At 37.9% G+C, this 72,089-nt stretch overlaps 1 protein-coding gene and 3 pseudogenes across 3 annotated transcripts; 2 read left to right on the plus strand and 2 right to left on the minus strand.

The window, feature by feature from the left end:
- Positions 1-13,430: 13,430 nt before the first annotated feature.
- LOC143540147 (uncharacterized) lies at positions 13,431-31,144 on the plus strand (annotated as a pseudogene). Its single transcript, XR_013136550.1, has 13 exons — positions 13,431-13,978; positions 27,925-28,006; positions 28,090-28,146; positions 28,351-28,406; positions 28,484-28,713; positions 28,778-28,861; positions 28,966-29,040; positions 29,258-29,341; positions 29,456-29,545; positions 29,603-29,750; positions 29,797-29,890; positions 30,082-30,185; positions 30,761-31,144. The product of XR_013136550.1 is annotated as an uncharacterized LOC143540147 (transcript).
- Positions 31,145-32,166: 1,022 nt separating this feature from the next.
- LOC143540139 (putative late blight resistance protein homolog R1B-14) lies at positions 32,167-34,769 on the plus strand (annotated as a pseudogene).
- A 3,352-nt stretch (positions 34,770-38,121) lies between these two features.
- Positions 38,122-40,132, minus strand: LOC143540141 (RAP domain-containing protein, chloroplastic-like; annotated as a pseudogene). Its single transcript, XR_013136545.1, has 4 exons — positions 38,604-40,132; positions 38,437-38,519; positions 38,288-38,365; positions 38,122-38,238 (listed from the first exon to the last, which is right to left on the minus strand). The product of XR_013136545.1 is annotated as an RAP domain-containing protein, chloroplastic-like (transcript).
- Positions 40,133-46,216: 6,084 nt separating this feature from the next.
- On the minus strand, positions 46,217-51,297 carry LOC143540148 (uncharacterized). The gene is made up of 11 exons (XM_077033285.1): positions 51,191-51,297; positions 49,628-49,725; positions 48,758-49,004; positions 48,373-48,672; positions 48,159-48,288; positions 47,950-48,057; positions 47,775-47,877; positions 47,576-47,701; positions 47,269-47,462; positions 46,523-46,650; positions 46,217-46,444 (listed from the first exon to the last, which is right to left on the minus strand). The coding sequence occupies exons 3-10, from the start codon at positions 48,963-48,965 to the stop codon at positions 46,560-46,562; spliced, it is 1,260 nt and encodes a 419-aa protein (XP_076889400.1). The 5' UTR covers positions 48,966-49,004; positions 49,628-49,725; positions 51,191-51,297; the 3' UTR covers positions 46,217-46,444; positions 46,523-46,559.
- Positions 51,298-72,089: the final 20,792 nt, after the last annotated feature.

The following is a 72,089-nucleotide window of genomic DNA, read 5'->3' on the forward strand; positions in this document are numbered from 1 at the left end:
TTTCGTTAGATAAACACTTTTTGAGGTTGGACACATGAAACGTATCATGAACTCCACTGAGTTCGGCGGGTAAACGGAGTTTATAAGCAACCGGACCGATCCTTTCCAGGATCTCAAATGGTCCAATGTAGCGCGGATTCAACTTTCCTCGCTTGCCGAAACGGGGGACTCCTTTCCATGGAGAGACTTTCAAAAGTACTCTATCCCCTACCTGAAACTCCAATGGTTTCCTTCGCACATCTGCGTAGCTCTTCTGTCTATCGCGCGCTGTCTTAAGGCGATCCCTTATCTGAAAAATCTTGTCTGTTGTTTCTTGGATCAATTCTGGACCAGTCATTTGCTTGTCACCCACTTCAGCCCAGCACAGTGGGGATCTACACTTGCGCCCATACAAAGCTTCGAACGGCGCAGCCTTGATGCTTGTGTGATAACTGTTGTTGTAAGAAAATTCAACCAATGGGAGATGAGTATCCCAGCTACCACCGAAATCGATTGCGCACGCGCGTAGCATGTCTTCCAATGTCTGGATTGTTCGCTCGCTTTGCCCATCCGTTTGGGGATGATATGCCGTACTCATGTCAAGACGAGTACCTAAAGCCCCTTGTAACGATCTCCAAAACCTTGATGTGAACCGACTATCTCTATCAGAAATGATGGACACTGGGACTCCATGTTTTGAAACTACTTCTCGAATATACAATCGGGCTAACTTTTCCATCTTATCGGTTTCCTTGATCGGCAGGAAGTGTGCTGACTTAGTTAGCCGATCCACAATAACCCAGATCGTGTCGTAACCCCCCAGGTGTCCTTGGCAGTTTGGTGATGAAGTCCATAGAGATTTGTTCCCACTTCCACATGGGAATTTCTGGCTGTTGAAGCAACCCTGATGGTTTCTGGTATTCAGCCTTTACCTTCGAACACGTCAGGCATTTACTGACATACGTCGCGATGGCGCCTTTAAGATTGGGCCACCAATACAGCGTTTTAACATCTTGGTACATCTTGTCTGCGCCAGGATGTACGGAGTACCTTGTCTTGTGAGCTTCGTTTAATACTTGCTCGCGCAGTCCTCCCTTGAGAGGGACCCATATGCGGTTAGCAAAATATAGATTGCCGTTCTTTTTAAGTTCCAAACTCTTAATCATACCCCCAAGGCATTCGTTTTTAACAAACTCTGGTTTCAAGGCTTCTTGCTGAGCGTCTCGGATGCGGGTAGAGAGATCTGCGTGAATGGTCAACCTTAGAGCCTTGACTCGTAGCGTTTTTATTCGCTCCTTCCTACTTAGCGCGTCTGCTACCACATTCGCCTTTCCAGGGTGGTACTTAATTTCACAATCATAATCATTCAACAACTCCACCCATCTTCGTTGCCTCATGTTTAAATCCTTTTGATCAAATATATGTTGAAGGCTCTTGTGATCCGTAAAGATTATACACTTTGTACCATAGAGGTAATGGCGCCAAATCTTTAGCGCGAAGACAACCGCTCCAAGTTCCAGATCATGCGTTGTGTAGTTCTTTTCATTGGTCTTGAGTTGGCGCGAGGCATACGCTATGACTTTGTCTCGCTGCATAAGGACACATCCAAGTCCCTGATGTGAAGCGTCGCAGTAAACGACGATGTCATCCGTCCCCTCGGGCAGAGATAAAATTGGCGCACTACATAACTTCTGTTTCAACATGTGAAATGTTGTTTCCTGATTTTCGCCCCAAACAAACTTCTTGTCTTTCTGAGTTAGCGCGGTCAGAGGTAGAGCTATCTTGGAGAAGTTCTCAATGAAGCGTCGATAGTAGCCAGCTAGTCCTAGGAATTGCCTCACCTCAGTTGGGGTTTTTGGCGCTTCCCAGTTTTCGATGGCCTTGACTTTGGAAGGATCAACGTGTATTCCTTTCTCGTTTACAACGTGACCGAGAAAATGAACTTCTCTAAGCCAAAACTCGCACTTGGAAAACTTCGCATACAACTTTTCTTTCCTCAACAATTCCAAAATCAATCTCAGGTGTTGCTCATGCTCGGCCTTGGTCCGAGAGTAAATCAGAATATCATCTATAAACACAATCACAAACTTGTCCAAGTATGGTTTGCACACGCGGTTCATCAGATCCATGAACACAGCCGGCGCATTAGTTAGCCCGAAAGGCATCACTAAGAACTCATAATGGCCGTATCTAGTTCGGAAGGCTGTTTTCGGCACATCTTCCTCATGGACCCTAAGTTGGTGGTATCCTGACCGTAGATCTATCTTCGAATAATAACTGGATCCCTGCAACTGGTCAAATAAGTCGTCAATCCTCGGTAAGGGGTACCGATTTTTGACTGTCAGCTTATTCAGCTCCCTGTAGTCAATACACATTCTGAACGAACCATCCTTCTTCTTAACAAACAGTACTGGAGCTCCCCAAGGTGAAAAGCTTGGGCGTATGAAACCCTTATCCAATAGTTCCTGTAACTGATTGGATAGCTCTTGCATCTCAGATGGAGCTAGTCGATAAGGTGCTCGAGCTACTGGCGCAGCTCCTGGGACCAAATCAATACGAAACTCGACTTGTCGCGGCGGCGGTAATCCGGGCAAATCTTCAGGAAAAACTTCTGGAAATTCGCGCACTACTGGTAAGTCTTCAATTCTTCGCTCATCTCCTTTCTTCTCTACTACATGCGCCAGGAAGGCGTAGCACCCTTTCCTTAGGCACTTGCGCGCTTTTAGGCACGAAATTAGTTTCGTCGCAACTCCCCTTCTTTCTCCTTGAATCACCAAGGTTTCTCCGTTCAACAGTGGGACCTGAACCTGCTTCTCATGGCAAATAACTTCCGCGTGGTTCTCGACTAACCAATCCATACCTATCACAATGTCAAAACTTCCCAAGTCTATTGGCAACAAGTTAATATTGAACCCGTGACCTCCCATGACTATTACACATTGTTCAGTTCTTTCGCTTGCGCATAACTGCCTACCATTGGCTAGTTCTATAGTATAAGGTGTGTCTAGCCTACTGGTTGCTAGGCCTAGGGAGTCTTTAAACTCAGCGGATATAAAACTCAGGTCAGCGCCAGTATCAAATAAGACAGATGCAAAATGTCCGTTAAGCAAAAACGTACCGGTTACCACATTCGGCTCTTCTTTAGCTTCGCCTGCGCTGATCACAAAAGCTCTCCCGCGAGCTTGGTTTCCCTTTTGCGGGCAATCCCGGCTAAAATGCCCTGGCTTCCCGCATGCGTAGCAGTTGTCGCTCGCTCCAGCTTCTCTGACACGGCAATTCATCGTCTTGTGCCCTGGTCTGCCACATTTGGCACAATCGATTCTTGCGCATTCACCCTCGTGGTGATACTTGCATTTGTTGCACCATGGGCGAGGCCCGCTGTATCCTTTTCGTGGTGGCTCCGCGGCCTGAATCGCGTAAGTCCTTGCGCTCTCCTGCTTCTTGAACGGTGGCTGCTTGGAGTCGGACCCTCGGTGGTGAGAGTTCCACTTCCTCTTGGGATCAGAGGTTCGCTGCTCGATTCCGCGCGTAGTTAACATACCCGCACGGACCGTATCCCTTGTAAGAGTGATGGCCCGCGCTACCGCCTCATCAAAGGTTGGAGGCGCTGCGGCGTTGAGCGGAACCCTAACAACAGGAGGTAACCCAAAGATATACCTCTCGATCTTCTTTTCCTCCGTGTTTGCCATGTCTGGCACCAACTGGCAAAGCTCGTTGAACCGGTTGTTGTAGGCGTCGATATCCGTTCCTACCATGGTGTGGTTCCAGAATTCCTGTTGTAGACTCTGGATTTCTGCGCGAGAGCAGAACTTTCTCATCATCATCTCCTTCAGCTCCTCCCAGGTTTTGTGAAGAGCAACTTCTCGCCCCAAGGTCTTCATTTGAAGCTTCCACCAAGATGAAGCTGCTTCTTGGAACATGCAGGTCGCGTAAAGGACCTTCTGGTTCTCACTACATCCGCTAATGGAGAGAACTGTCTCCATCTTGTCAATCCAGTTGTAGAGCCCAATGGCCCCTTCGGTACCCTTGAATGGCCAAGGCTTACAGGCCATGAATGTCTTGTATGAGCATCCTTTGTCCAAGGCTCCTGATTCGGGTTCTGGGGTCTCATTCTGACGACCCTGACTTGATTCGGCCTTGCTGGCCTCATGTGTCGCAATCGCCTGCGCGATTATTTCCGCGAGTTCCTCGAGTGTCATGGTAATTCCTTTGGCTTTAGTTGGAGGCATTCTCGCTTTAAAAGAGAATGAAAATATATTAATCTTAGCGCATTTACTCTGAGCACATAATGTTATCATTATTTACTAGACATTGTGTGACCCGTGTTTCTAAGTGTGTGTATAGTTTCTTTTGAAAATATTTTCTTTGAAAAATATTTCATGTGATTCCCCAACGGTTATAGTCTAGGTTAAAACTTCTTTTCCTAGTTCGCTATAACCAGTGCTCTGATACCAATCTGTCACACCCGGCCCTGAGCGGCGGAAACAGCCGGGCGCGCGCGAGTGGGGGATTGATAATTAAGCACGGGCCATTGCAAACATTCAAAGATTTTCATTGCACATGAAAAGTTTAATACAAATACATTACATTGTTTAAAAATTACATAAAAACATCCAAGTATAAAAACTGTTGAAGATTTCCACGCCATATCCCCTTGCGCGGCGGGAACAACCACGCGCATCGAAGGGATAGAACTAAAATCTTCCAAAAAGCTAGTTTTAGATGTTCAGCGTGAGGTGCTCTAAGTGTGACTCCATGCGCTACCTAGTTATCTCCTGAAAGACACGTAAAAACATTTGAATCAGTATAAACTGAGTGAGTTCACAAGTTTTAGTAACTTGATAAATCGCATTGCATCATAGTCTTGATAAAATCATATTGAAACACATTTATGATTTCATGTCTAAACATATACTTGATAATCCGTATGAAAACATAGGTCTGACACATATTTCTGATAAAAGTCGTACGCGCGATCATTACTGGAAGTGTGCTCGTCCATGCAAAGTGGCGCTGCCACTACGAGCTAAATAATATAATGCCGTCCCGCGGTTTACGCGTGGACATTTCTGAAAAACCGTGCTCGTCTATGCAAAGAGGCGCTGCCCCTACGAGCTAATCAATAATTCCGTCCCGCGGGTTACGCGCGGACGTTGTGCCGGAAAACAAGGCGCTCGTCCATGCAAAGAGGTGCGACCCCTACGAGCGGGCTCAAACCCATAGTACTGCCCCATGACCATACTAGGCACTCGTCCATGCAAAGAGGTGCGACCCCTACGAGTGGGTGGATCAAACCAGCAGTCCCTACCCTTAGAGTTCCAATGGTAAAGTGATCACTTACTCGAATCTGGTGCACTAACATCGAAAAACCATAGATAACCGTTCGCATTACTCATCATGAAACATAAACACATAATCGCTTGCATAGCTTGTAAGTATACCATGATAAAACATTATTTAAGTACGTGTCCCTCGCCCCGAAAGCAGTTTAAAAATAGTGAAAACAGTGAAAATAGGGGCTGTGAGACTCACCTGTGGTTCTTGTTAAGGGATTAAATCGAGATTCGGGTTTTCTTGGTGTTGGCCTCGGAATTGAAGGTCTAGAATACGATTAAATAACAAGAAGTATATATATTAAAATCAAGAAATAGGAGAATATAAGGGTTGGAAAGTAGATCTCAAGGTTATATTCTCGGCTTACCTAGTAACAGGATCGGAAATGAAAACAACGGATGCTTGGGAGAGGATTAGTGCAAGTTTGCAGTTCTTTGAAGTGTGTTTTGGGTGATAATTTAGGTTACATATTTATAGGCAAACTCAAGGGAACACAATCCCTTGCTTTAGGGGATTGTAATCTTTTCATATCTAGGGGTAATGATGATAAAGTATGGAAATTATTATTATTTATTTAAGAGTGGAGTAGTGGATAAAAGATTTTGATTTGATTTGGTCAGGACATGCAGGTCTGGGGTTGGTGAGAATAGGGTGGCTGACAGTTGACTTTTCATGTTACAGTGTGCTTTTTCAGGTACTTTTGTTAGTGTACAGTAAAAAGTGGAAAAATCTCTGAAACACGCTACTGTTTCCTTTTGGGCGGGAGTAATCTCCTTACGTCTGGAGAATAGACTAAGTGTTCTGTGCGTATCACTTTGTGCGCATAGCTTTCTGCGTGTAGGACATTACTTTGCTGCGGGTAGGCACGTAACCTTCTCGCAGTTAGGGACATTGAGTTTCATTTGTAGATTCTCCAGGTGGTCTTGGTATTTCAACATAGTGATCAGTTATGTTGAAGTCAATTCCATCTTGGAGCTTCAGACAAACTAGCTCTCAATGTTCCCGCCATGCGGGGAGGTTAGTTCCCTTCCGCACGCGCATAAACGATTTAGGATGCACCCGCCTTAGCATCATGCGGGATGGTCAGCCCATTAGACAACATAACGTTAAGGTACATAAAACCAATACACTCGCGCATGGCGCATATAACATATGCCCACGCAGGTTCTTAACATGGCGCGCTCGCGCAGGGCGCACATAACAAATGCACGCGCTGACTAACATGGCGCGCTCGCGCAGGGCGCACATAACAAATGCACGCGCTGACTAACATGGCACGCTCGCGCAGGGCGCACATAACATAATTACCTAATATTTAGGTTGATTACTTGGTTTAAGGGATTGGGAATTTACCGGGTGTCACAAGTTCAAACTCAAGGATGGTTAAACAATGTTATTTATAGGCAACAGAGCTTTAAAATATAAGATGGTTAGACGAGTATCTATAATCGATAAACGACTATAATGATTATCTGAGGTATGAGGTATTGAGACAAATGATGCGTATTATGAGATGCCATTTAATAATAATAAAATATATTTTACTTGATATTGTTCTGTTTTAATTTAAACTTAGATCGAAACATAGAGAAAAATGAGTCTGTTCCAACGAAATATTTGTAACTTCATAAAACATTGTATTTTACACGTTATAAGAAAAATAAAATTTAAATTAAATTAATTATAATAATATAATATAATAAAACTGTTAAGAAATCGTTTACAGGAAATTGTAAAAGTAATAATAATAATAATAATAATAATAATAGTTTGTTAAAACTTTGCTGCGCACGTACATATGTCAAAATCGGTGCACGTGTACATGTAAGTTAATTCTTATCTTCATTTAGGCTAAGGGTAATGTGGCTTGGTTGAGCCCCAGGTAAGCTAAGCAAAATCTGACACGTAGATGATGACATGGTCATGGATCAAGCCCCTCAACCAAGGCCCAGAGGGTGTAGTGGTTCAGGTGATCAGGGGCTTGATCCAGTTTTTTATTTATTTAATTATTTTAAATAATACATTAAATAATAATATAAAACATTACATTAATAATAATATAAAACATTACGTTGATACTAGTCTAATACAAGATCATCGGGTCTTCTATCCCACAAATGCTCGACCAACTCATGCCGAACGTTGCCATGTAACTCACTGCTCTTGATGATATTAATGTTGGTGAGTCGTTGTTCATTGGTGATCGTCGATTCTTGTCTTGGAATATCACCTTGGTAGTTTTGACAAATAGCTTTACCCTCGTCTTCTAGTATCATGTTATGTAGGATTATACACGTGATGACGACTTCCGTTATCTTTTCCCTTGTCCAAAATCTTATTGGATTCGCCAACATTGTCCATCTTTTCTTTAGGACTCCAAACGTCCTTTCAATATCTTTCCTTGTCGATTCTTGTTTCTTCGTGAAATACTTTCGTTTGTCAGAAACTGGAGCCGCGTAAGCTTGAACAAGTATCCCCCATTTGTTGTAAATACCATCAACGAGGTAGTACTCGTACTTGAAATGTTCTCCATTTGCAAAAAAAGCTTGAGGGGGTTCTACCCCGTCGATAAGGTCATCGATTATCGGTGACTGATCGATAACATTGAGGTCATTATTAAACCCAACAACCCCAAAGAACGCATGCCAAATCCAAAGATCCTGTGACGCCGCCGCCTTGTATATGCGTTGGATATCATACATTGTTGGTCTATGTAAGTATCTCCGCTTGTATAGCGATATGACCCCTAAATATAATTATTAAAGTTATATAAGTTATGTAAATATTTGAAAAATATATAAACAAACGTAAAAAATATATATACCTCTACAAAAGTGGTTAAGCGCATCGTGTCCGGTCTTTTTAGCCATTTGTAGATACTCGTCCAACATGTCCGATCCAACACCATACACTATTTTCTGAAGAGCAACGGTAATTTTTTGAATAGCCATGAACCCGGGCTTACCTCTAGCGTCATCCCTTTGTTGAAAATACTCAAAGTGCTCCGGCAAGTCATTTGCTAGACGCATGAATAATCGTCTAGTCATTTGAAAACGGGTTCTATAACTATCCTCACCATATGTGGGATTGGGGCTAAAATAGTGACGTATCAAAGTTTCGTTAGCGGTCTTTCGATTACGAATACGCAGTTGGCGGAACAATGGGGCTCGGGGGCGATTTTGATCTCTCAAAAAGCTTACCGTCATTTGACCCGCTTGACAAATGAGTTCGTCTTCTTCGGTATAATAGGAAGACGAAGACGATAACGACGATGCATTTATAAATATATAAATAGAAGTTTTGATAGAGAGAATGTATGGTTTGAGTTTTTATAGAAAGTGTGGATTTGTATTTAAAGGTAAATAAATAAATAAATATTTATGACTGGCCAACGGTAACGTTGGCCTGTCAACTCACCTCCAAAGGCTATATTGCCCCGCTACCACAGCCACGCCAGCCGGCCGCACCCGCCTTCACCTAAGGGGTGTAGCGGTGTTCGCGAGCCACGTAGGCGGCCACGCCCACCCCTCACCCCCCACTACCCTCAGTCTAAGAGAGTCCTTGATAGATGTGCAAATATCGGTTATTCGGTTTTGATGGTATCGGTTACTATTCGTAACTGGTTATTAGTCAAAGGGTCCAGATGATTATATCCAAGCATCGGCTATGGTTCCTAACCTACTTTTTAGTGTAAAACACTATTTTTATAACCAATTAAGTCGGGTTAAAAACCAGTTAACCTATTAAAATTAATCTTATTAACACTAAACTCATCAACCTATTGAAGTTAGCCGGTTCTTGTAGAGGTGGACAACAAAACCGGTTCCTGGAACCGGTTCGGTGGAACCGAACCGGAACCGAACCGGTTCCTACCCGTTTTTCGTAGGAACCGGTTCGGTTCCGTTTCAACCCGACGATCTGGGACCGGTTTGACATTTTTGGAGGTGGACCGGGTAGGAACCGGAACCGAACCGGAACCGGTTCGACCGGAACCGGTTCGGAACCGGTTCTAGCCGTTGGAGTAGTTCTAGCCGTTGGGAAACGGTTTTATGGCCGTTTTTTGACCGTTGGGGTCAAAAATGGCCGTTTTTTTGGCTCCCCAAACACCCCACTACTAGTATAAATAGGTATTTGATGTAATGGGTTCATCACAACACTCAAAACGTAAACCCGAACGCAAAAAAATACAAAAAAACGCTATTACAACGTTCTGAGTTCTCTAATCTCTTGTTTTCTCTTCTTCTATATTCATATTTGTTGTTATGGCTGCCTCAATCATCGGTTGGTCAAGGTTCCACCGCCGGACCAAGTTTCGTTCGTATTGTACCTCATAATCGTAATCAAGAGATTTGGTGCAATTGGGATTTGGTTGAATTGAGTGACCATTCATTGAAGGCTCGGTGCAAGTTTTGTGGGATTTATTTAAACCCACTTTCGAATTCAAATTTGAAGAAACACATCGAAAGACCGTATTGCAGGGCGTTGAAACAGAACGTCGAGTCGCAACAAACGCAAATGGATAGTGAAGGCGGAATATTTACATACCAAATTGATCGAGTTCAAGATCGTATGGCGAAGTTTGTGATTCAAGAAGCTTTGCCGTTTAGCCACTTCGACAACCCTCGCTTAACCGCCATGATTCGAGATACGCTTCAACCACAATACACTCACGTAAGTCGTCATACTCTTAAACGTTATTGTTTAAAATTGTGGAAGAAGGCCAAGAAGGTACTAATTGCATATTTTGAAAATATAAATACGGGAATAAACTTAACTAGTGATGTTTGGTCGGCTCCACATGGTCTACCCGAATCTTATCTTTGTGTCACCGCTCATTGGGTAGACCAGTCATCGTGGGAAATGATGACACGCACCATTGCTTTCGAACTCTTTGAGTATCCACATACGGGAGATAATTTGTTTGAAATTTTAGATTATGTTATAAAAACTTATAAACTAGAAAATAAAATATTTTCAATTGCATTTGATAACGCGTCGAATAATACATCGGCGGTTGATAAATTAAAATTAAAATATACGCCGATTTGCAATGGTGTATTTTTTCACTCAAGGTGTGTTGCACATATCATTAATTTAATCGTGCAAGACGGACTTGCTTCGGATGAGGTTACATCGGTTATAAACGATTTTAGAGTAATGCTACATGAAGTTTTTAAGAAAAGTAAAAAAAGACAAATGGATTATAGAAAATTTTGTAAAGATACGGGAAGAAAAGCTTTGGGAGCTAATTGGGATGTACCTCATCGATGGAATTCCACTTGCATAATGTTTCAAAGTGCTTTGAAACAAAGAGAAACTTTACAAATGTTTCATTCTAGTCTTGCCGAGAATGATTTGGCAATCCCCTTTTCAAATGAGAAATGGGAAATTATCAATGACTTATCGACTTTTCTTGAAGTTTTTAAAACATCAACTACGAAACTATCGGGAACGTATTATCCGACAAGTCCCTTGGTTCTTTCGGAGTTATTTTTAATCGTTAACAATCTTAAAGAATTTGAAAATAAAAGTCCAATGTTTTCAAACATCATATTACCAATGAAGTTTAAATTAAAAAAATACTTTCTTGAATTGCCACCGATTTTTACTTGCGCCGCCGCTTTAAACCCAATGTTAAATGTTACGGGGGTTGAATGTGTGATAGACGAAATTTTTTCAGCCTTTGATATGCATGAAGTTGACCCAAACTTTTCAACAGAGGCACAAAATGATTTAACTTGAATTTTAAATTTATGTATGACTTTTATATAAATAAATATGGGTCAAACATACACATGCCTACGCCGGGGGGGTCTTCATCAAGTTCAAGTGCTACTAGAGTACGAGACCCCATGATTAGCCTTATGAACACCGTTCGCAACGTAACGGCTAAAAAACAAAGGGGTAACACCCCTTCAAGCGAACTAGGAAGGTATAGTGCATATGATTTCTCTACCGGTTTATCCGAAGAGGAATATGGCACTTTTGATGTTTTGGCTTGGTGAAAGGTAAAGGAAACCGAGTTTCCGATTCTTGCCACCATGGCCCGTGATTTACTAACCGCCCAAGCTTCTACGGTAGCTTCGGAATCTGCTTTTTCTCTTAGTGGCAGGGTAATATCGGTGAGAAGAACAAGACTGAATTCGGAGTCGGTGGAGATGTGCATTTGCTTGAAGGATCACTTGGACTCAATCGATCGTGTTCAACACGTAACCACTCTGGAAGACGAAACACCACTTGATGTTCGAGTGCACGACGAACAAGAAGGCGTTTCTACAAGTAATTCTGATGAATAAGTCGCCACTCAATAATTACGACGAACAAGAAGGCTTTTCTAGAAATAATATGTCACAACTTTATATTTATAAGTTTAATGTTTTGTTAGTTTGTTTTTGAATATTTTAAAACATGTAACCTTTTTTTTTTTGAACTTCTTAAAATAAATAAAATGAATTTTATGTTAATTGTTTTTTTTATTTAACATGTTATACAAATACGAATCGTATAACACCGCTCTTGATTATAATTCAGTATTTGACTTGCGTAAGCCAAAAGACTATAATACATAGCAAACTCAACAAATGTAACACGATACAGATTTAAGTTCACCATTACACGATACACGATACTGACTAATCAATTCAAACACGCTGACACTCATAGCATTAAGTTCAATATGTTGTTTACCATTGCTCTGTGGGTGAACAACAAAAGTAGCATGAGCCTCTTCAGAAATCAGAAGAACACAAATCATCACCTACACAAGCAGCGGAAACGAAAAACGAAAAAAAAAATAATATTTTACACTGTAACCGGTTGGAACCGGTTACAGTGTAAGAACCGGTTTAGGAACCGGTCAGAACCGGTTCCACCTGGTTCCGGGTCCGAGGGTTGGGGAACCGGTTCGGTTCCCTAACCGGTTCGACCATGGAACCGGTTTAAACAGTGATGTTGACTAATGGAACCGGTTCTGAACCGGTTCCGGTTCCTTTGACCAACCCGATTTGATCACCTATAGGTTCTTGTGTGAAAACCCCTATCGGTTCTAACAAACTGTTAGAAATGGGTTTCTAGCTAATAATTTGTTTTGATTTTAAGACGGTTTTGATTTTCAACTCTAATACTATGGTTTAGAGGTGTTTTGTTTTTTTGTTTGTTTGTTAATATTAAATTTTTTTCAAAGTATTACTACCGGTTACAGGTTTGGTCAATAAAGTCAAGAACCAGGTTGGGTGGAAACTATTTCTAGACAAGGTTGGGTTTTTATCGGGTTTTAGCTGGATAGAGATGGAACCGGTTATGAGTCCAGTTAAGAAACCAAAACCTATTTTTATCAGTGGGCTGGGTACACCGGGTCTGGTTTTGTGCCCACTTGTTTACAAGACCTTAATAATATTATTATGTTGGGAAATGGGCTAAAGCCCAATATAAAAGCCTTATTTCAAAGCAAACGAAACCAACCACCACAACCAAGATTGATTTCAGTCCGCAGTCAATACATTCATTCCCCCAGGTCCAGGTAACACCTAAATCCTAAAACTTGCATTTTGCCCTATGTTGATTAATGCCATGTTTATTTAAGATCGCTTCATCTGAATTTTATTAATAATAATAATGTTGTGGTATCTGATTGTTTTCTGTTTTCATATGTGTTTGCTATGCTTTTATTTAGTAGTTGGCTTTAATCTAATTTAAGTGTTGGATTCAAATCATGCTAGGTAGGTTAAACTGATACTGTTGGATTATGTTTACTTTCCTGGTATAAATAATTTATCGTTATCGTTATCGTTATACATCAAAGAGAAAGAGAGGCTCTTTTGGTAAGATTTTCATCAAGAATGATTTCTCGATGCTCTATATTTAACTTTGTTGACTGTTCAGGTCAAATTAGCTCTTTTTGAACAGGGTGCGTTTGTGAAAATAACTGTATATATAATTGGGTTAACCGTTAAGATAACGGTTTGTTGCAAAGAGTTGAAGTTTTTTAAAAGAGGTTAATTTAAACGACTTTAGTTTCTTGCAAAATTGATTAGTTAACCATCTTAAAGTGATACTTGATTGATTTTAAAAACCTTCATTGTAACAGGAAGATTTTTTAAGAGTGTTGGAGACTATTAGCTAACAGTCCAATGGATTTTGATGAATATGAGTACTTAGAGAAAATGGTGGAAAACCCTGAGCAAAAAACTAATGGAGATGATGAAACTGTTAAAAGAGAAGACAAAGAACGCAGGCACAGCTCTAGACATACAAGTGATAAGAACGATGATGATCGAAGATCAAAACGTGCAAAATCTGGTGACGAGTTGCATGATCGTGAGAAAGAACGGGGATCCTCTCACCACCGTTCATCTTCAAAGGACGGTGATAGAGACAGACATAGGAGTAACCGTGAAACAAGAAACAGAGACAGAGACAGAGATAGAGACAGAGACAGGGAGAGGGATCGTGCGAGAGGAAGGCGTGATCATGAGAGAGAGAGGGAGGAGAGAGAGAAGGACAAAGGCAAAGACAGAGAACGTGATCGGACACATCGAAGTGGAAGCAGGTCAGAGAGACATGAACGAGACAGGGAGAAGAGCCGTGATAGAGAGGTTAAAGATAGTGACAGGGAAAAAGAGAAGGAAAAAGAAAGGGAAACTAGAGAATCTGATCGAGAAAGCAGGTATTTTCATGTTTATTTTCTGTACTCTACGTATCTTTGTTGCCGTTGCTTGTTATCTACACATTTTATGCTACCAAAGTTGGTTAGTTCAATTGTCTAGTTACTTTATACTCAATAGTGCAAAGTCAAGTTTTTATGCAGCTGTATTGACAAGGACTGCATTGTAATATTGTCTAGTCTAGCTCTAGGGAAAAGGTATAGATTAATTAATGTTTCGGATAATCTTTATGCTTATATGGCTAGAGTGCTAGACACTAGACAGACAAAAGCTTTCTGGTAGGAAGTATCTGTTAATGTTATAGTGAGCACCTGACAATAAATAGGCACATGTCAATTTATCTTGTAATGCATTTATTGTATCTGAGTGATTTTTTGCTTTATTTTAACTCTTAGTAGCCTTCAAATCAGGCAATTAAGTTTCATTTGAGCTCATCCCGAGCTTCATGCAGGTATCAGTTGGTTACATAATACCTATTCGTTGGGCTTTTGATAAATAGAAAGTGTCGAAGCATGAAATGAATCTGACCTGATCCATGACGATGTTTCCACGGATTTTCGAGATGAACGAACCACGTCTTGATCTTCTTCTCCGGTTGCTTGAGACCTGCAATGGTTTTTCGGGGGTGTGGAGGTGACTGCTAAGAAATCTCAAAGATCTCTTGTTTACAGACACAAAAAAGTGGTGGTGGCTCTTATTGAGCATCACCCCTTTAGTAAGGAGGTGGAGACCTCCTTATATAGAGAGTCTCATGGCCACCATCATGATACCCTAATGGGCCTAGCCCAGTTAGGGTTACCTCCACAAAACCCCCTCAGCCCAATAACATTGTATTAGTCCATATAATAAAATAAGCCAAACATAATAAATTTAGGGTCGTAAAACCGGGTTTAGTACCATACCCCTACAAGCCCCCCAAGTCCAGCGTTGCTCCTGGGCGCGCAAGCGTCTAGGTGGAGCGCTGGACTTTATGAGGTGTGTTAGGTCATGGGGCGGTTTTTTCCCTTTCCTTCGGCCTTGTCTTTATTGTCTGAGTTTTGGGAGGTTTTCCCCATGATGGTGACATGTTGCGGTCCTTGTGATAATGATGGTGCCCTGGCATAAATAAGATATAGCACGCATCATAGTGGCGCGAGGCCTGATAAAAGATGGAGCGCGCATCTTGATAATAATGTAACATAACTTGCGCGCGAGGTAGCTTATGAGTCATGAGAATAATAAAGCATGCGCGCGAGGCGACTTACGGATCTATGAGAATAATAAAGCCTGCGCGCGAGGCGACTTACGGATCTATAAGAATAATAAAAACTGCGCGCGAGGCGACTTACGAGCTATAAGAATAATGAAGCTTGCGCGTGAGGCGACTTACGAGCTATAAGAATAATAAAGCTTGCGCGTGAGGCGACTTACGAGCTATAAGAATAATAAGGCTTGCGCGAGTTGCGGCTTACGAGCTATAATAATAATAAAGCCTGCGCGTGAGGCGACTTACGGGCTATAAGAATAATGAAGCTTGCGCGAGTTGCGGCTTACGAGCTATAATAATAATAAAGCCTGCGCGTGAGGCGACTTACGGGCTGTAATAATAATGGAGCTTGCGCGTGAGGCGACTTACGAGCTATAAGAAAAATAAAGCTTGCGCGAGTTGCGGCTTACGAGCTATAATAATAATAAAGCCTGCGTGTGAGGCGACTTACGGGCTGTAAGAATAATGAAGCTTGCGCGAGTTGCGGCTTACGAGCTATAATAATAATAAAGCCTGCGCGTGAGGCGACTTACGGGCTGTAAGAACAATGAAGCTTGCGCGAGTTGCGGCTTACGAGCTATAATAATAATAAAGCCTGCGCGTGAGGCGACTTACGGGCTGTAATAATAATGGAGCTTGCGCGAGTTACGGCTTACGAGCTATAAGAAAAATAAAGCTTGCGCGTGAGGCGACTTACGGGCTGTAATAATAATGGAGCTTACGCGTGAGGCGACTTACGAACTATAAGAAAAATAAAGCTTGCGCGAGTTGCGGCTTACGAGCTATAATAATAATAAAGCTTGCGCGTGCGCGTAGACTTTATGTCCCGCGCCACGCGCAGATGTTGCGTGCGCGTGCGCATAGGCTCTGGCTTTGTGTTATGCGCACGCGCAGATGTTGCATGCGCGTGCGCGTAGACTTGATGTCCCGCGCCACGCGCAGTTGTTGCATGCGCGTGCGCGTAGACTTTGTGTCATGCGCCATGCGCAGATGTTGCGTGCGCGTGCGCGTAGACTGATGTGAGAGCATGTGATGCGTAAGCATATGTAATATGCGTGAGCATCTGTGATGCGTGAGCATATGTGGTGCATGAGCATGTGATATGCGACTGCGCTCAAGCATCATGGTGGTGTGCATGTTGAACGGAGCGGAGCCGCGTTCGGTCTTGTATTCGGCGCGAAGCCGTATGGGTTTATGAGGATTCCCAACCTTTAAGTATGGCGCGTAGCCATATGGGATATTATGAGGATTCCCAACCTTTAAGTATGGCGCGTAGCCATATGGGATATTATGAGGATTCCCAACCTTTAAGTTTGGCGCGTAGCCATGTGGGATATTATGAGGATTCCCAACCTTTAAGTTTGGCGCTTAGCCATATGGGATATTATGAGGATTCCCAACCTTTAAGTTTGGCGCGTAGCCATGTGGGATATTATGAGGAATCCCAACCTTTAAGTTTGGCGCGTAGCCATGTGGGATATTATGAGGACTCCCAACCTTTAAGTTTGGCGCGTAGCCATGTGGGATATTATGAGGACTCCCAACCTTTAAGTTTGGCGCGAGGCCTGATGCGCGCATGCACGGCGATGGAGTGGTGACTCGTGAGTGCGCGTGCATGGCGGAGGTCTCTTGCGCAAAACCCACATGGTGGTTTCCGCGGCGGCGCATGCACGGCTGCGGAGTGAGAATCCGCGGGCGCGCGTACATGGCGGCGGAAGTCTGGTAATTTTTGGATCTGCAATTTTAGAGTCAGATCTGCAACTTTAAACCTAAAATCCAGGTCTGTAATCTAGATCTAGATCTGTAAATCAGATCTAGATAGATCTGAAGCTCGGAGCAGATTTAAAACCATCACAGATCCGGAGACCTGATCATTCGAATCAGGCAGTTTCTTTTTGCACAGATCTGGAAGCCTCCTTTAGATCTATGGATCTTTTTGAGCTTTAATAGAACAAGCCTTGAAGTCTTTTTCTGTAAACTTCCAGATCTGGGTTTTTCCTGGGAGAGATCTGACAGCCGAGATGAAGATCGAAGGGTAGTTCGTTGCCGTCCCACGGATGGCGCCAATGTCGAAGCATGAAATGAATCTGACCTGATCCATGACGATGTTTCCACGGATTTTCGAGATGAACGAACCACGTCTTGATCTTCTTCTCCGGTTGCTTGAGACCTGCAATGGTTTTTCGGGGGTGTGGAGGTGACTGCTAAGAAATCTCAAAGATCTCTTGTTTACAGACACAAAAAAGTGGTGGTGGCTCTTATTGAGCATCACCCCTTTAGTAAGGAGGTGGAGACCTCCTTATATAGAGAGTCTCATGGCCACCATCATGATACCCTAATGGGCCTAGCCCAGTTAGGGTTACCTCCACAAAACCCCCTCAGCCCAATAACATTGTATTAGTCCATATAATAAAATAAGCCAAACATAATAAATTTAGGGTCGTAAAACCGGGTTTAGTACCATACCCCTACAGAAAGCACCGAGGGTCTATGTAGTCAAAAGCACACAAGTTGTGTGTCTAGGTGCTCGGGCGAGGCGAGTCAAAGCGTCTCAGACATGCATGGCTTCTGGCGAGCGATTGGAGTCCCATAGTTTCTCTCTCTCTTTTTTCATTTCCCGTTTTAACCGTTGGGTCTGCACTTATTTGTAATAATCTGAAGGTAGAGGAGATAGAGAGGAACATGGTTTAAAAGATTTGATTCTTGGAAGAGCAGAAGACTAATGGAGAGGAGAGAACCGAAGGTTAAGCAGATGGGGATGACAGCAAAGTAAATTTAGAGTCTGGACTAGAGGGTCTGCTGATAGGCAGCAAAAAGTAGAAGCTCTAATATTCACCTTTTAAGGTTTACTTGTGGATTGGGCTGGCCCAATAATCTTTTTTCAAGTTCAATAAAACTGTTTTAAAAGATAGATTTGTAGCTCAAATGGTTATCTTCAATGTATATATATATATACTAGTTTGATCCTCCCGTGTTACGGAAGTTTATTTAAGTTTTTGTTTTTAATCGTTTGCTATTTTATGATGATTTATTTTATTTTTTAACGTAGTTTTTTTTTAATTTAATACACATATATTAGTTTGTTATTATATTTTTTAGCATTTGGGTTTTTTCAATTGAGATGTGTATGTTTTTTAGTTTTTTAACGAACAAACATAAACGAACACGGGCATGTTGATTTTTTTAAATGAACAAACGTGAACACAAATATTTGTCTAATGAAAAAGGGGACGCTGATGTAGTTGACGATGGTGGGTAGTATCGGAAGTTAATCGATGAAGGAGATGATAAACCAACAACGGAGAACATGTAAAAGAGATAAATTAAATTAGGGTTTAACGATGAAAGTGTTTACCAATAAATGAGATCTTATAACCCATTTAAGGGCTATTAGGGTTTGGTAAGACCTATAACCTGTGGAAATTAATCTTTGATGATTAAGAGGTTATTTCACAAATAAATGAGATATAACCCGTTTAAGGGTTATCCTGGTTTGGTGAGACCCATGACCCATAAAAATTATTGTTTGATTATGAAAGAGTTTCACAAATAAATGAGATCCTATAACCCACTTACAGACTATCCGGGTTTGGTAAAACCCATACCCGCGAATTCGGGTCAAATGCATGAGAAGCCTCCATTTTGAAATCAAGCAATCTGGTGACTCTAGAAAATGGGGGGAACAACTTGAGAGTGACGTAGGATTTCATGGTAGGCAATTATATAGATAGTTAGATATATATTACTTATTTTATTTTATTAGAGGGTGGAGTTAGGAGTAAGAAGGGAGTGTTTACTAAGAAGTCTCAAACAATAGATAGGGCCATTAGATCTAGGTTGAGATCAAATCTAGTTAAAAATGTGCGGTGTGTTTTATTTTATGGAAAAAGAAGCGCGGTGTGTAGTGTGTTTTATTTTTAGGCTTTCTTACACTTCCTATAAAACACTAACTTATTTTATGGTGTGTTTTACTCGTTTTTTTGCTCAGTAGTGTAATTTACCTGTTTTCGTCCAAAATTTTTTGTGCGTAATGTAAATTTATCTGTTTTCATCTAGAACTCTTAACAACCAACCATTTTAAAATATTTTTATTTATTAACATTATTTGAGAGTAGTTTTATTATATATTATATTTACATTTTTGATTACTTATATGAATCACAGGTTTACACACGTGTAAGTAATAGCAAATTTACACGTGTAAAAAATTTAGTAATGTGTATAAACTAATTTTCGTAAGTGTAATTGTAGATATAAATATAATAAGTGATACAGCTACACTCAAATAATAATATTAATATATAGGAAAATTTCAAAAAATGATGGTTGCAAAGAGTTTCTAAAGTTGTTGAACCTAATCCTATATATATGTATAAATTTTAGAATATTAACTATTCTTAATATTTATTTAAGATATTTTAAAAAGATTTTGTTATATATGTATAATAGTATTACGTTATCAGGTTTTTATGCCTATTATATGTTTTATTATTGCGTCTTTTTTTGTCTGGGTGTGCGCTTTTTTCTCGATTAGATGACATGCGAGCCCTTTGCGTCTTTAATTACCTAGAACTTAATTATGTGAGTAGGCCAGGCCAACATTGATGAAAAGGGCGCCAAGTTAAAGATGCTGCTATATTTTAACACCAAGTAGGCTAGATTACATGGGAATAACCTTGAGCGGTTGGCTTTGCAATTTATCTGATGTAAAGAATCCTAATTGAGTTTATTTTCTTTAATGTTATGAAGCTCTCGGTGAGTTTGTAGGAATGCTAACAATTTCAAATGCGTCATAGTTAAGAGTTGATAGTAAAGAATAATAATTGAGTGTCTATTTTCTTTAAGGTTATGATGTTGTCTACTTGACGGATGGCAGATTATAGGAATGTTAACAACTTCTAGTGCGTCATAGTTATTCAGTAGCAATATATGATATTCCTCTCCTATTGAAAAACAGCTATATTTACTGATTTGTATTATTCCTCAGCTACTTGAGCCTTGATGGTATTTTGCTAGCAGCAACATTAATTTTTTGGCAATAACATAGATCTCTTAATTTCTCAGAGTTATGAATTTCAAGAATAGAATATTGAACACTAGATTCTGGGAACTCGCAGATATATGTGCTAGAGCAATCCTCAGGCTCAGGAATTCAGGTCACTTAGGCATTTTGGATTCCAAAATAAAAGCTTGAAATTGAAGATAGAGGGTGGCCCTTTTGGCAGGGTGATGATGATGATGATGATGATGATGATGATGATGTCATGTTATGATTTTCATTATCCTCCACCTTTAAACCAGCATCATCTTATTTTACATCTTATCTGTTGCAGAAATGCTGTTGTGGGAGTACAGAAGCTTTTGGTTGTGGATATCAGTTCATTTTTCTACAAGAGCCATTTGTCTTTTACAGCCTTACAGGATATATCTGTTGCCACGTGTTATATAGTGATTTCAGGTCTAATACAACCGGTAGTGTCTCAATGGAAAATCATACATTGTTCAAGTGGCACATATCTTATTGGAGCATTGATTATTAGTTTTTCACAAACACGTTTTATTTTTATGCCTTAGAACTGATCATAGGTGCTTTAGATCTGCTTATTCAGTCTTTTATTTTCTTGAATAGAGGAGAATCAAGTGAGTAATATCTAAACAAGCTTTTGGATATGTTTGTCTTTACTTTTGGATAATTGTCTAATCATGAGACGGTTATTGCTAGCAGGTTTATTCCCTTTGATTTACTAGGTGTATGACATGGGTGGAAATATTTGAATTTTCGAACAAACACATGTCATTTGAAAAGACAATATAAGTTGTTATATGTTCGACAACATACTTTAAGTTGCAAATAATATTAGTACAAAAACCAATGATTGTGAAATACAAAGATAAACCCAAACAACATTCAAATTACAATCTTTGAAAACATAATCAAAAGGTAAAAATGTAAAATTCATAAGCTACTAAAAACACTTTCTTATAAACCATATTTATTCTTTATTTGTAACTTTATCTTCCTTGTTTAATATAAGAATTTTAACACCACTCTTCGCTCTTGATAAAGCTGCATAAATGATGGCAATTTTACTGACTTAATAAAGGATTTTAATACACAAAACAGAAAAATTAGAAAACCGGGAAACCAAGTACTATTAACTTTGGTGACAATTGTAGGTTATTTATATTTGGTATTCATAAAGATATTAAAAACATGAAAATTAGAAATATTACACATGAAACAATAATAACACAATTACTCAACTGGATATGAAGACTATCGGCTAACTTGAATCAACATAGATGATCATAAATTCATTTATATAAAAATATCTAACTCACCAATATATATTTATAATAGTAGCCCATGCTACACATGGGTTGAAAACATAGAAACAACCATATAAATATAGACAATCATAGAATTTCATAACTAACATAAGTTTATAACCAAAATATTAAACATTTAGATTGTGTACATAAAAAGTTAATACGTACACAAACTTACTAAACACCTAAATTAAAAAGCCAAACTAAGACATGAACATGTTATCATCATATTAGCCCACCATTAACTTCTTCGACATTTCACAAAAAAAAGGTCATTTTGCTTCACAATATTAAAAACAAAATAAATCATAGCAACCTAAGTAAATATACAATTAAAGTCTTAAGGTATTATGAGTTTCATTTCAGCATTAATAAATAAATAAATGTATATTTTATTATAAATTCTTTTGTAATTAAACTTTTATTTTATTTCGATTGAAAAACTTTTTAATTAATGTATTAAGTTAAATCGAACCAATAAAGTTTTATTCTGCTAATTCACTAATTAAGTATATTTAAAATAATATAGAGATAATTAAATTTAAACTGTTAAATTTTAATTTTATTAAATAGAAGTCATTACTTAACTAAAATTTTATTAAAGTGACTGCAATCTGCAGTAAATTATGTTTCAAACTCGTTAACATCATTACTTTATTTAAAATTAATTTCATTATATAATTCTTTTTTCAATTGTATACAATAATCTTGACATTTATGCGTAATTAAAAATTGTTCAAATATAAAACATGGAAACTTTGTTAAGATCGGAAACTATTAAAAACTACAAAAGAGTTGTCAAATTCGATTCTTAAAAACAGAAATAAATAAATATATAAATGATTGGAATGTATCATTAAAATTAAAAATGATGATTATTTAGCATAAATAATCAATCATGTTGAATATCTAAGATTAGGGTTTAGAAACAGAAATAAATAAATATATAAATGATTGGTTTATTAGTAACTTCCAAAAAATATGAAAAGTTTTATTATTTTTGAAATAATAAAATGGTGTGTTTATTTTAAAAATTAATTTTAACATTTAGGCATAATTAAAAAAATGGTCAACTATAAGAAAATGAAAAGGTTTGTTGAGTTTGAAGAGTATAGAAAGCTTTAAAAGTTTGTTGCTAATTGGTCAAATTCCGTATTTAATCAGGTTTAAATGTGTTATGAATATTAAGAAAAAATTAAGAGACAATGAGCTGTGATTATAAAATGGTTATCGAAAATATGTGTGGTTTATTTTAGGCATGCATCTTGACATTTAAACATAATTATAAACTGGTCAAATAAAAAAAATGAAAACTTTTTTGTGATTGGAAATCATAAAAATCTTTTAGATGTCATTAAGAATTGGTCAAATAATGTATGTTGATATTGGGATACTACTACAATTAGGTTATATTGTTAGAATTTGACAAATCTTAATTATAGTATTTGTTAATAAAATTTTGAATGAAGTTAAAAAATGCACGCATGCTTTGTGTATGAACAAAAACATATAATTATATAAAACTGTAATCAATAAATATACAAATTATTATAAAAAAATTTTATTTTTACTTTTGTATAGGAGACATTCAATGTCTTTATAGTTAGATCTATTAAATCTAAAGCTATGGTTCACTTTTATGAATAAAAAAAATTAGTAAATTTCCTAAAAAAAATATTTAGTACAGTTGTATTGTAATAGATAATTTCGACATAATTATAAAAATTTTAAAATTAAATTGTTTTATTAGTCAACTTCCAAAAAATATGACAAGTTTTATTATTTTTGAAATAATAAAATAGTGTGTTTATTTTAAACATTAAATTTAACATTTAGGCATAATTAAAAAAATGGTCAACTATAAGAAAATGAAAAGGTTTGTTGAGTTTGAAGAGTATAGAAAGATTTAAAAGTTTGTTGCTAATTGGTCAAATTCCGTATTTAATCAGGTTTAAATGTGTTATGAATATTAAGAAAAAAATAAGAGACAATGAATTGTGATTATAAAATGGTTATCAAAAATATGTGTGGTTTATTTTAGGTATGCATCTTGACATTTAAACATAATTATAAACTGGTCTATAAAAAAATGAAAGCTTTTCTGTGATTGGAAATCATAAAAATCTTTTAGATGTCATTGAGAATTGGTCAAATAATGTATGTTGATATTGGGATACTACTACAATTAGGTTATATTGTTAGAATTTGACAAATCTTAATTATAGTATTTGTTAATAAAATTTTGAATGAAGTTAAAGCATGCACGCATGCTTTGTATATGAACAAAAACATATAATTATATAAAACTGTAATCAATAAATATACAAATTATTATAAAAAAAATTATTTTTACTTTTGTATAGGAGACATTCGATGTCTTTATAGTTAGATCTATTAAATCTAAAGCTATGGTTCACTTTTATGAATAAAAAAAATTAGTAAATTTCCTAAAAAAATATTTAGTACGGTTGTATTGTAATAGATAATTTCGACATAATTATAAAAACTTTAAAATTAAATTGGTTTATTAGTCAACTTTCCAAAAATATGAGAAGTTTTATTATTTTTGAAATAATAAAATGATGTGTTTATTTTAAACATTAATTTTAACATTTAGGCATAATTAAAAAAATGGTCAACTATAAGAAAATGAAAAGGTTTGTTGAGTTTGAAGACTATAGAAAGCTTTAAAAGTTTGTTGCTAATTGGTCAAATTTCATATTTAATCAGGTTTAAATGTGTTATGAATATTAAGAAAAAATTAAGATATAAACGTCAAAAAGTGTTAAACGAAAACTAAAAAACAAACATTTAAAATAACCTCTTAGTGAATAAGAATTAAAGTGGTATTAATAACATCTAAAAAACAAATATTTAAATCATTTATTCAAATTCGGTTTTTAAAATATAGTCAAAGTTCTACCGTATAACATATTTTTGTAAACTTCATATAAATGTTGAGAATTCGAATTTGAAAATCGTTTAGATACATATAAGTTTACATCAATATATAAATTGATGAGAACAAATGTATTGATTATATAGTATAAATTATTTAACTTTTTTTAAAAAAAAATTCATATAAATAGAAATGAATATAAATTATTATTATTAAAATTATAATAATGTCCAAATTTACCAAAAATAAAGTCAAATCATATTAATAAAAATAGTCAAATCAGTCAAATGATTAACCTTTTAAAATTCGGTTTGTGAAAATATAGTCAAAGTCCAACTGTATAACCTATTTTTGTAAGCTTCATATAAGTGGTCAAGATTTTGAATTTTAAAATGGTTTAAATAAATATTTTTGTATTAATCACTTAAGGGATTTAGTTGAAATTGACATTAAATTTATAATAACTTGAAATGTTTAGAAGAAACTAATATTTTCTATATTTAAAGCATGAATATTGAATAATTATGAAATGGGTTTATAATTATGGATGGTATTCAAAGAATTAAAAAGGGTTGAAAAAAATTAGTTAAATTAGGAATGAGAATTATGTTTTAATATGTAATTGTTATTTAAACCTATTCAATATAAATGGCCAAATTGAGTCAAATCCGAATTAAATAGAAATAAGGGTTTAAATATCTTATGAATATTAACCACATATTAAAGGTATTATATATAAACCGAATTAAATAAATGTACATTTTATTTAACATTTTATTTTTGATGTGTAGGAATAAATATATTAATAGATTTAGTTGAAATTGACATTAAAATAATAATAACTTGATATATTTAAAAATGGTTATTAAAAATATTTTTTTATTAAGGCATTAATATTGAAAACTTATGAAATGGTCAAATTCGTTAAATTTCAGTTTTTGAATAACCGGTGAAAGTCAAACTATATAACACATTTTTGTAAACTTCATATAAATAGTGAAAATCCGAATTTGAATGGTGAAAATCGGTTTCTAAAATGTCATATTAAATGTGTATTATTTTAAAATGTTAAAAACAATAATATTAGAAAAATGTAATAATGTTTTAAATTGCGTTGACATTAGTGATTTAATTGGAATTTGACCAACAACAATATAAGGTTGATTATCTTACTATAACTAATTTAATGTCTTATAGAATGATCAATTAAATTTCATTTCCGGATTATATAATAATCAATTAAATTACATGAATTGTGAAAATTAAATAAATACATGAATAATAACAAAAATATACATTAACATTAAAAAAAAATAAGACATTTTGTCAACAAATTCTCAGTCCATTATATCAAGTTAGGGACAATAATCTGAAATGATAAAATTAAATATTAATATTAATCTCACATAATAAACAAATTACCAATTATGAAATATTTGAATTATGTGAACAAATGTAAACCTTACCGGAAAGGTTATAGCGTTTTCCGGTAAGGTTTACATTTGTTCACATAATTCAAATATTTAGTACAACATAACCAATAAACATAAAAACATCCACCATCCAATAGTTAGTACAACATTGTGTGAATAATATACTAAAATTAATGAATGTGTAATTTGGAATAAAAGTAAAAATCCGAATTATGGTAAACTATTTATTTTTATGTAACAATACCAATTCGTCTTGCAAAATCATCTTTATCGACCAATCTTCTCCGGGCATGTTATTGTCCTTGAGATGCTCTAGTTTCAAAATACGAACTTTGAGGACACAATCGTTGTTAAGCACATCCAATTGGTTTCAACATTGTAGTGTTTGTTGGCTCCATATTTCTGGTGGTGAAAAATTAAAAATAAGCAACTATTAATTTTGAACAATTATACTTTGAACCGAACAACTAAAAAAACAAAAGCACGACCAGAAATATAAACCTTATAAACAAACACATTCGATTTTGCTAAATATGGTGTGATAGTGTAAGAATTCTTGTGTGAAATTCATACTATTTATACACAAGTAGTAAAAGATTCAAATTTTAGAGAATTACATAAAGATGGAAGTCATTAATGTAATTAATTAAAAACATAAAATTAGAGATTTTGAATTATCTAAAATTATGGATGAATATATGTCGGTTGCATTAGGGGGGATTTTCAAAATTAGAAATACTTGAATGTAATCTTGTTAAATTATATTATAAAGACAACATAATTAAAATTGATATCTTTAAATCTACTTCATATTTCAACATACAACATTAAACTATTAATGTAGAAAAATAAGTTACTAATGTAATTATTATCATGAATATAATTAATCATCAATGTTTATAATTCCATATATCTAAAATTGATTATCAATTACCGTATATCTAAAATATAATAAATTATGATAATTAAAATCCCTAATCATATGGTTGAAATTTATAAAAATAGTCAACATAATATAATTAATAAGAAATTGAATAATCAAGTAATTGATATAAGTTGTGCAAAAATAAGTTAGTAATTTAATTCCGTAACTAAAGTAATCCTCAATATAATGGTTGATTTTTTTCCTAATATACACAAATTGATTACAAATCTCAATTTATACTCCAATGGTTATATTTTTAATTAGTCAATGGGTCAAATTTCATAAATCTATAATTAAAACCAATTTTAGTAAAATTAAATCCGTAGTAACGTTGAACGGTATGAAATCAAAAAGAAAAAAAGAATATAGTTTCAATTGAATCAAAATACAAAAAAAAAACCTGATGATTTAATTGACCGGTAGTAACGTTGATGGATTGTGAAGATAGTCAGAGATAGGCTGATATGCTGTGGATAAAACGTTCGGCTGGTGAACAGCTTCATCGATGGTAGACGGTGAATTTGCCGGATAGATGAATTAAAGGTAGAGATCCGTGGAAGATGATGGAGGCGTGAAAGAGGAGATAATTGATTTGGGTTTCTACGTTAAACTATGACTGGTGTATACAGAATAATATAAATAATATAAATTGATATTAATAATTATAAAATGCATTTGAATCATTTAAGATATTAAATAGAATTGATTGTATATAATTTTAATTTATTTTTGATTTATTTTATTCATATGGAAAATAGAGAAGTGCTAGATATATATGAAAACTTTAAGAAACAAGCAATAGGAATATGCCAAGTTGACTTAAACTCTTTTGGTTTAATAGTATAGTTAGATTACGTCATTCTGACAATAATATCAACTGATGATCAAGTATGCTTAGGTTTATTAGGAAAGGTACACAAATATTCTTCATTGTCGCCTAAATTTGGATAATACATAGTTTGAGTGATATCTTTGCCGTTATTGTAATTGTTACTTTGTTCTCCAGGTTGGTTCTTTTAACTTCAGCAGCTGCAATTTCACTCCTTAAACTTTAGTACTTGTTTTTCTGAAGAACTTAATCTGTGGGTTTATAATTAAAATGCTGTATTTTGCAGGCGATATAAAGACAAGAAGGAAGGACCTGTAGAGCCAGAGGTTGATCCAGAACGAGATCAACGTACAGTCTTTGCGTATCAGGCAATAAAACATGCTTCTGTTAACAGGTTTTTTGTTTCATCAACTGTTATGTTGCTAATTTCACATTCTTATAAGATACACAGATATCTCTAAAAGCCGATGAAAGAGATGTTTATGGGTTCTTCTCAAGGGCTCGCAAGGTTAGTTCTATATATCTATTTCCTTCTTTGTGTTTCGTTTTGTACTTGATTTGGGTTTGTTTATGAAATTGATGCAATCTCAGTTTAACATTGTTAAAAACTTGGTTTTTCATTTTGTGGATTTATGTAAACAAGAACTCATGATGCATGTTGGGTTCTTGTTCTTTTTATAATCGTTGCTGATATACTCGTTTATGATTTCAGGTTCGAGATGTGCGTCTTATTATGGACCGTAACTCAAGACGCTCAAAAGGAGTCGGGTATGTTTTTCCGCTTTATGATAATCAAATAGCTTGCATAAGTTCATTGGTACATGTTCTAACCTAAACACTTTCAGGTATATTGAATTTTATGATGCAATGTCTGTCCCTATGGCAATAGCACTCTCGGGTCAACCTCTGCTTGGTCATCCTGTGATGGTCAAACCATCAGAAGCTGAAAAAAAACCTTGTACAGTCTACTGCAACCGCTGGTGGAGCCGCAGGTGTTGCAGGCGCAACTGGCGGTGCAAGAAAGTTGTATGTTGGCAATCTGCATTACAATATGAAGGAAGATCAACTTCGTCAGGTTTGTAAATATTAATAATATACTATTACAGTTTTCTTTTTACTAATATTCAACTTCTGTTCAGGTATTTGAATCATTTGGGACTGTAGAGCTGGTGCAGTTACCTACTGATGAGACCGGGAATTGTAAAGGTTTTGGTTTTATTCAGGTGAACTTCGTTCACTATATCTTTTACCCTTACCATGCTGATTATTATTTAAAGTGCAATCAGTTCTGGTCAAACTTACTGATTGGGCATTTTTTTTTTGTAAGTTTGCAAGACTTGAAGATGCCAAGGCTGCACAAAGTTTGAACGGACAGCTGGAGATTGCAGGTCGAATGATGAAGGTACAATTCTTAGAGTTCACTAAGTCAAATGCTGAGCTGTCATTTTGGCATAATAGTTGCATATATATCTAAGATGTATATTTTGGAATCTATAAAATATTTTTTTTTGTTGGTTGATTTATTTTGGAGATATCGAGACATGATTTTAACTTCTAAGATAGTTTTGTATTGATATACTGCAATTTATGTTGTAATAAATATAACTAACTATACACAGGTGTCCGCCATTACTGATCAACCTGGAATGCAAGAAACATGTGTTAATCCTGGAGATTTTGATGATGACGATGGAGGCGGCTTGGTTAGTACCTAACTGTTCTTTGTCCTTTCAAACTTTTATAATAATATTAATAAAAACCGTTAACGCTATGGAACTCTGCGCTTATAATTTCTGCTTTTATCTATGTATTTTCAGGCTCTAAATGCACGTTCTCGGGCACTTCTCATCCAGAAGTTAGATCGTAGTGGAACCACAACAAGGTGCAACATGAAACTTAACTCTTTAGTGTTGTTTTCTTAATCATATATTATTATTGTAATATGTTTAATGTTTTTATTATAGTGGTGTTGGATCACTGGCCTACCATCTGGAGTTCCTGCCATTGCATCAATGCCTGTGCCACCTGTCACTGTTCCATCAATAGAAAGCATCGGTGTCCCTAGTGAATGTTTATTGTTGAACAACATGTTTGATCCTGAGTTAGAGGTTAGTTTTGCAATTTCTCATCTTACTTTCTGGCAATGATTTTGTAATAGTTATTTTATATACAGATTTTGATCTAGATATTAAGGAAGATGTACAATCAGAATGCTCAAAACATGGACAACTGAGGCACATCTATGTTGAGAAGTAAGTTTATCTTTATAAAGGTGGCAAGCTGATCGGGTTGATACTGATCAAAGCGGGTCAGGTTATGTGGGTCAACCCCACCTGACTCGACTTGTTTGACCTATCATTTTGGCTGCTGTTTTGTTGGTTTACTACTATTATTAATTATATGGTTTGCGTATTCTAAGGTTTTACACGCTTTTGATTAACAGGAATAGTGCTGGGCTTGTTTATTTGCACGCAATCTGCAGTGGCTGCTCAACGCGCACTTCATGGGAGATGGTTTGCTGGAAAGATGATCACCGCCTCATTTATGGTATATCTCTATTTAGTCAAATGGCTAAAATGCCCTTCAATAAATATTTTCTACTCTTAGATTAGAAATGTGACAAAAAATGATTTTGGAACGGGTCATATTGGCAAAATCAAAAAGTGAAGCTAAAAGGTACCCAAACCATTAATATGCATGCTAAGATTTTTATATTAATAGAAACATTGCAATATTTTGGGTAAGTGATTTATTCAATATGAGCATAGCTATGCTCAGGGATCCAAGAATTTTAGTACGGGGCAAAATTTGGGTTGATTAAAATGGATAGATAATAAATGAGTCTGTCAAAATAGATAAGATAAAAATTAGGCTGGTCAAATACGATAGATAAAATATGGTTGGTGACAATGGATGGATAAAAAATGAATCGGTTAAAAATGTTTTCATGAGTAGGTCAACCGAGATAGACTGGATTTTAATTCAGTCAACGAATTCTTTTTTCACAACCATGATAACATCAACAAAAAATTCACCATGCACACATGAATTTTTGCTATATATATTCGAATTCTATACACCTTACATCAGCCACTGATTTTTCTTATAAATTATTCCTACAGGTGCCACAAAGTTACGAGGCCAAGTTTCCCGGCAGCATCTAGGGGATGTTTGTAAACCTTGGACACAACTGTTGGGAACCCAAATTTGCAGGATCATGCTGAGGTTGTTGTCTAGGTTTGAGTTTTTAAAACTGAACAATATTAGAATATTTTTTATGGTACTTTAGATGGGCTTTGAAGTGTGTAATAGAAGAAAGTTTGATACTTACTGAGCAGTTGCAGGTATTTGTGTTTTAAAGAAACTATTGGATGTATAATTTTCAAAACATGTAGCAAAATTTCGTAATGCTGCTTTTTAACCATATTCTGCTGAGATTGTCATTATGGTTTATGTACTATTTGTTTTTTAATTTCTGCATTATCTTTTTAACACAGTTGTGTCATCCTTAAGCCAACTGTGATTTTTTTTTTGGTACCTAAGGGTAAACGAACGGGGTGGCGGTCATTCATGTTCCGCTCTCTCTCTACAATTTAATGGTTGAATGATGAATTGGGGTGAATGATGGGCATTTCCATTGTTGAATGACGTTGCTCATTTGAGCCATTCCCTCTCATTTGTCACGTTTGTGTCCTGTTAACTTTTCATCCATTATTCAACTCCATCCCTCAACTCGTGTTATGGTTCATTCCTCTCATTCTCCATCATTGTTTGTTGTTATATTATTTAATAACATAAATAATTAAAAGAGACAGAAAAAGAAAAGCATTTTTGTTATTGTCTCTCCAAATGAGGAGCGTGAGCATGGTGAGTGACAGTAATGAAATGATGATGAGGTGGGTGGCGTTCAAAGGGTCTCATGCGAGGGAGGGGGTGCCACGTCAGATCAGTGGGTGACCCCCACTGATCCATACCCATCGACTTTAGGGATGGAGGAGATGATGGGAAGGACACTCCCACCACCCTAAGACGCAATATTGTTCTAGATAGCAGCATGCATCAAAAATCTATCTTGTCATGGTAGATTAGAAAAGGATTTTGTGTGCAATTTACAATCAAATTTTTAAAGTAAGAATCATAGTTCTCATTAGTTAATGAAAATCATTATTTTCAATAATAAACCACAATTTACAGAATTTCATGTTATTTTGTATGAGAATGTTATATGAAATTCAGACTTGAAAATCACACACAAGGCTTGTAATGCCCAAGTTAGTTAGGTTGATTTTTTGTAAAGTTTAAAGCCTTCAAGTAAAGCAGTTACTACCATGCATTTATCTGCTTCGTTATCTAGAATTGAATGTATAAACATTTGTATATGTGAATGTGGGTATATATGCATTTAAAATTCAAAAAAATTTCTTTCTTTCTCCACTCACTCTTCCACTTTGTTTGTTGTATCACCTTTTGAAAAAGCAAGTAAAGCAAATTATTCTATTCTCATTTCCACAATCAATCCAGATCTCTCATGGGTATTATCCAGATGTTGATGGAGAAGTTGAAGCAGCTCATTAGCTGCAACGACAATATATTCCATTCATCAACAGTCAGCACCCTGAAATTATTATATCTCAGAGGCCTCACTTCCAGCTTCTCTATGATGAGCTTGACTCTATGATTCAAACCATTGGTATCATGTCATCCACCAACAACATCAAGACCACCTTGAAAAGGTTAATGATCTTAAGAAAAGATTCGAAGACGAAGCAGAAGAGGCGCAGTATATCGTTGATATGTTTCTGTCCGGTGTTCACATTCGGAATGCATTTAATCTTGATGACGTTAGGAGAGCATTCAAGTCTATCCAGGTGGAATTCATGAGTATGAGAACCGATAGCATGAAGATGAATTCATCCGAAAGAACAGATAATCAATATTCTCCTGCTAAAACTCCCATCACCTCAGGATCGAAAAAATTATTGGATGAGATCGTGGTGGGGCTTGGTTGTGAGGCAAAGCTGATAATAGATAAACTTGTTGCGGATTATCCAAAGAAGGTAGATGTTGTCTCTACTGTTGGTATGGGTGGAATAGGCAAGACTACACTCGCAACCAAAGTATTTAGTGATGATTATGTTAAGTATTATTTTGATGTCCGTGTGTGGGTCAATGGTTCTCAAACATATGATAAGCGAGCTGCGTTGACTCAGATTCTAGAATCCATTGGTGTAAGCCTAGACTTTAAAAAGGCCGGTGAGTCTCAACTCTGTGAAAATGCTTGTGAATTCTATGAAAAGTATAGTGACTCGCAACTTTGTGAATTGGTGCATAAAAACCTAATGGGTAATAGATATTTAATTGTAATTGATGATATTTGGCACACAGAAACATGGGGTAACCTGAAATTATTTTTCCCCCATGAAAACAAAGGAATTTGAATTCTGCTCACCAGTCGCGTAACTGAAGTTGCTATGCATGCAAGTTCAGACGGACTCATTCATCACTTGGGATATTTAAACGAAGAGAAAGGTTGGGAGCTGTTGTGTCGGAAGGTGTTTCATGGGAATGAGTTCCCTGAATGGTCAATCAAACCTGGAATGCAAATAGTAGAGAATTGCCAAGGATTACCACTTGTGGTGGTTGTCATTGCAGGGCTCTTAGCAAAAGAAGCATGGAGTGAAAAGTTTTGCGTGGAAATTGCTGAGAGGACCGGTTCATACATCGTTGGTGGGGAGAATGGATGTTTGGAAACATTAGGTTTAAGTTACAGTCATCTTCCTCTTCACTTGAGAGAGTGCTTTCTTTACCTTGGTGGCTTCCCGAAAGACCACAAGTTCCAAGTACAAAGGTTGATCCAGTTGTGGGTGGCTGAGGGGTTTATTCAAGAAGACGGAGATAAAAGCTTGGAGGATACCGCAGAGGGTTACCTTATGGATCTAACCGACAGAAATCTTGTAATTGTAGCAGAAAGAAAGAAGTCAAATGGAAGTGTCAAAGCTTTTAAAGTGCATGATCTTGTGAGGGAGCTATGCCTGAAAAAAGCCAAGGAAGAACGATTCATCCTTGAAAGAGAAAGCTAATATTGTCCTCGAATGCCATCACACCACCATATAAGCCAGTTCGTATGTTCATTAACACATATGATCCAGACCTAAGTCATCCGTCCACCCAAAACCGTCGATCCGTATTGTGCTTTAGTTATATCCCATCCTTGATTGATGACATTGCAAAGTACATCCGTTCCTTTGTGCTACTCAGGGTGTTAGATATACAAAGCTTTCAATTATGGGATTTTCCCAAGGGCATCGAGTTGCTAGTTCACTTGAGGTATCTTGCAATTTGGAATGCATCAGATGATTTCCCATCTGCAATATGCAATTTATGGAACCTTCAAACCCTCATTTACAGTTCAAGTGATTCCGGTGTTGATCTGCCGAGTAACATATCAGACTTGGTAAATTTGAGGCATTTGTTGTGCCAGGATCAGCACATTGTTCTAGGTTCCATTGAAAAACCAATGAATTTGCAAACTATTTCACCTTTGTTGTTGTGGGATGATGATGCGCGTAATTTCCCAAAGTATTTTCCGTGCATCAAGACACTTTCATGCATTAATAAAAGCTATAAGCACAATGACTTCCAATCTTTCATCTACCTTGAAAGGCTCAGTTTGTGGCGTTCTCCCGTGCATGATGGAACGAACCGCATTACGTTCCAGCGACACTGAAAACACTTAAACTAGTTGGGTGCAATCTACCGTGGGGTGATATGTCAATCGTTCAGTCCTTACCTAATCTCCAGGTTCTAAAACTAAGAAACAATGCGTTTGAGGGAAGCTGCTGGAACACAGATGGTCAGGAGTTTTCACAGCTAAAATTCTTAAGACTTTGCGAGTTAGATATCAAACACTGGGAAGCCTATTGCGCAAGCTTCCCGTGTCTCAAACAATTAGAAATTTTCTACTGCCACGATCTGGTAGAGATCCCCCTTGAAATTGGGGACATACCAACACTTGAGATTATTAAAATCAAGTACTGTAAGCATTCTGTGGGTGAATGTGTTAGAAGAATTCAACAAGACCAACAAGATATGGGAAACTACGACCTAAAGATTCGCGTCGTCCCATTATAAAGATTTTAATCTGACTCTGTAATCTGACAGTGAACAGTAAATTAGATGATGAACAGCACAGTTAGCCGTTGGACTCCATAATTTTGTATATAACTGTCATTGAGTATTCCAATTAACGTAAATTTGTAGAATGTGAGTCCATAAATCAAACTTGTATATTTTCATATTCAATGTCAAAGATCTTAATAAGGTTGTTTTCTTAATCATATCTGCTGCATATACCATGATCATAATGCTTAATATTTTATATACCGTGGTGTGGATCACTGCGCATCCCAACCACTAACGGCATGGGCCTACCATCTGGAGATATTATTTATCGCTGAACAGCACATTTGATCCTGATGTTGGAGGTTAGTTGTGTGAGTTCACAACTTATTATAATAGATTGTTAACGTTCTTTTGTTTATTTTATGTACGGGACGGGCCAGATGTTTATATATATCTATGTTGAGTAGTAAGTTCCTTTTAATAGAAGTGGGAAGATGGGCCAGGTTGATACTGATCAAAACGGGTCGGGTCATAATATTGATAATATCATTTATGTGATTGTTTGTTAGAAAAGTATTAGATTTTTTGTGTTCTAAACATGAAATATGATTACTTCTAATCATATTTGAGAGTATTATGGAAGATGGGTAAAAAAAAAAAGAAAAACTGAAGTTAAAAAGAAAACACGTCAAATGGTATTAAGATCATTATTTTAATGGTATGCTTGCGGGTCAACTCAACTCAAACTGGACATTAATTAGAAACCGTTGTATATATAATTTTCAAATTTTAAAGCATGTGGCAAACTTTGGTAATGTTGCTGCTTTTTAACCATATTCTGTTGTGGCATGCTGTTTTATTTGGTGATGCTTTTTAACCATTTCAATGCATGCTGTTTTATTTGGTGCTAAAAATTGTATTTGATTTAAAACTGTAATTTTATTACGCGCTAACAATCATTCATCATATATATTGTCTGAACAATCACCACTGGTTAAGTTATCTCATGTTTGTCTCTTATTATGCAAACAGCTGAGGCTTGTTCTTTAGCGGCACTGGTTAACTTTTCTGGGTCAACTCTTTATTCCGGTCATATTTGACTTTTGGTCAAAGTTGACCTGTTTGTGGTGTACACATTGTCAATTCAACCTAATGAGGCCATTTTATTAATGGAAGTCCATGAAGATCATGGGTTGTTAATTGTTGATGTAGCGGCAGGATGGTCATCACACAATTTGGTAAAAGTTTTCGAGTTTTACAAGAATTAACATTATAATATGTAGGGTAGCCTCTACTACCCATTAACTTTTCGTCAATAGTTTTTTTTTTTGTGGTTTTTGTATTTCGCTGCCCATGAAAATATATAACGTTACCCATTTTTGTTAAAAACTCAACCAAATTAAAAACTAAAACTAATTAAAGTCCAACTAAAGTTTAAAGCCCAACAAAATTAAAGCCCAAACCATATAAAACAATTGTTCGTTGTTGTTCCCTTATGCTGGGATGTTTGGTTTATACCAGACATCAACATTCAACAAAGCGAAGTTTCATTCAGCCACTGTCCATCCCACGCCGCCTCGACCCCTTGCTGCCATCCTCCGATCACCGGACCTCCATGCTGCAACCGAGTAGCCAACGGTCGGTGATTTCTTAGTCCCTCTTCCACGGTTCGACTTATATTTGTTCAATTTAGGCATTCTTCTAATTTTATCTAAAATTGTAATTGTTTAATTTGTTTATATAAATTGTTAATTTGGAATTGCTCATGGGCAATTGAATATTTGAATGATTGATTATGGTTTATTGGATATTTGAATAATGTAAGTTGGAATTGATTAGGATTTAGGGTTTATATGTAAATTGAAATTGATTATGAGTTATAGTTTAAATTTTGTTTATTCGAAAATTAGGGAGCTTGGAAGATGAAACGACAAAATCTTATTATCAATCTTTTTAAACGAAGATTCCAAGAAAAAATAATGATATCGATCCAACACCAATTTCAAAAATAAAATTATTATATGAAATACGGTAAAAAAATAATTCAGTTATTGTATAAAATGCGGTTAAAAAATTTTGTTTACATTGTATGAAATCACAGAATGAATCGATATCACAAGGACGAATTCCACAACTACCATCGTGTTATTGATCAGTTGGTTATGTATATCACTTGATGTGAGTTGGTGAATGTTATACGTTCGTTGGTCTTGGGTTGGTTTAGGGAACTGTTCTGGAACGCTTCCTGGTATATAGTGTTGACATATTGCTTTTCCCTCGTCTTCTAAAATCATATTATGCAATATGATACACGTATACATGGCATCGCTCATTTTTGCCAACGTCCATACACGACAAGGGTTTTTCACATAATGCCAACGTTTTTTAGAACCCCGAAACACCTCTCGATATCCTTTCTCGCGGACTCTTGCTTCTTCTTAAAATAATCTCTTTTTTCTTCGATAGGGTCTTGAAACGTCTTGACGATGATCGAGTACTCTGGATATATCCCATCTCCCAAATGCGAGTCAGGTCGTTTGAAGTAGGAATCCTCAGATAACGACGAGAGTATAATTGTATTATCCCTATACAAATAAATTATTAAACAATATTTATATTAAAAACAATAGTTAATACAAACAATTTAAATATTACCGATGCAAAAATTCTCCAACGCATCTCTCGTTGTTTTCACAGCCATCTTTAAATACTCGTTATTGATATCGGTCGTGTTGCCGTATGCGAGGATGCGTATAGCCGAAGTACACTTTTGGATGGCGAAGAATCCTAAATATCCTCTTGCATCGGCTTTCTGTTGAAAATACTCATACTCCCGCTCCATATCTCCAACGATGCGCAAAAATAAACGCTTGGACATCCGAAAACGACGTCGAAACATAGCGTCGTTAAATGTAGGTGTGTCGTCGAAGTAGTTCTTCATCAAACGAGCGTTCGCTTGCGTACGATCCCAAAGGATATATGACCGTCTACGTGGTGTCGTAGATAGAACAGAGTCGGACACCATGTTATTGGCGACGGCCCGAACCACGTTCGTGAGCTCTAAATGCTCTTCCGCCACTTGTCGGTGAATCTCATGAATTCTTCGACTCTCGTTTATTAATTGATCCAAAATCTCGGCAAAGTTCGTGGAATCCGGGGAACTCATTGAGTTTGAAGAAGTATGAAAATAATAAAAATGATTGGTATTTTTATGTTTGTGTATGATAGGGTGAAAATGGTTAGATAAAGTTTGATATATATATTAAGTTTTTAAATTAATTTTTTTTTATATATTTAGCCGTTACCCAACAGCATTATTATTATTATTATATTATTATTTCTCCATCTCGCATGCGATAAACTAATCCCGCCCCGCCCCATTTCGCCCAAATTTCGCCCGGGGGCGGTGTTCCACCCTAAAATCGCCCCAATATCGTCCTTTTTCTCGCCCACTACGTTTGGCCTTAACATAAAGCCACTACACATATACTTGCTATAAATATAAACCAATTCATGGTTTAATACACCTGTTGCGGATTGGTGTGACCTTGTAGAATTTCTCTAAGAAAATCCAACTGCTCATGACTCCCTTGAAGCTCTTCCCACTACACAAAACAAAATAAATCAAGTTAAACATAATTACCCTTAAACCCTAAACCATGTTGAAAAAACTCACTTTCTGGTGAGACACCGATACAAGTTTCCAACCATCAGCTTCAATGTACCGTCTTTTCAACACCGTATGTCCTAACGGCTTTCCTGTGTACAAAAAAAATGAATTTCTGGTTTAAAACAAATACCGATAGTTAACATAACGAAAAAGATCCAAGCAATACAAAGAACCTAAATTTCTTGAAAAATGTCAATCTCCAGAGCAACTTTTAGATCAACCAAAGCAGCATCCAACGTGTACCCGTCCACAACATACTCACGTGTCCAATCAAGACCGGTGCCCACAAGAAACTTCTTTCTGAAATGAAGACGTAATCTTTTGATTAAACCGTGACGTCCTTCCGGCCCGAATAACTTTCTCCTCAATCTCGCTTTTAAGACACAAATCCAAATGCGGGTATTCGAGTTTCAGACACTGGTTCACTAACTGCACCTGAGTAGCAAACATAATATCCTCCCGATACTACGTTCATCCTCAAATCGAGTCAACGTTGTCCAGATATTGGAAAAGAAGACTCGGTCCAGCTGACCAAGAACCGCACACGACCACGATATGTTTCCAAGTTGATCCCTATTGAAATTAAGAACGGGTGCCACATCATCAAGAGATGCAAATAATGGGCCCACGGCTCATATAAAGAAGCAAAAGCCCATAACAGTTGAGCAAGTTCTTGTTCTTGGAAAGTATGAATAATAACGGAAGCCCGTTTTGACAATTCTTGAAAAAGGTCCGGTGCAGCATGCTGCATAGATGCAAACGCGCCAGCAATATTAGCAACATTTTGTGAGTTGAACTGGTCAACCTTGGTCAACGCCACCTCTGCCACCCGATCCATCTCGGACACATAAAGAAGCTCACCGCCGATCTTGGACAGGGCCCACGCGATATTTGACACGCCTTGAGCAGAACATTCTGGAAGAACCATCATACACATCTCTCGTCGCCGTGAAAACGCAAGCCGGTGAGTTCGGGTCATTGACACTTTCTCCATATTCTTAGCGATACGATGGACCGCGGTGGTGAGATTTAATGGAGATAGAGGTGAGAGATCAAACCTTTCCCGACCGCCATTATCATCTCTGATGTCACCTCCAATACTTCCTCTGCAGTCTGTGCTTCCACTACTTCTCTGTTCAAGTTGACCTCTTTCATTCGGTCGGTTGCTCCACTAACCGAGAACTGAGATAGCTTCTCAACAAACGCTTCCCTGGCTTTCTCCTTCTTTTCTAGAAACATCCCGCCTGCTAGATTACTCATACGTGCTTTAAGTTCATCTACATCGTCCATAAAGTTTTCAATATTAAGTTCAACTTCTTCAGCATCAGATTCAAAATCCAAATCTTTGGTGGCGGACTTTTTCTTGTTGAGAACCGATTTCTTCTTCTTTTTCTTGGTTTTACGTTTCACAAGCTGTTCCATCGCACTGGTCAACCCTCGGGTTTGAATAGACCTGAGTTGCTCTTACACACCAATCTCCTAATAGTTCCCCTTTCCAATCCAAACGAGACTCGCCTACTTCATCACCGTCATCAACCACTTTTACAACCCGAAAATCTTTATTCATGTGAACACCAACATAATAGCAAGTCTTTCTTGGAAGATGGTATGGCCTTTGATTAGGGAAAGAAAAAACCGAATCACTGAACTGTATGGGCACGACGGAGTTAAAGCCCGAAATTGGTGAACTTAATATACGCATTTAAAAAGATTAGGCTTCGACGGTTAAACTACAACTTCACTCAAACAGAATATTGACTGCACATGAAAACAGTGAAACATTTTCACAAACACCTTATGTGCATCTTAAAAAACAGAAATTTATTTGAGGGTTTTATTAATGGGTATCGTTTTACGTAGCAATTTTAGTTTGATTTCATTCAACAAATACAAATACAAACATCTTATATATTTATTACTTTACTTGCATCTTCATTGTTTAATAATTAAATTTGTTGGTTGACCCGTCACAGTCAACCAATATAAGATCTGTTCAATCTCTAGGGACAGTTAATTTGAAATCATTACTTTTCTTATCGTTGTTATTTTCTACGTATCGTTTAGTTTGTTTCCTGTTTTGAACATAGTATCTTCATTCTTTATGCTTTTCTCAAGTTGACTGATTTGAACTTTTGCTTTGCAAGTGTTTTAATGAAGGTTTATTTCCATTGTTAAATTGTTGTCAAATGGGTCTGAAAATAATTTCATTATTATAAGTTGATATGCTTTCTGATACAACATCAGGTCCATGTAATAATAACAAAAATCAAATCCAAATCAATTAAGTATTAACGATACATTGTTATCAACCTTATACACAAATTGCCCATGTTAATGGCATTAAAGTTGTTGAATACAACAAATTTAATTTAAGTCTGCTTTAAATAATTCTTTATACTTATATAATCACATCCCTCTATTTCCTAAATAGACAGTAAACAAATGCGAAAGCAGAGGAAACTTAATTTGGATAGTAAACGACGAAAGGGCGTTTTAGTCGGAAAAAATGTGCATGCTACATTGAGCCACTCTGTTGAAATGCCTAAAAATTACAATGGTAAAAAATTTGTTAATGCTTCTTGTATATGGACTTAACATTAATTTGGCTTTTCAAAGTCAAACGCACGAAAATATATGCAATTAAGTATGTGATTAGCCAAAATACTTAGAAATCGTTTTATCGATGGAATTATCATAATGGAGTGAACTGAACCACGATATATATTTTTGCTCCATGCTATAAATTGCAATTGTGTTATCCGATCCTCTTATATGTTGATGTGCTTTCGTGAATGCATGTTAAACATAATTAATGATAATTAGTGATGTTAAGTTCAGTTTTATTGTACACAATCCCGTGTAATACACGGGTTTATAACCTAGTTTTTCTATATGTAAGGCAAGGCTTTCTTCAAGATTAGTTACAATACCTATGGGCTTTAAGTTACAAGGTTTTCTCTTGGGTTTAAATAATAAAAATTAGGGTATAGGCCCGTGTCACACACAACACGTGTGTCAACAAACATAATAAATTAAAACAACAAATTCAAGCAACACAAAACTTCTTCAACTTTCGGACTAAAACGATAACCATTTACAATGTCTAAAGTTTAAAGTTACAATAATTTAATTTAAACCAAACCATCAAAAAACAACAAAATACCTAAACATTTTCTTTCATATTAAATCACCATCAGCTTCTTCAAATATTCTAACAAAAAATACTCATTTTGCTTCACCACCTGAAATTTTAAAAAAACAATATCATCCAAATTAAATATACCATAAAAATAATAACATGTTTAATAATGAAAGCTCGTGTTACACACAGATGAAAGTTATAATAAAAGTATAAAAAATATTACATGTAATACGTAAATTAAGTTATATTATATAATGATTTTTATTTATGACTTTTATAATAAGCTTTTAATATATTTATACACTATTAATTATAAATTATAATTTGCAAACTAAATCTTGGTGTTTGATTTATTTTAAAACAAAACATTCATACCGATATTATTATACATTTTATGTGTATAAAAATGAATTTTATAACAAAATGTTGTCCCATATTAAAAAATGTCTTTCTATAACGTTGGAAGAATTGGAGACGAAGACTCAAACAATAATATAAAATTTCAATGTCTTCCAATGGCTAGTAAACCTATGTATCACACGCGTGAAAATTGTATATAACTATATATAGCGACAATGATAATAATAATAATAATAATAATAATAATAATAATAATAATAATAATAATAATAATAATAAAGTGATAGTGTAATATTTATAAGAACAAATATTTTTACAATCATTAAAAGGTATTACATTTTTGTTTTTATTAAAACAAAGATATATCAATAAAAACTACATCATGATATATGAAGTCATAAAGTCTTGTTTATTAAACAATCATCGAAATAGAAAGAAATCTGTTGTAATTTTTTATACTTGCAAAGAAGAAAACTAAAATCACCACAAAATCAAATTCAATGTATTGTTAATAAGAAAAATAAAGGTAAAGATACAATTCATAAACTTATAAACAAATCATAAATCTCTATATAAATCCTTATAATGAAAGAATAAATTTTATGATAAGAATTATATAGAGATAGTCATCATATTACCATACGATTAATAATAGAAGTTGTTTGACAAAATTATTACACAGTTTTTATTTATAAATATTTAGATAAACTTTGTAAGGATGTGATCGAATTAATTATGATGTCAGTTTTTGTCTAAATCTGAATATTAAATTTGAATATTAAAGTGTGTCAGTTTCGGTTGAATTTGAATATTCATATTTTGCTAAATTTGGTTACTAAATGATTTATATATGAAAAATAAATACGTCTTTTTAGTTAAAAAAAACAGTATAACTTAAAAATAACTCGTGACAACACAAATTCATACTGAACAAATTTGATACTCTTTTAGAATTAAAACAACCCGTTTCGAAATTGTTACAAAATATAAAAAAAATAGTTAATTAGTCAACTTAAAAAAATGGAAAGGTTTTTTTTTAAATATTATAATCGGGGGTTTATTTTAGACATTAATTTTGACATTTAGGCATAATAAAAATGATCAGATATAAGAAAATAGAAAATTTGTTGAGATTGAAGACTATGGAAAGTTTTAAAAGTTTCTGTTTAATTTGTAAAATTCCGTATTTAATCGGGTTTAAATATGTTATAAAAATTAACCATAAATTAAGCAATTATAGTGATTATTTAAAATTTGAAATTTAAATATAAATTCGAAATGATTTATTTCAAATTCCATATTTAAGCAACAACTTACTATATTTTCAATAACATCCAAATTAAAAGTAATTTATAATGATGATTCTAATTTGAATTTCGAATAGAAGACAAAATGTTGAGAGAAAAAACAACATTGTGTCTTTTTATTTATCATTGTGTTTTGTGTTTATTTTCGTCAATGATTGTGTCTTTTTTGCTTGATATTTTGTTTTTTTTTTATTATGTTGTGTTATATTACTTAACATTGTGTTATATTTTGTTCGGCATTGTGTTAAATTTTGTGACATATTGTGTCTTTTTTTATTTATCATTGTGTTGTTTGTTCACTTTCGGCATTGTGTCTTTTCGTCGGGTTTTTTTTAACCGGAATGATGAGGAAACATTTTGGTTTTTTATTTTATTTTTCGTTTTTTATTTATATTTCGAGTTATGATTTTTTTTATTATTATTTTGAATTTTTTGTTAAGTGGTTTTTTTATGTGGCCACAAATCCTTCTCACACTTCTTATTTTTGTTTCCTTTTGTATGTTAATAGTTATGTTTAGAACTCATATGCAAGCTTAAAAGCGTGAATGTTAAGGCATTTAGGGGGGTTTTAGACTTTCTTATTTTGGCCTCCTTATGGTTTATGAAAAAGTGAAGTTATAAAGTTGTAACTTAATACTTATCCAACTTCTCCACTTACATTATATAAACTTCTAAACATCATTTATCTTTTTTAAAAGTTAAAAGGTTATAAGAAGGTCAAAATAAGAACTCCCAAACATCCCCTTAGAGTAATAGTGTAATAACTAATAATCATGCAAAACTAATTCACATAGTTTTTCAGTCTTATATCTTGGGGGTATCAATTTAGAGGCGCACAAATCAGTTAACCATTAACCCTTTTTTTCAAACCGGTTTGGTAGATGTTAAGGGGAAGCGGTCATGGTTTTTTTTAACACCTCTAGAACCCGAACGGGTTTGGAGTTTGGACTCAGAAGCCGATAATATCTTTCATGAATCACTGTAAATATAGCCAACATCACTTGATGTGGAGGGAGCCTTCCTAAATCAATTCCTACTTCAAAACCCTCATTCCATTTTCTTCATTTCCATCTTCAATCAATGGCCGGAGGTGGATTCCGTGAGCTTCTCAAGAAATACGACAAAGTGCATCCAACACCGGACTCTACGTCGCCATTCAAAACAACCTCGACGTCGAATCCGCCTTGGAGAAACTCCGGTTCAAGCAGCTCGAATCCGTCAAACCGAAGAACCGGCGGCGGAGCGTTGGCGCTGGCGGTGCTTTGTAATAAGGCTTTGTTTCCTTTGAGAGTTCCGGTTACGATCGCTCTTACGCCTCCGATTGCTAGGTTTTTAGCCAGGAGAAGGATTATTATGTGATGATGAATTTTTATTTGTTTTTTTTAGGGCAAATGATTTGGGGCTTTTTTATTATCAACTTATTATATATATATGAACTGGTTATTGGTATAACTTAATATTAAGTAATTCTACATTTCCTCAGAAGCTTGTTTTGTTGAATGATAAATTCATCTAGTGTTAAGAATTGGGATTGCTAATGTTTATTATGTTTATAATACACCAAGAAATAACGAGTTTGAACTGAGCGATATCAAACTGCTTATTGTAATGTAAACAGCTCGTTTCACCTACAAATAAGTTGACAGGCATGATCCCTCATTTTCATTGTAACATTCAATACCGCTTGTTCTTAAAAAAAGCACAATACGCAGATAAGTTGTTAAAAACGCATACGTATTTCTTCTTTACTCTTTTGTTCTTCACAAAATCGAGGTTGCAAATATTTTTGTTTTAATTTAGATGTGATTGACTGATATCTTGGAATTTTATTTACTTTTCGGGCCTTATCAGAAAACGTTAAGCACCATAACGCATTTGTGGGTCAGCTCTTTGCTTATACAACAATTTTTGTTCCTCGAGTGTTTGAATTTTTTGAGGATATTTGGTTATGAGTTTGGTTTGTGAATGAAAATAGTTTTTGTATTTCCTGGACCATATCTGTTTACTCTTGAGGTCTGGCCGTGTTATTTTCTTCAAGTTGTTGATCTTTGTATGCTTACATGTATAACTATATAGCATATTTGAGGGTTTTTTTTGTTAAAACCAATTTAAAGATTAGGCTTTTAGAATTAGTAACACAAAAAAAATATTTGATCTTTAACATATGTTTCTTTTTAATCTTCATATCTAATTTCTTGTCATTTTTAAAATGGCTAACTCAAACTCTCAACATAGAGCATTGTAGAGACATCTTTACATCACTTTTGGTACCACTAATTAATTGATGTGCGGAAGTATTCGCCAATGTTGTTCCGCTAATTATTTGCTTTCAATTGAAACCCTAGAATGAACCTACTGGTGAAGAATTGAAGGTTGAAGAAGAAGAATTGAGTTCATTTCGGTTGTGGTTCTACAAGGCATCGATGGTGGTTGGTTTCATGGTTTATGTAGGTGGTGTCCATATATTGCATGCTTGATCATAGCTATGACAAATTGCTTGGGCGGATTATTCGTGAATGGGATGCATGTTACATTATTATTTTGAAATACCGATTGTATCCTTGTATTTAAAGTTAAAAAAACTTGATTACATGTGGTAGTGTGCATAGTGCGGTTCATTGCAGTTTGAATTATACCAAAACTTCGGTTTATAGATTTTTAAAACCTTTTGGTTTCAGCTTTTTCGGTTTCTAATTTTTGTTTTGGTATTAGTCCGGTTTCAACTTTTTCAGTTTTTGCTATTTGAGTTTGAAATCTTTAGCTTTAGGCCAAAAAAAAATGAATTCAGGTATTAATAATTATGTTAATTATTTAATAATTACATTTTCAGGTGAAGTAGAGTAGACTTTTAACTGAACGTGTTTGAAAGTGCCTAAAAGTTGACTACAGTTTAACAATAATTATAATAATTCTGATGTGTTCTTTGAGCTTGATTCTGATACAAGTGGTGCTAAAACTCGGCACCATTCCTAATGTTGATGGCTTTGAGTATTATAATATTTCATCATTCATTTTGGGTCTAGCAACACTTATTTGCAAAACAAAACAGAGACAAAAGGATCTAAAACAAACAGCACATCATACCATAAATTAACCACATTCTCACAAATGTTATCATTGTCCCTAATCATCCAGCTCCAGCTCCTTTCAAAATTGCTGCAATTTCCTCCGCAATCAGAGCTATACAAAACACTCCCAATTACACCTACCAAATCAACAACAGTTATAATAAGTCGAAATACAACATTAAGATCAAGCACATGAAATCAAAGGCTTGGCTTACTCATGAATGAAAACAGATATGGATGTTGAAACCAATATCAAGAAGTTGGCCTCTGTTGCAACACCAGATCATCAGCAGAATAGTAATCTGCTATGAGCCGGTACATGTATGATGGATTATGCCCTCCCCTGCAAACAAACAGAATTTAATGAACAATGCAATACTACACACACACACACACACACATACATATATGGAAGAATTTCATATATAAGCCCTACAAACTTAGAAGATATCAAATAAACCAAACTCATTAACAGACTTTATTGAATGACCGTTTTACCCTTGTCTAAAAGTTCTAATGTATGCCCATCTTTAACTTCAAAATTTGCTATTTATCCATTTTTAGCTTAATTATTTTCCTTTATAACAAAAACAAACAGAAGTCGGTAAACAGATGCGATGAATTGATGCATACTATGCTCTAATGCGATAATATAATGCGCTAAGCAGATGAAGACAGAGACAGATGTGATTACGGTTGGTTCGACTATCTGGTTCAAGTTAGATTGCTTATCATGCGATTATACCTGGCTCGTTTATCTACCCATTCAAAAAAGAAACGACGATTATCGTCGTCATCAAAATCCAAATAAAAAATAGGGTTGAAACAAATATAATGAAAAGGAGGGTAGAATGGTCTTTAAAATAATAATTCATTAAATTTGGGTATATATGATATATTTAATTTTGATTGGGTATATATGAAACTAAACCTGTAAATATATATAGACAAGTGAGCTTACGTGTCAGTAATAAATAGGCTGACGAGCTTTGGCGGCACATAATCAAAAGCAGGGTTAACAACATGAAGAAGCGGGGACCCGGTTCCCGTGCCAAAATCCATGCAATCTGAAAACTCGCCGAAGTCCAGCAACTCAGATGGAGACTTGAGCTCATTCAGCAACACCTCTGGGTTATGAGGATACAAAGGACATAACTGTCATTTGCCCCAAAATAACAATCATTACAAAAACTAGGCTTTCAGCATACCTAAAAAGGTTGTACAAAATCATACTAGTTATGTGCTGGGAGTGTTATTAGTGTTATTACCTTGTGAATGCCTGCGAGAACAACAAAAGGGACAGCGTGCCTTTGAGCCGCTAGTGCAACCATATTTAACCCGACTGGAGCTATCACACCGCCATTTGCCATGACAGCATGGGCCCCAACAATCACCTACCATCATAATAAAATTCTAAAATGTAACTAAAACAAAAGAAAGCAGTTAAGTTGATGATGCAAGACATACCATGTTCACACGTGAAATCAAGGCAAATACAGCAGAATCAGTAATTACTGTTGTCTGCAGTCCTCTAGCAACTAGTTCCTTTGCAAGAGTATGCCCTTGATATCTGTACAACAATAACTAGTTTAATAAGCTTGTAAAAAGAAAAGAAGAATATAATAACATCTCTTAATCAAACCTTGGAGCTCCCTCGGCTACAAACACCCTAAATGATCTTTTCTTTTCCTTAGCGGCGCAAAGAAATTCAATTACAGTTCCCGAACTGCCTAACGTTAATATAACCTCGCTGCAGATAGATAATTATAAAAGTAATAATAATGATACATACTACTTACTAGTTAACAAATATAAAAGATAATAATAGTGAAGCTGGGATGAAAAGAATACTTATGATGAATATGCTCGACAGCCTGCTCAGCTATCAGTTCATGACAGGTGGCAATATCTTGAATAAGCTCATTGACAGCCTCAATCACATTATGCTTTAGCTTCCGACTCCTTGAGTTTTTATCAGTAGCTGCATGTAGAGCATATTAGAATAAGTGATAAAGCAGCATAATAATAAGATTTAAGTTTGTAGAAATATTAAAGAGGCAGTTACATTTAGTCTTGTCTTCAGAATCACCAGCAGAAGATGACGAGTGGTGAAGAGCTGCTGATGCTGATGCTGCTGCAGAGTGGGGTGGAATGTCTTCTAGAAGAGTCTGCAAGGAAGGAGGCCTGAGGGTGGTTCTAGCGGCAGCGGCAGCAGCGGCGGCTGATACAAGTGGATGATTGTCTTCTTCATCGTCATCACTCAAGCCTTGTAAGTTCAAGCCGCCAATGGAAGCCGTTGTTAGTGAAACATCTTCCTCTCGGATGATATGTAGCACACGCCTAACAATATTTCCAACAGCAACTTCTGCAATCACAAGTGAAATTGGTGTTTCAACTTTCTTAGGCCATAACAGTAAAAACAACTAAATAATAATAACTAAGTAACTAACCGACGGGATTAGCCTTGGTGAGTTGTTCTCCGATAGCCTTAATGGCATGAATAAGAGCCCCGGCTTGATTAAGATTGGGGAGCCTCTGCTGGGAAATAACGGAGCGCAGAAGCTCAGCCGTGAGTTTGGCAGTGGTCTTTGAGCCCTCAATCTTACGCTTTTCAAGGTTGTTTAAGAAATCACTAACTAGGGCATGGGTGTCCGGCATGATGATGATTATCCTTTTACTTCAATAAAGATGATTCTTCTGTAAGTTATCCGGTCACAAATAATAAAACTATAATTTCAATCAACAATTAATACTTACCACCGTCGAATACTCAGACGATGAGGAGGGAGAAGTGGACCAACACCGCTGGTTACTAATCACCACCACCACCGTCGGTCGTGTCAAAGAAATTAGAAAGTGAAACAACCGCTTCAATTTTGTTAGGGTTTCAAAAGTAACTAGTTGAGCCCTTAAATAGTGGGAGTTTTAATTTTTACTTGGGAATAGGAAGAGGTGGGTTAAATGCCATTTAATAAATTATGCGCATGCCATTTGAGAACAAGAACAGGTCGGCGCTTTTAATATCAATGCATTGAAATCGCATTTAATGTGCTTCGCCCAATAAATACGCTTAAGCACCTTAAGCGGTCAATTTTGATAACTATGATTTTAACCACTTTGTGCATGGGTAATTTTGTGGGTTTATTAACTATGACCACACGGTATGCATCTGTATTATTAACTTACTAAAAAGTTCAAACTAGTCAATACACAAGCATTGTTTACAAAATGTGGTAAGTTTCTACCCATGTCAGTAAGTTTCAGTTTATTAACAACTAAAAAATGTTATAAATAAAAAAACTAATTAATATATTTCTTACCTTATTTGATGTCAATAGCAAGAGTCTTGTTTTATATGTATGCCTCTTATGTCAACAAAAACACAATAATGTTAAATCCGGCGTCAAACGTCTAAATCCTACAAACAGTAAACAAAATCAGAAGTTACACAGATAAAAATAACGATAAAATAAAGACACCCACAATCAAATTGTAGGAATTTCCATTGTAACAACTTATCAAACACTTCAAATACTTCCTTTTCAGACAGTATAATCCTAGAGTCTAGTTTTATTTCAGATTTACCAGACACGTTTCAAAAAAACATAATCTTATTCATTCCGAAATCCCTTGTGGATTATGATATACCGATATGCAACACAAAGAAATCATATAAGGGACTTACAAGTTACAACTAATGAAGGCATATTCATCTGACTAGATATGAAAGAAAAACTAAGAAGCAAAAGCACTTTAAAACATAGAAAAACACGATACACTGCAAACACTTAACATTATAATGGCAGTTGTCCATTAAAAATCATTGTAAAAAACACAATTTCTAAAACATCACTTTTGTATTGCAACTCTCAAAAAGACCTTGTCCCAATCTTTTCATTATTAAATTCTTTCCAAAGCCACAACTACAAAATTATTGAGATTACACCTTACCCGTGCGCACGCACTATAAATCTATAGATATTGAAATGTGCATTATGTTTATGGTAATCTGTATCTATAACTTTTATGACATACATAACATATTAAACTGTATTCATACTGAGATGTGTGTTATGTTTCTTCCATAAAACTTCATTTTTCACCGTCAAGTTTGTATCTTTATTAAATTTAACCCTAGGCTTTAGTACTCAAATTTATATCTTACAAGATAATGTATAGAAACTTGTTTATTTCATAAAAATATTACATATAAATATGTGTGTGTGTTATAATAAACTGAAAATTATTTTTGAAATATATAACTTCTATTTATCTCTACCTCGAACTGGACTATATGGTACACCATACCAATTCGTACCGAATTCGTCTAACCTAACGAATTGCGTACCCGAACCGTGTTCCCATACCGGAGCAAACCGTGATTTAGGTGACGATGAGTTTACCATGACACATAAACTTCCTTCAAGTCATAAATAGAAGTTAGAATAAAAAAACCAAGCACTTCTAAACTAAAATATGTAATTACTGCGTATAATACACACAAAAAAAATGCTGAGAGAAAGTTCATTCAATCACATATTATGCTCAAGGGTCCAATATTATCAATTTATCATACTGCCATAATAATATATTACATCTGTCATGTTTATACTACCTCAACACCATAATCCATTTCTCAACTTTCTAAAATTAATTAAATTTACTTTACAATCATCAAATTCACAAAACATTAAGAATAAATATAATAAACCCTAGGTTAAAATCGAAACTCAATAACAACAATCCACACAAATCAAATACTGATTTCCTCCGATTAAGAAATAACAATAACCAATTAACTGTATCTGAAACCCTAATTTCACAAGACAAATCGTAGATCTGAAACCCTAGAGTACCAAAAATGGTCGTCAAGTAAAATTTACCAAGTCGATCGGAAATTGAAGAACTGAAGATCAAGGAAATGATGCCGGTGACGGTGTGCGGCTATGAAATCACGGCGGTGTGGTGTTGTGTTGGTCTGGGGTTTGCTTGTGATGTTATGGGTTTGTGGTTCTATTGGTTGGCTTTTATATGTTGGATTTTGGGGATTAATCCTACCCGCCCAGTTCTCTGTTGGCTTAAAATTTTCATTTCACAATGTCTTGGAATGACTTTGGATTTTTTAAAATTATCTATATATGATAACCTTTTTCTTTTTCTTTTTTTAACTGAGACGGACGGAGAACATCATTAAAACGGAAACCTTTTATTACGGGAAAATTCGTTTAAGTCAGGTTTCGAACATGATATTTTAAGATCTCGAGTTTAAATCATCACCCATTATGTTATTGACAGAGCCGTCTCTAGGGATAGCGAAATAAAACTAGGGCTTAGGCCCTCACTTTATTAGAACTTCAAATTTCAAAACAAAAGTAATAATTCTACATTTGTAATTTGGGATTTGAATTAATGTGTGTGATTTGAGCGGCGTTTAAACTGAATTAGATCCGGGGAACGTGTGAGCAATCGCATTACTTATGCACTTGCAAAATATGATGACATTGATTTATTTTTAATGAAAGCCGAATAATATTTTTACAACAAGACTCCGTTTTAAGCCACCAAAGTTGTTGAGCCGGCCCTGGTTATTGGACCAGAAGATCATAACTATGTGGAACGAATACAAGTGTATGTGGACAAAATACATCAATTTGATTGTTTTTCAAATGATTTTTGATATGGATTGTTATAGATGTATATAGCCATGACATGTTTATTTTGGAAATGGATATGAGGGTGATTGTTTTGTTGTTGAAGGCTCGGTTCTAATTTGGTCTTGTTTGTTGTATTGATTTTAGATTATATGAGTTTAGACTTTAAAGAATTCCTTAAACCTATTAGGGTTAACTTTTGAGGTATGTTAAAAGTGTTAATTAGTCATATGTTGGTGCGGGAATCGTACACATGGTGTGCACATCACTCTTGTTTTTGTTTTTGTTCTCGAAAAGCTTTTGTTATTGATGATTTTTTTTTGTTATTGTTGCCTTGTTTTCATGAGAAAAGCCTTCTTTTAAAGATTTTAGGCAAGGTTGTCGACATCGAGATCTCTCCTGAGATTATTTTCATCTCCACAAGATCGTGATAACTAATTTCATTTGTTGATATTCATACATCACACTTATTGGTGAACTAAACTATTGAATTATAGATCGACTTTGATCAAGAAAATCTCACAGCAATAAGGTGTTAGAAACTAATCTAATTAAAATAAAAGTTACAAAATTTCAACAACTCAATTATAAGATTAAATAAAAAGAAATCAGAACTAGAAGCTTTGACAATCATGATCAACAAATTGGGTAGTTCACCTTAATAACTTACGCCCTGTTCTTGAGTTTTTTTGAAGTAGGAAAATGAAAGGAAAACTAAGGATAGTTAAAAAATGGGTGTTCTTGAGTTTTTTTTATGATGTAAAGGAAAGGAGTAGGAGGAGTTAGGATGGATTAAATTGATGTTTTTTCCCAATAAATTATCCTCCCAAAAATGGGATGATTACTAAGGATAAGTTTTTTCCCAATAAGTTATCATTTCTTTTCCTCCAATATCCTTCCAACTCAAGAACACACCTATTAAAAAAAATTTCCTTTCCTTCCCTTCTCTTTCTTATCCTTCCCTCTTCTTTCCTTTTATTTCCTTGATTAAAAACTCAAGAACAAGGCGTTAGTGTTTAGGTAGTTCACCTTCATATATTTCATATATAGAGTAAGTTTCTCCACAAGGCATTTATTTGCAAACTCTTCGTATACTCAAAAGTTTTTTTTTTCACGAGTTAAGCTAGAACACTTCAAACACGGAATGCTTTAATGATTCTACATATTTTGTCATTTTACATAAAATAGAAATATACCATACTAGAATTTTACCCGCGCGCTTCGCGGCGCATGGCAAAGTTCAAGCATACATGTGGTACTTTTTCGATGTTTACATCGTATGATATACTAAAACATGCGAATGAATTCACCGATTAATTAGAAAAATTAAAAGCTAAATCAAATAAAATCTAAACTTTTCACATGGATGCTCCATTACAGTCAACAACTCGAACCATTTTTCATCCGAATTTTTGTTGGTTATTTACTTCAACGCAGTTTCAAGCACCCTACAGGTTAACTGCATAACAAAAAAAAGAATACATAAATCACTTGCATTGAAAAATACGATTTTTGCCCTTGGAATGAAGAAACGTGGATCGACTTACTAGTATACGATCAACTTTCCTCGGGTATGAGTGTGCTATATCACCGATGGTTTTCCGGAATATGAATTCTTCCACCTACAAAACGAGCAGCACCGTGAACTTACCCCTCAGAAAGGGACAGAGGGGTCCTCTTTGGGGTAACCCTCCGGTATGAGAATAAGATATTGTAGGAGAAGATAATAATAATCTGAAAGTGAGTAAGGACTTAGAATGTATTTTCTTGCTTACCTCCCCTTGTGGAGGTGGTGTGGTATTTATAGTATTAGGGTTTCCAATGATTGGGCTCAGACCCAATTAGGGCCTTTTTGGCCTCCTCCTATTGCTTCGCGCCACGTGTCCTTAGGACACCTGGTGCTTTTTCATTGATTATTCTCTGACCAAGGTATTTCACCTGACCCATGTGCAATCACGTGGTAGCACATGGGTTTTGCTGAGTTGTCCACCCTTCATTGACAGCTGTCAACATCAGCATATTCTTTATTCCTTAAAGGATACCTTCTGGAAGGTTGTCTAATGAGCACAATCATGGTTGTCCTTATCCTGATTTGGATAAGGACGTGGTTGATTATGTGCATGTGTGATACGCGCCTATCCTGGGGATGCGTGAGGTCTTCTCTTTATTCTCACGCGCAGATGTTTCATGCGCAGACGTGATATGCGCAAGCATATGTAATATGCGTGAGCATATGTGATATGCGCCACGCGCAGATGTGATATGCGTGAGCATATATGATGCGTGAGCATATGTGATATGCGTGAGCATATGTGATATGCGCCACGTGCATAGGTTTTGGCTTTGTGTCTTCATGACATCCTGATTTCAAGCCTCTTGTCTATATCTTGTGGGTTGACCCGCCCCACTCGACGTTAAGGCGGGTGCATACCTCTTCAAGCCCCCCCAGTCTAATGTGTGTCTTGTCTCGCGCGAGCGAGGTAAGATAGATATTAGACTTAATAGTTTGCTCTTTTAATAGGGTTTGTCTTTTCTTTTTTATTTCTCATATGTGCGTTGCGCGAAATTCTATCCTTTTGGTTGAAATGAATCGTCCATGTACGTGGTTGGTTGGTGCTGACATGCGTCAGAGATGGAGACGTTATGTGTCAGACTTTTCGTGTGCTCGAGGTGCTACAGTGACCTTTCATGTATCCTCATACAGTGTCAGGAACACGTGTCGCGCTCATGTTGGCCTGCACCTGCGAGTGGGGGCGCGTGAGCGTAACTCTGATCATTACCTGTTTCTTTCTCTCTCCTGGGCCTATAAAAGCAAGCCTTTTGAGTGGTTTTTTCTTCATCTTCATTGTTATTTTCAGAGCTCTTTCTCCTTCAATTTTCATTCCGATTAAGAGCCTTTATCTTTTGCTTCCAGATTTCCGTGCTTAAAGTAACCGCTGTTTGATTCACAATTGTATGTCTGATAACCCAGACAACCACAATTTCCCCTAGCAAACGCCGTGTAAAATCGTTAGTTATGTCCACTTTGAAGAAGACCGGCAAGGGTAAACGGGCTGCCGAGACCTCGTCGGAGGAGGTGGGGAAGAACAAAACGGTGAAGAGATGGGATGAGATTCCCTGCAAATTGAAACAGTCTGACTTCGATAATCTCGTCGCCTCTCAGGGTTTTCTCCCTGAGTACAGCTGTCTGCTCCCGGCGACCGGGCAAACGGCGGCAGATCCGCCCACCGGCTATATCACTTTATACTCTCACTTTTTCACTCACTGTAACCTTTGTCTTCCGATGACAAGGTTTATAGGTGCGCTCCTTCAGTTTTATGGGATTCACATATCCCAAGTCCATCCTTGTGGACTAGTGCGCATGACTCATTTTGAGTTCATGTGCAAAGCTCAGCGCGAGGAGCCCACCCCTCGGCGCTTTCAATATTTTTACAAGCCAAAAATCCAAGATTCTTGGTTCTTATTCACACCGCGCAATCAGAAGGTTAAGTGCTGCACTGTTTCCTTCAAAAGCCTTCATGACTGGTCTGAAAAATTTTTTTATATTAAGGCTGGTGTGATTCCCATCCGCATGACCATGCGCGCGATCACTTCTGCGCCCGCGGATGAGAATGTTCTTAAGAACCCAACGGGCACATGGGTTAACAAGTTATCTGCTGAACCATCCCCCGCCAAGAATATTTGCGAGGAGGTGCTGGTGGGGGTTGGTATGAGCAAGAGGTGGACCGACAGCGCGACTGAGCCTGTCATCCATGTTGATGGCTTAGGTGAGTTATTTGCTCATTGCATTATATCTGCGCGAATATAATTCGTTTTGCTGATATCATTTGTCTTGTATTATGCAGTAAGCAAGGAATACGTCCACGCCGTCTATGACGAGCATATGGAGGGTGGCTCTGTCGCGCTGGGGAAGTTGCTTTCCCCGATCGCTTCGATGATATGTTCATCCCTGTCGATTTAGAATTTTGCTTTGACAGTGATGCGCCTGGTAAGCCTTTGTACTTATGCTTAGGCCTTTAGAATACCAAATTTGGTTAACATTTCTGTTGCACGTATTGTAGATGCGCTCGAGAATTATGAGTTGGAGCTTGCGGAAGAGGAGGTGGAGGAGGAAGAAGCTGAGGCGCCACAACTCAAGCGCAAAGCTAAAGGCAAAACTGGCGCAGGGGCCAGTAAAAAACAGAAGAAAAATGATGCCCCTGTTGCCCAGAATCCTCCTCATACCCAAGCGAAGGGACTTGAGAAAACCAAGGGATTTACCTCCAAGTTTTCCTCGTCTTCTTTGCCTCGAGGTGTGGGCAATCCTCCCGTCCACACGAGGTATGGTGCTGCCACCTCATCTCTTCGCGCGGCGGACAAGGGAAGCAGCGCTGCGCCTGCTGTTTCATCTTCTCCAACAGGTATACTTTGTTTATATTTTGTGGTTTTATGAGCGTGATTCCGATAGAGTTATTAATGAAGCTTTGTTCACTCAAATGTTTGTAGAGCCTGCGACTTTGGTGGCTCAACCTCAGGCGCGGCAAGGTACCGAGGCTGCGCCGAAGGTTGCTTTGAAGTCCCCTGCTTTACCCTCGAAAAGGGGGAAAATGGACTTCATGGCGATGCTCAATTCGCGGACGGCGGTGCGCCAAGGTATTTATTGCGCTTTGATTTTCTGATTTTTTCCTTTAGTTCAAGTTATGAATCATTTCTCCTTGTTGGTTTTTCATAGGAATTATAGCTGGCACACAAGCTGCTGGTGGCACTGCTGGCGCCGGCGCTGTTAGTTTTGCTCCTGCTTCAACAAGCACTGAATCTCCTCTCATTGGGATCACTAAGGAGCAGGAGACTATTTTACGCGCTGATCTAACGGCGTCAAGACCTCCCTAACCTCCTCCTGCGCGCAGCCTTCCTCGTGAGACTGTTTTTGATTTTTCCAAGTCGCAGGAGAAAAGACCTGTTACAGAGGATGATGAGGAGGTCAATTTTGAAGATTCCGATGGTGGCCGCGCAAGCCCTATAGCGCCACGAGATTTCGTGGCGCAGCCTTCTTCTCGTGGGGCAGGCAAGAGCTCACCAGCTGGCGCTGACCTTTCTGCCGGTTCTCCGCAGGTATAAGTTTGTTTTTCTCCGCTGTGCGGACTTCCAAATTAGTGTCTAGATAACTAAAACGTTTCTTTTGCGTTGCTTTCTGTTTGCAGGAAGCCGATCACATATACCGCCCGAGCTGGAATATTACTGAAGATAGCTCATTTCAATCCATGGGCGTGTGTGAAGACTTCTGGGCTCACTCTGTTCCTCCGGCTGAAAGGAGGTTTCAGGAGGACCGCGCTCGCGTGGACTTGCTCAACGACCACCTTTTTGCTGGGTCTGCGTTCTTTGCTGCCTCCCAAGAGCTTCGCAATGATTATATAAAAGTGCGTGATGCCCTTGTGGAGGCCAAGCAAGAGGCTAAGAATTCTGCTTGGAATCTTTCTGACGCTCGAGAGAGAGCTGAGAAACTCCAAGCAGAACTTAGCGAGAACCGAGCAAGTGCCAACGCTGCCTTTGTGAAGCGCGGGCATGAGCTGCAGGCTGCGCGGGAGAAGCTGCAAGCGGCAGAAGCGGATGCGGCCAGGTACGCGCGTCGAGCGCGTGACTTGGAGTTGGAGGCAGAGGCGCGTGATCAAACTCTTGCGCAGGCTAACACTGACAAATCTTTATTAGAGAGTGAGGTTGCGCGCCTGAAGAAAGAGCTCGATGCTGCGCGAGCAGAAAAGAATGAAGCCTTGGCGGCAGCAGCGTCTGACAGAGAAGAGCTCGATGCTGCGCGAGCAGAAAAGAATGAAGCCTTGGCGGCAGCAGCGTCTGACAGAGAAGAGCTAAAACAAACCAAGGAAACTGTTGAGTTGTTAAACTCTCAGATTCCTGCTCTTGAGACGTCTGTTTCTTCCCTCTCGCAGGATCGTCAATGGCTAGTTTCACAGGGTGTGACTCGTTGCGCTTATGCGATGAAATACTCAGACGAGTTTCAGACCCTTGTGATGGATTGCAATGCTGCGTCGCGCTTGGTGGGTCGAGCTGAAGGGTTTAAGGATGGCTATGAATATGGCATGCTGAAGAAGAATCCATCCGACTACCCTTATCAGCTCGACGTTGTCTGCGCTGACATGGCCGAGGTGGGGGAGAAGTACTTGAATACTCCAATTCCCATCCTTGAGCAGGTATTTTAACCTTAATGAGTTTACCTTGACTTATTTTCCTAATCTTTTGTACTCATACTTTTCCTTGTGACTTGCAGATAGCCGCGCTTGCTGACCAGCCCGATCTTGGCGCGCTAAAGAAATTACTTGACGAATGTGAAGGGACTGGTGGCAGCGATGATGGCGCGGGCAATGCTGCCTCTGCTAGCGGCTCTGGCGTGGCCAAAGGACCTACTCTTGACACTATCATGATAGAAGACGACTCCATTCAAGACGAACAGCTTGATTATGGTAAGTTTGGAGATAACGAGGAGCGGGCTGCGCCAGATGCTGAGGGAGGAGGTAATGATGAGGATGATGAAGAGGCTGATGTTGATATAGAGACTTGAAAAGCCCTTCATGTTTTTTTTTTTTTTTTTTTTTTTTTGTAGTTTTTATCTCATCATTTTGTAAATTTGTAAACTTCTATGTTTTGGAATGAAATTTTGTTTTTCCCTTATTCGCATCTTGCGCATTCCCAATTCATCTCTTTATATTGCATGTTTGTGCTCGTTGAATATAAGGTATGCTTACACATTGAAACTTGGACAAGGCTGTAAGGAAATTATTTTATTTAATCCTTAACAGTTGTCACATTTCAAGTTATTTTGCAATATTCTGAATATGCTGACACGTGCCTTGGCACTTCATTATTCCTCATTTGCGCGACTTTATCGCGCATTTATTATAGGGAATTATGAATGAGTTTTTTAGCCTTTACGTGTCAGTATGTGTTACTCTGATATCCATTATAATCCCATGCGCGACCTCGACCTGAGACCTTAACAACTATGTTTTGGCATGTGCTTTGCCTTAGTTGTGCTTAGGTACTTTTATGGTCTAGCTGCGCAGCATGTAGGATGGATGTTGTGAGTGATTTGAGCTAAGGCTCATATTATTGGGCTAAGGCCCCGACGTTTTAGAGTTAAAACTCGTTAACGCGTTTGAGCTTGAAGCTCGCGCATGTATGTTTTACTTCGTTTTATTTTTAGTTTGATGTCAATACAATGTTGTCATATTGCTCAAAATTAATAAAGGGAAGTGTGAAACATGTATGCAAAAGGTAATAGAACACACATTAAGAGAAAATAGCGCGCATCATTATTCATAATGGCTTAAAGGGCCTTGATTACAAACTTGACAACTTTTACATGAAACATTTTCTAAGCTGTGCTGCGTTCCATGTGCGCGGGATCTTCTTTCCATTCAAATCTTCTAAAGCGTATGCGCCTTTTCCCAATTCTTCCGAGACTTGATAAGGTCCCTCCCAGTTGGGAGACATCTTTCCCGGGGGTATTGCGCGACTAGCTTCATTGTTCCAAAGGACAAAATCATTCTTCTTGAAGTGGCATTCTTTCACGCGCCGATTGTAATATTTTTCTAGTTTTTTCTTGTATTTGGCTTCACTGATGATAGCCGCATCTCTGCGCCCTTCAAGTAAGTTGAGATCCAACCTCCTTTCTTGCTCGTTGTCTTTTTTACTCATCATGAGCACTCTATAGGATGGGCATCCAATCTCTACTGGAATCATAGCCTCCGTTCCATAGGTTAGGCTGAACGGGGACTCGCCATTGCTGGTTTTGCTTAATGTCATGTGCGCCCACAGGACATTAGGTAACTTCTCAACCCATGCATGGGATTCTCCCTCCAACCTTTTCTTCAGCCCATTCAGCAAGCTTTGGTTCGCGCGCTCCACTTCGCCATTCCCTTGAGGGTGGTATACTGAAGTGAAGACTTGGTTGATGCGCAATTCCTTGAGCCAACTGGATATCTTCCTGTCAGTGAATTGTTTGCCATTGTCGCTCACAATTTCCATTGGCAGGCCAAAACGGCATATGATGTGGCTCCAAATAAATTGCTTCATTGCCTCGGCTGTGATTTTTGCTAGTGGCTTGGCTTCAACCCATTTTGTGAAATAGTCTACTGCCACTACCAAAAACTTTACTCGCCCCAGCGCTTGTGGTAAGGGACCCACAATATCGATTGCCCACTTGTGGAAAGGCCATGCAGAGGTCACCGGAATCAAGTTGTTCTTTGGCCGCATGGTGTTTGGCGCATAGCTCTGACACGCTTTGCATTTTTGGATCTCTTTTAACGCGTCCAAGTACATGCCTGGCCAATAGTAACCTGCGTTCATTGCCTTGGCAACCACCATGCGCCGGCCAGCATGTATTCCACAGATTCCTTCGTGTATCTCTCTGATCACATAGCTTGCTTCCTCAGCATCCAGGCATTTCATGAGCGGTCCAAGATAAGAGCGTCGATATAACGTACTATCAAGCAGTTCGTAGTTCTGCGACTTGTGTCATATCTTCCTCGCCTGTGCGCGATCGTCCGGTACCTTTCCCTCCTTCAAGAATTCCATTATTGGAGTTATCCATGATGAAGGTGTTGTATGAATTACAAGGACAGACTTCGCTCCCACCGACGGGTTGCTCATTACTTCCACCCTGACATCTTTGCCAAAGTGATCGAAGCTGGTTGATGCCATCTTGCTCAGCGCGTCGGCAGACTTATTTTCACTGCGCGGAATGTGTATGATTCTGAAAGATTCAAATTGTTCGATGAGTTTTTTCGCCTGCTCTAGATACAGAGGCATGGTGTTCTCCTTGGCATCATAAAGGCCATTGACTTGCGCTGCTACCAGGTATGAATCTACATGAGCCTCTAGCTTTTTGACTCCGAACTTGTGCGCGATGCGCAAACCAGCCAGCAGGGCTTCATACTCAACTTCATTGTTGGTGCTCTTGAAATCCAACCTGATTGCGTAAGTATACTCATGATTTTCTGGATCCACCAGCTTGAGGCCTGCACCGGACCCTTCGTTGTTTGAAGCTCCGTCAGTGAATAATCTCCAAACGTTTTCTTCATTATTGGCTTGCGGAGGGTCCCACGGATGGCGCCAATGAAGAAACGTGGATCGACTTACTAGTATACGATCAACTTTCCTCGGGTATGAGTGTGTTATATCACCGATGGTTTTCCGGAATATGAATTCTTCCACCTACAAAACGAGCAGCACCGTGAACTTACCCCTCAGAAAGGGACCGAGGGGTCCTCTTTGGGGTAACCCTCCGGTGTGAGAATAAGATATTGTAGGAGAAGATAATAATAATCTGAAAGTGAGTAAGGACTTAGAATGTATTTTCTTGCTTACCTCCCCTTGTGGAGGTGGTGTGGTATTTATAGTATTAGGGTTTCCAATGATTGGGCTCAGACCCAATTAGGGCCTTTTTGGCCTCCTCCTATTGCTTCGCGCCACGTGTCCTTAGGACACCTGGTGCTTTTTCATTGATTATTCTCTGACCAAGGTATTTCACCTGACCCATGTGCAATCACGTGGTAGCACATGGGTTTTGCTGAGTTGTCCACCCTTCATTGGCAGCTGTCAACATCAGCATATTCTTTATTCCTTAAAGGATACTTTCTGGAAGGTTGTCTGATGAGCACAATCGTGGTTGTCCTTATCCTGATTTGGATAAGGACGTGGTTGATTATGTGCATGTGTGATATGCGCCTATCCTGGGGATGCGCGAGGTCTTCTCTTTATTCTCACGCGCAGACGTTTCATGCGCAGATGTGATATGCGCAAGCATATGTAATATGCGTGAGCATATGTGATATGCGCCACGCGCAGATGCGCCACGCGCAGATGTGATATGCGTGAGCATATATGATGCGTGAGCATATGTGATACGCGTGAGCATATGTGATGCGTGAACATATGTGATATGCGTGAGCATATGTGATATGCGCCACGCGCATAGGTTTTGGCTTTGTGTCTTCATGACATCCTGATTTCAAGCCTCTTGTCTATATCTTGTGGGTTGACCCGCCCGGTCGATGTTAAGGCGGATGCGTACCTCTTCAGTCAAGTAACCTGTATTATAGCTCAATTTGTTAGTAATAAAATCTATATAGTTAAGTGTTCAAAAAAGCCTAAACCAAAAGAGCCCGTTAGCATACTAAAAATAAGAATTAGGGGCATGCTGGTAATAAGAAGTCGAATAGCAATTAGCATGTAGGTGTATTATGTTGAATCTGTGCTTGCAGCAAAGCTTAGTGCCTAAACTAATACAATTGCATTTTCATTAAACTAAAGCAAGAAACTGGTGGCAATTTCTTCATTACGAAAAACATCAAGATTATCTTTCATTAAAATGTTTTCCAAAATTATCAATTATAACAAACAGATGAAACTTGTTATGCATGTGAAATGTAGCAACTAACGTGTTGTTCCCTTCCTAATTCCCTACATATCTAGAAATCACATAATAATGTAAAATGTACAAAATTCGGGTTCATGTTGTAGCAACAACTATAGAAGCTTACTTCATTTGGATTTGATAGAATACACACATTAAGTGATTGATCTAAACAGAGACCGTGATGGTGCGGTACCTTGTACCGGAGAACCCACTATCATCGCTTCCTGAAGAGGTAGGTCCCAGCAGAGCCCAGTTGGACCCGTAAGACTCACCTCAAAGAGAGACGTCTGCGCAGTTGGACCCGCAAGACTCACCTCAAAGAGGGACGTCTACGCAAAGACCAAACTCGCAAGACTCACCTCAAAGAGAGACGTCTGCGCAGAAACCAACTGGATCGGCAGGACCCACCATGCTCAGAGACGTGACGTCCTTACGCGCAGTACGCTAGTTGTTCCCGCAGGAAACGCCTCCCAATGGTTTCCAAGTACTCCGCCTGTTCCCGCAGTTACGGATACCAGCCATCAGGGAAGGCTACCCGCGCAGCAAGGCTACACGCACAAGGCTTAACTCTCATAATAATTCAGTAGTCACCTGAAGAAGGAATGAGTAAGCCGGGAATATTCCCGCCCAAATGAGCCAGTCCGTACGATACTGGAAGATCTTTTGTACTGTACCTGACGAGGTATGGGCAAAAGATCTGACCAAAGATACGACAGCTCATTGACAACAGTATGGCGAGCAACATGCTCTTGTACTGTATGTCACTATTAGCCGCTACCTACTCACCAACTCCTGTCATACCACGTGCATAGCTTGTAGTTGGTGGAAAAGGAATAGTACACAGCAGGCCTGGTCACTGTCAGCCGCTGCATACCCACCAACTACCAGCATGGCACGTGCGTAGGCCACAGTTGGTAGAACAGGAATACTATTCAGCCGGCTATACCCTCTTGGAAACCTACCTTCGGCTATAAATACCCCAAATGGTATGATCATCTAATCTCATCTTGTATCTTACATCTTATACCTGATATCTGCTCTAGCAATCTCTTAATATATACTTATATTCAAGAGCAATCTAGTCTGATTCTCACGCCGGAGGGTGGTCACAAGGAGGTACCCCCCCCCATTCTCAGTGACAAGCTCACGGTGTCTGTTTTGCAGGTTATCAGAAGAACCATCTTTGCTGGATCTAACCCCTCGTGGGAAACATCTATTTAACCCCCAGATTATCCGTAATCTGCCCGGGGTCGATTAGTGTTTCTTCATTGGCGCCATCCGTGCATAAAAGCTAGAACTAATTTTTCTCCAGCTTTTTCAAAACTTCTGGAAAGATGGTTAACGTTACTCCGGTCCCAAGGCCAACGAGTTACCAGGAAGCCCCGGTAACCACAACCCCAGCTACTGGGGGGAACACCGGCGAGCACACAAATTTTACGAACACTACCCCGGTTACCCAAGCCGGGGCAAGTGCAGTAACTTTTACGAACACTACCCCGGTTACCCAAGCCGGGGCAAGTGCAGTAAACAACCGTCCCCTGGGATTCAATAATACCTAGGCGGAAAGACAACAGACGAGACTCCCCCGCCAAACGCTTGAACAAGTTAAAGCGTGGGCGGAGGCACGTCAGAAGGAATTCCAAGCTGAGTTGGACGAACGCTTGCGTTCCGTCCAACAGGCTGACGAATTTTGAAGCACTCGACAACAGCTCAACATGAGCAGTGAGTGCGAGTCCTCGGACGATGATCGGGAGGAATCTGACACCGACGCAAACCCTCACCTTAGGGCGAAAGGGAAGCGTAAGGAAACGGACTTCCAAACGAGAAGGAATTTCGGAGAAACCTTCAAACAAAGGAACACGGGGGAAACCCACGTGACTTCTCCAAAACCTTCAGACCAACTGCTGCAAACGCGGGAACATCCAAGTTTGCAAGGGACATTGCGGAAGCAATCGCCCCGAAAAGTGCCAAGCAGATGCCCAACATCGGCACTTATGATGGTATATCCGACCCAGATGATCACTTGAACAGATTCATAGCGGGGGCAACCGTCAGCAACTGGACGGAACCCACGTGGTGTTATATGTTCCAGATGACACTGGTTGGAGCGGCTAGAGCGTGGTTTGACCGTTTACCGGTCCACCACATCTATGATTGGGCGGACTTCCAACACAAGTTCAGCCAACACTTCAGTCAACAGAGGAAATATATTGAAGAATAGTGAACGATCCTCAACTGCGTTAGAGATAAGGATGAACCTTTACTAGACTTCATCACTCGCTTTAACTCGAAAAAGCTGAGTCTGGGCGTTATAAGCGAAGACCTTGTTCGCGCCGCTTTCATCCAAGGCGCCGAATACCCAGAGCTTATCCGCACGTTGACGGGTAAAGATGGCATGCCATCCACATGGGATGCCATCATGACGGCAGCCAAGCGCTTTGCCGAAACAGAGAAGCAATTGGGTGGGGATCTGCCCCAGACTACAAACTTCTACACGCAGAGGACTAGAGAAAACAATGTCCAGACCGCCCGACAAAACAAAAGGAAGAAGCCAAGCATGTGGCAGTCAAGGGTAAACTTTGACACATCCAGCTCTCGCTCCCTAGTAGGCGGAAGGGGTAATACACACCCATCAAGCCGACACCCCAGGTGGACGCCGCTCACCAAAAGCGTCACGGAGATATTTGCCACTGAGAAACTCCCATGGCCAAAAGCTCCAACGGTCCGGCAACGACCTGACGCGGATCAGAGCAAATACTGTGACTTCCACGGCACAAAGGGTCACACCACTGAGAAGTGTTCATCCTTGAGGGATATTATCGAAACATTCGTCAAGGAGGGCAAACTTACACACCTGGTGGCATCAATCAGGAATGGAGGGAAGAATGACAACCGATACAAAAGCAACGGACGAAAGCCCGTTGACATCAGCATTCACATGGTTCGTGGTAACATCAGAGGAAGAAAAAGACGGACGACAGAACCATGCGCATGGAAAGAAGCTGAGGTGCGCTTCCCGCGAGTGCCAGGAGGACCCAACAAAGAAGGCCCTATCGTCATCAAAAGCCAGCTGGGGCACTACATCACTTCCCGCACTCTTGTTGACAACGGCGCCTCGTCAACGGTTATGTACAGGCAGTTCTTCGACAAGCTAGATGATGAAGACAAGGAACACCTGGAAACGGTCTACGCCTCGATGGAAGGGTTTGACGGCAGCACAAACACCCCTCTGAGTATCCTATCTTTCCCCGTCACTCTCACAGACGGAAAACACTCCCGCACAGAGGATGTGGACTTCGTCGTAATGAGGAAGCCACACCACACGTACGACATTCTCTTCGGGAGAGACGGGATGGCAAGATTCAATGCCGTAGTATCTTCAGTCCACGGCATGATGGGATGGCCAACAGCTGAGGGCGTGGCGGTGGTCACCGGTATTCCCCAGGTATGCATCGCATCTGTCTCATCAACACCCAAACCAAAGATGGCTAAACCCACCATCACCGAACCAGAAGAATGGGCTTTCAATGGCAAATACCCCGACCAGGCGGTTACCATTGGCCCAACAATCACTGATCCTACGCGCACATTACTCAAACGCTTACTACAGAAAAACGCTGACATCTTCGCATGGAAACCAGCAGACATGACTGGTGTACCTCGAAGTAAGGCAGAGCATAAGCTCAAGTGTGACCAGGCTTTTACGCCGGTCATACAAAAGCGTAGAGTAATGGGGGCGGAACAAGCTAACGCGTGTAGAACCCAAGTCAAGGAACTCCTTGACGCGGGCATCGTACGCGTTAGCAGATATCAAACTTGGGTTGCAAATCCCGTTATGGTACCGAAGTCTAACAAGCAATGGCGCATGTGCATAGATTTCAAAGACTTGAACAAAGCATGCCCCAAAGATTGTTACCCGTTACCCGAAATTGATCTTAAGGTAGATTCGTTATTACCGTTTCGCCTTAAATGCTTCCTTGATGCGTATAAAGGGTACCATCAAATCCCCATGGCCGTTGACGATCAGGACAAAACCGCATTTCGGACGCCCGATGGCACATTCTGTTATCAAATGATGCCATTCGGACTTAAGAATGCCGGGTCCACATACCAACGCCTGATGGATAAAGAGTTTCATGCTCAAATTGGGAGGAACTTGGAAGTATACATGGATGATCTGGTCATCAAAAGCCTTGACCCAGAAGTGATGTTGAAAGACATCGAAGAAACATTCAACACACTCAGAAGGATAAACATGAAGCTCAACCCGAGCAAGTGTTCCTTTGGGATGGAAGAATGGAAGTTCTTAGGAGTCATTGTTACAAAAGATGGCTTCAGAGCGAACCCTGAAAAGGTCGAAGCCATTATCAAAATGGAATCACCTACTACCATCAAGCAAGCTCAGACACTGAACGGACGCCTAGTTGCACTTAACCGCTTCTTGGCAAATCATGCGGATAGGTCGTTCCCATTCATGTCGACGCTGAGAAACTGTCTAAAGAAAACGCACTTCCGCTGGACACCAGAAGCGGAAGCAGCTTTTCAGGAAATTCGGTCACGCTTGATCGAACTCCCAACGTTCACAGCACCAGAAGCGGGAGAGGAATTATTCCTATACCTCTCCGCCACAGATAGAGCAACCGGGGCCGTCCTGTTAGTCGAGCGAAAAGGCATCCAGATGCCAATCTACTATGTTAGCCGTCTCCTAACAGACGTCGAAACTCGGTACTCTACCCTGGAAAAATTAGTCTTAGCACTTGTACAGGCTTCACGCAGGCTAAGACGATATTTCCAAGGTCACCCAATTACTATTCTCACCAACTTCAAACTTGCAAACGTTTTAGGCAAACCCGAACTTTCGGGACGCCTAGCCAAATGGGCAATAGAATTGGGAGAATACGCGATAAAGTACAAGCCAAGGCCAGCCATAAAAGGCCAGGTCTTGGCCGACTTTATTGCCGAAGTCCCCGCAGCGCGGGAGAAAGCATGCAAGGACGAGGCTCAACCCTCTCCAGCACAAGACATCGATGATGTCTGGCGAATTTACACTGATGGAGCGGCCAGCAACGAGGGCTCAGGCGCAGGGTTAAAACTTACCAACCCAGCAGGCCAAGAATACACTTACGCTATTCGACTAGACTTTCCAAGTACGAATAACGAAGCTGAGTATGAAGCGTTTTTGGCCGGGTTAAGGATTGCGCGTAAAATGGGAGTAAAGAACTTGGAAGCCCATGTGGATTCCATGTTAGTAGCCAATCAGATAAACGGGACGTACACGGCCGTGAACGACACAATGGCCCTGTACTTCGCTCAAGCAAAAACCCTCATGCGCGATTTTAATGATTGTAAAGTCATACACGTCAAGCGTAGCGAAAACAAATCTGCGGATGCGTTAAGCAAGCTTGCGTCATTGGCTTTCACCCACTTGGGAAAGGACATCCGCATTGAACTCCTTGGAGCACCATCAGTCCCACACAAGGAAGTCTGTGTCATCCAAACCGGCACAGAAACGTGGATGACACCAATAATAAATTACCTTGCGGCGGGTATACTACCAGAGTCAAAAACACAGGCAAGAAAACTACGCTGTAAAGCACTGAACTATCAACTCATCGATGACATCCTTTACAGACGTAACTTTCTTGGCCCCCTCCTCAGATGCGTTGACGACCAAGATGCCAACTACCTCCTAAGGGAAGTACACGAAGGCATCTGTGGGATACATGCAGGTCCACGCGCAGTTGTAGCTAAGCTAAACAACGCGGGATACTTTTGGCCGGGGATGCATACGGATGCGCTGGAGTACATCAGAAAGTGCAGGTCTTGTCAGCTCTACGCACCCAACACGCATCGCCCGAAGAATGAACTTGTTCCAGTTACCTCTGCATGGCCATTTCAGAAGTGGGCCATCGACGTGACAGGCCCATTTCCCACAGCAGCAGGGAACGTCCAGTTTCTAGTGGTCGCCATCGACTACTTCACCAAGTGGATAGAGGCAAAACCCTTAGCCCAAACGACCGCAAAACATATCAAAAAATTCATTTGGGAATTTATTATTTGTCGTTTCGGGCTTCCACAGAATTTGGTGAGCGATAACGGCACCAACTTTGCTGACAAGAAGCTACAACAATGGCTTAAAGAACTTCAAATCACCCACACCTTTACCTCAGTGGCGCACCCGCAGGGTAATGGTGAGGTGGAAAGAGCAAATAGGAGCATCGTCGACGGCATAAAGAGAAGACTATTGGAACATAGATCCGGCTGGGTGGACGAAGTTCCACACGTACTTTGGGCACACAGAACGATGAAAAAGGCAAGTACGGGAGAAACCCCGTTCAGCCTCACTTATGGCACTGAAGCCATGGTCCCGGTCGAAATTGGTCTACCCTCACCAAGGGTCATGATTCAACCAGAGGACAATGATGCGGAAAGACGGTTAGACCTTATGCTAACCGAGGAACGCAGAGACTTAGCTGCAGCGCGTGAAGAGAACTACAAACGACAAATGCAAAAGTACTACAACACGCGGGTAAAACTCTGCAACTTCAATATAGGAGACTACATATTGCGTAACAACGAGGCTTCGAACCAAGAACGCCCAGGAAAGCTGGCCCCTGTCTGGGAAGGTCCATACGTTATCAAAGAAGTTCTGGGAAATGGCGCATACCGGCTCGAAAGGCTCGATGGCACTCCCGTCCCACGAACATGGAACGGAGCTCAATTACGCAAATGTTACATGTAGATCAATTCCAAATTTGTAAAGAAAATGCCCAGAGCCACTTCTATGGAAATGATTCTCCTTAGAACATCGACGCTGATGATTTTACATTTATACTTTTAACTTTCACACGGATATGCCGGTCTTCACCGAATACATAAGTGTGAAAGAAAGCCGTTGCGTGGGGAAGGCGGTAAAACCAATAAAAAACGCCGAATCAGATAATCAAAATATGCAGCATCTAATATTAGCATGAAAGTACGTAACTGAAATAGGGCTCTGTAGTCAAGGAGCTATGGAAAAAGTAAACAACAATAGACAACAAACAAAGTAATACAAACGATTAGAGGGTCTGGTGATGAAGCTCATTCCATCTCGAAGCCATCGCTAATTTCCTTTTGTTTTTCCTTCTTTCTTTAATTCATCTCGTAGTCTTACCCCCACCACGAATTTAGGGTTTGTATCCATAGGTTGGTTACATACAGCATATTCGGCGATGATGTTGCAGATGGAAGGAGCCGGAGCCAGAGTTGGAGTTTGTGAATAAACCCTCTTTCCTCTATATGAACGACAGTAGACAAATAACTAACTTGCATTAAAATATAATATTTCATCTTTAAGTATGGCTTAGCAACATGTACGCTTGATGAACAGTTACATTTTGTGAGTTTTAATATATATATATAATATGGCAATGTAACCGAACCTACATGATTGGAAATACTGAAAATTGTGACGGGTTTGATAATAATTTTGAAAAAATACACGTTTTTTGGGACGGGTTTAAGATTTTCAGTATATCTAATTACCCGATAACATTGACCTATTTATCTAAATTATGTACCCGAATTACCCGACATAACCTTTTTTTTATATATATATATGGTATACATTGAAAATTAAAATATTTTAACTGTATTTCATTATATGTTTCCCATTTTTCATTTAGCCATATCAGTTTCGTTAAAAAAAATCCATTAGACCATAACTTTTTGGTTTCCAAATTTTCATATTCAAATTCTAATCCATGAGAGATGTCGCAACTTCTGAAATGCTCGTTTTCTCCTTAATCAACTGACGTGACGACACACTGTCTTAGTATTGAAAGCATTTGTAGCTTCTTTTTTCAATATATGGATTACAGTTTTCAATGTCATTTTGATAAGCAAATTAAGATAATATTGCTAACAGGTATACCCGATACCCGGTGGGTAATTACCCGATAAATACCCAACGGGTCTGGGAATACTTAGACCCTTCCCACACACGACCCATTGCCATACCTATATATATTAATTATTTGAATATAGAAATATAATTAAAATATATTATCATTAATTTTAGTTTGGATATGAATTCGGATTTTTTTGAATACCCTAAATTTATGGAGATACCTAAAGTAGCAGCAACAAATGAATATTAGGAGTGAAAGAGGAGGACAAGGGGAGGACGATACAATTCTTTATTATAACTTCCCATTAACTTATTATTAACTGGGATGGATAAAATAAATTTTATTTTAAAGACCAAATTTATTTATATAGTTTAAAGGCGGCTACTAACACACTTGATCATCTCTATTTCATCATTGGGAGGAAATCCATCCATAAATGAGAAAACCCACTCTCCCAACAAAATTCTTATATATTTATCTCAAGTGAGACTTGATTCCAAAACCAGATTAATCACTAGTCCCCTCCTGTCAACCTAAGACAGAAATGTTGGGGCGCGAATTAATTGCTCACAGCTCACAAGGTGCTATCATACAATTTAAATATGACAATATCTAATTTATTTATTTAAATTTTAATTCAATCAAATACACATCGTCTCAACTTGTTACGAAAAATAAAAAAACAAATAAATCAAACCATTTATCTTTTTATTTATAACATAAAGTCAATCTATGTGATATTCAATCTTCACTTCAAACCAAAGAATAACCTGCAATATGCGTGTATATATATACATATATATATATATATATATGTATGTATATATGATAAGATCATGTCAGAACTATATTGAAATTGAAAACTTTGAGAACCATTTTAGACCACAAAAAGCATTTTTCTTAACAAAAAATAAAAAAATATATAAAACAAAAAAAAAACTCGAAGATAGAAAAAGTAAAAAAACCAAAAATTTTTATTTTTCATCCGGGTTTTATAAAAAATAAAAAAAAATTAAAAAAAATATTGGGTTAACAAAATTGCACACATATGTATAATACTTAATTTTTAAATTTTATACATGTTTTTTATACACATATGTACAATTCAAGATAAATGATAATGTGCATGTGTGTACATTACGTAACTTGAGATTTAATGAAATTATACACATGTGTATAATACAAAGTTTTTTTTATGAAACCGGAATGAAATATAAGAATTTTGGTTTTTTTACTTTTTTAAAATTTTTGTTTCTTTTCGTTTTGTGATTTTTTAAAATATTTTTTTATAGAATTTTTTTGTGGCTCAAAATAGTTCTCAAAGTTCTCAATTTTCAAAGAGTTTTCTTAGAATCCTTACCCCATATATTTATAACAAAGTTAAAATAAAAAGACAATAATTCCTAAGAAGTGTAGGAAATGATGTTAGCCATTGGATTTTACATAACACATAGGGGTAGGATGGTAAACATGTAAATTCTTTATTTTTGGAATTCAAATCTTTATTAATGTGGATTCCTATTTTTACGCTCGCCTTATAACAAAATAATAACTAATTGCGTTTTGATCTTGTAATTTGTTTTTAATCGTTATACATATGCAACAATATATTACTAAACAATTAGATCAGTTGTTAGACGTAATAGTTGTATATATGTGTTGTACGTTATTTATTTGTTAAATTGGTTTGACGGCGTGTTATTGCGCACGAAACCTTAGATCCATCATATGTTGTACGATCTATCTATTTTTGGTTCTATGTTATATCAATCAAAAGTCCATAAAATATAATAACCAGCATAAAAAAACATTAAAACATTTATCATAATCC

This window comes from Bidens hawaiensis, unplaced genomic scaffold (genome assembly GCF_021521415.1).
Source record: "Bidens hawaiensis isolate Kalapana, Puna unplaced genomic scaffold, B.hawaiensis_p1.1 tig00012141_1, whole genome shotgun sequence".
Classification (NCBI taxonomy): Eukaryota; Viridiplantae; Streptophyta; class Magnoliopsida; order Asterales; family Asteraceae; genus Bidens; species Bidens hawaiensis.

Excerpts from the sequence above, each read along its gene's own strand:
- LOC143540148 (XM_077033285.1), bottom strand. The coding sequence starts at position 48,965 with ATGCCGGACACCCATGCCCTAGTTAGTGATTTCTTAAACAACCTTGAA. Across the intron at positions 48,289-48,372 it reads TTCTGAAGACAAGACTAAAT|CTACTGATAAAAACTCAAGG; the intron begins GTAACTGCCTCT and ends CTCTACATGCAG. Across the intron at positions 47,878-47,949 it reads GTAGCCGAGGGAGCTCCAAG|ATATCAAGGGCATACTCTTG; the intron begins GTTTGATTAAGA and ends ATTGTTGTACAG.